The sequence below is a fragment of the Notolepis coatsorum genome (genome assembly GCF_963971535.1).
Source record: "Notolepis coatsorum genome assembly, chromosome: 4".
NCBI classification, from domain to species: Eukaryota; Metazoa; Chordata; class Actinopteri; order Aulopiformes; family Paralepididae; genus Notolepis; species Notolepis coatsorum.
The window spans coordinates 84,203,364-84,275,452 of record NC_140168.1 but is presented as its reverse complement, the minus strand read 5'-3'; the positions used below and the strand labels follow the sequence as shown (position 1 = coordinate 84,275,452).

Here is a 72,089-nt window from a genome sequence, read left to right as displayed (position 1 = left end):
GAGGAGAGGAGAGGAGAGGAGTAGAGAGGAGGAGAGGTGTAGAGAGGAGGAGAGGAGAGGTGTAGAGAGGAGGAGGAGAGGTGTAGAGAGGAGGAGAGGAGAGGTGTAGAGAGGAGGAGAGGAGAGGTGTAGAGAGGAGGAGAGGAGAGGTGTAGAGAGGAGGAGAGGAGAGGTGTAGAGAGGAGGAGAGGAGAGGTGTAGAGAGGAGGAGAGGAGAGGTGTAGAGAGGAGAGAGGAGAGGTGTAGAGAGGAGGAGAGGAGAGGTGTAGAGAGGAGGAGAGGAGAGGTGTAGAGAGAGGAGAGGAGAGGTGTAGAGAGGAGAAGAGGTGTAGAGAGGAGGAGAGGAGAGGTGTAGAGAGGAGGAGAGGAAAGGTGTAGAGCGGAGGAGAGGTGTAGAGAGGAGGAGAGGAGAGGTGTAGAGAGGAGGAGAGGAGAGGTGTAGAGAGGAGTAGAGGAGGTGTAGAGGAGGAGAGGAGAGGTGTAGATAGGAGGAGAAGAGAGGTGTAGAGCAGAGGGATAAGAGGGGAGGTGTAGAGAGGAGGGATGAGGGGTGGTAGGAGAGGTGTAGAGGAGGGACGAGAGGTGTAGAGAGGAGAGGTGTAGAGAGAAGGGAGGAGAGGTGTAGAGGAGAGGAGGTGTAGAGAGGAGGGAGGAGAGGTGTAGAGGAGAGTTGTAGAGAGGAGGGAGGATAAGAGAGGTGTAGAGGGGAGGAGAGGAGGTGTAGAGAGGATGGAGGAAAGTTGTAAAGAAGAGGAGAGGTGTAGAGAGAGAGGAGGAGAAGAAATGAGAGGTGTAGAGAGGAGGGAGGTGTAGAGAGGAGGGGAGGAGAGGTGTAGAGAAAGTGTAACTTTTTTAAGGAGGGACCATTTAGACAATTCAAACACAGACAAGGGTTCGAGGAAAGCTTTTTTGATACCCATCCTGTGTATCTTCAGCCTGGTGTGCAGCACGGCCAATCCCAGAGGTCCTTTTAGGCGCCTCCTTTTTTAATTGGTCCCTTGGAACCGGCTTCCTGTTGAACATCACAGCAGGCAGCCAATCAGCTCCATTGTCACCCATCTGCTGGGTCACCTGGGGCTCTTGTTTACAGGTGTGTCAGGGCATCACCAGGGACAACCGATTGCAGTGGGTTAAGTCGGGCTATAGATGCTGATCCGAGGCCTGTGTTGTAATATACACATTAGCGGTTACGGTTAAGAAAGAGGAGCGAGGAAGCTGATCCAGGATCAGCCCTCAAGGGGCGACTTCTCCCCAGAGATGTGGGGCAAAAGGATGGGGCTATAGGGGAACTATAGTTTGAAATAGTCAGGCTGCTAAAACGACAAGTCATTTGGAAGGACAACCAGGCACACCGAATCCAACAGAAGAAAGCAGACGGGAAGAGCTCTGTTCCGACCTCCCGAAGGTTTTGTGGAGGAGAAAAGCCAGGCGTTATTCATGAAGAGCTAAGAAAGGTTTTTTGAGATGCTTGTTTGATTGTGATGCTGAGGAGATCTTGGCTTCGGGGATCGTGTTGTGTTTAGGACTTAGAAGGAGCACACCGGTCAAGTGAAGAAGACCAATAGCCTCTCAACAAGACTGGTAAGAACATTATCATGTCATTAGTTAACCCTTTCACTACCACACTACAGAATGTTAACCTTTCACTACCGTCTGTAGTGAAGGTTAACCGTCTGTAGTGTGGCAGTGAAAGGGTTAACCTTCTCTGTTGTGGTTGTGAAATGGTTAACCCTTTGTCATGTGGCAGTGAAAGGGCTAACCTTCTGTATTGTCACAGTGAAAGGGTTAACCCTTTGTTGTGTGGCAGTGAAAGGGCTAACCTTCTGTATTGTCACAGTGAAAGGGTTAACCCTTTGTTGTGTGGCAGTGAAAGGGCTAACCTTCTGTATTGCCGCAGTGAAAGGGTTAACCCTTTGGTAGTGTGGTAGTGAAAAGGTTAAGTCAGGTGCCTTTGTCTCTGTCTGGGATACACTGCAGGCCTAAAACTGGTTTTGTCTTTTTTTATTTTTATATTTTACCAATAATGTGAAACCTCTGGTTATTGTATTATCGACCTTCTTTCACGTGCATTACTTATCCTATTTGTGATTGTGGAATGCAGAAATGCTGACTCGTTCCATCGTTGCACTTCTTAACTCATTGAGCGCCACGCTCTTTTCCCATCTTTACTCAATGGCGCCAGCGTTATTGACCATTTTAGTGATGTTTTGCGGACCCATTGTGTGTTCTATATTATAGCTATGGAGACAATAGTATGGCTCATTTGACAGGCATTGTTCATAGTCCATCACTGACTAACCAGTTAATTTCTACATACTGTAGTTTGGCACTATTACACGCTAAACATCGCCCCTTTTCCAAAATAATCCAGTATTTTTTCTTTTTTTTTATCGACTTTTTCTCCTCTTTTTCTATTTTTCTCCCATCCCAATTTCGCTGTGCCAATTCTCCCCTCCCCTGTCTTGAACGTTGCTCGCATATGCCCCCCACTGGTCGGTTGTAGGGAGGATAGAAGCCTTGCATCACGTGTCCCCTCCGATACACGAGGAGGCAGCCTGTCACATCTTTTCACCTGCCAGCGCGGACTCTCATTGGCGAGGTGTAACGTGTGGGAGGCTCACATTACCCGCGCCATTTCCTGTCTCTGCTGTGCAGGCGTCCCCCAACCGACCTGTAGGCGTCGCTGTCCACAATGTCCAGATTACCACCCATCAACTTCCACCCGCTAACTCTGCCAATTGAGTTAGTATGACGACCGGCCCAAGCCGGAGGCAACGCCGACAGCCGGATTCGAACCCGGTGTCTCTTGCGTTGGTGATGAGTGCAATGTCCGCTGCGCCACCCAGCCGCCCCAATCCAGTCTTTTTTCATAGATCGCGAGATATGACGCGTTATATGCCCAAATCGTTCGGGTTGCTGGCCTGAAACCCCAAATACTTCCAAATCAAAGGTATATACCATATACATATGTGTCTTCACAAAATCATCAAGGGGGGGGGGGGGGGTAGTCTTACCCCGAAAATGCGATTGTTACCAAAAGCATGGTTTAGGTCCGGTAAAATATGACACTGTGATCGGTACAGAAACATGTTTCAGGTTCGGCAAAATAGACATAGAATATACCTTACCTTAGCCAGAATAATCCCATAATATACTGCCACCTGGCGAGATTCGATCGCCATTGCAATTCCAACGTAGGCAGATGTGCCAGGGAGACCTAGGGAGCTCCGGATGAGTGTTTAGAACAGGGATCAAAGGAAAAAGATCAAAGGATCAAAACCCGAGTATACTCGGGTTTGGTGCTCAACCACTGGCGGCGGAACCCGACTATACTCAAGTTTGGCGCAGAAAGTGTTAAGAAAGTCACTCCGGATACGAGTGTCGGCCTATACGTCTAAATAGATATGCTGTCATCTTCCGTCATCTGTATTTCATTTGAACCCTTTCACTACCACACTACAAAATGGTTAACCCTTTCACTGCTACAATACAGAATGTTAACCCTTTCACTGCCACACGACAAAGGGTTAACCCTTTCACTGCGACAATACAGAAGGTTAACCCTTTACTATCACACTACAGACGGTTAACCGGTTAACAAAAAAGACGGTTAAAATCTCTTTTTTTAGAGAGTTGCCTGACAAGAAGACCAGCATGCAAATAATAATAAAACAATTAAGCAAAACAATAAGAACAGAGAAACAATAAGCAAAACAAAGAACAGAGAAACATAGAACCACAGGGAAACAAGCAACAAACAGTACAATACAGTAGGGGTGGGGGAAGAAAACAATACAGTGATATGTCGCGATATCTTGCGTCCCGATATTATATAATAATATTATATAATATCGTATGACGACTGGCCCAAGCCGGAGGCAACGCCGACAGCCGGAGTCGAACCCGGTGTCTCTTGTGTTGGTGACGAGCGCAATGTCCGCTGCGCCACCCAGCCTCCATATTATAATATATATATAATCCAAAGTAAGATTTGGAAGTATTTGGGGTTTTGTCAGGATGGAGGTAGGTGAGTTCCAATTGTTGTAGGCAATCACAGAGACGGAGATGGTATACTTTTGAACAGGTTCGACTTTAATAGTAAAGAACACAAAGAGTAATATAGGATACTATGCCGAGGGGCAAAGGTAAGAGGGAATAAGATAATGGAGCTTAGTGGTGGTCCAGAGCTGGAACCGCCCGCGTTATCTCCGAACGCCTATAGTGAAGACCTGACGAATAACACACACGACTGTGTGGCTCAGCGGAGTAGCAATACAATCGTCAAATTTGCTGACGACACAGTGGTGGTGGGCCTGATCTCTGCCAACGACGAGAGGGCCTACCTGGAAGAGGTCAAGGTCCTGGCGGGATGGTGCCAGGAAAACAGCCTCTCCCTGAACGTCAGCAAAACAAAGGAGATGATTGTGGACTTCAGGAGGTCGGGGGTCAAGGACTACAGCCCCCTCAGCATCGACGGGGCACCGGTTGAGAGAGTCAACAGCTTCAAGTACCTCGGAGCCCACATATCCGAGGACTTGAAATGGACCATACACATTAACAGTGTGGTGAAGAAGGCACGACAACGCCTCTACTTCCTCAGGCGCCTAAGGAAGTTCCAAGTCAGCCAGAAGATCCTTAAGAACTTCTACTCATGTACAATAGAGAGCATCTTGACCGGCAACATCACCTCCTGGTTTGGGAATAGCACTGCAAAAGACCAAAGCAGACTACAAAGAGTGACACGTTCAGCCGAACGCACAATCGGAGGGGGGCTCCCCACCCTCCAGAACATTTACTACAAGCGTTGCAAGGGGAAGGCTAAGAGAATTATTAAGGACTCGAGCCACCCGAACAACTGCCTCTTTGAACTGCTGCCGTCAGGCAAGCGATACAGGAGTCTCAAGGCGAGCACAGAAAGACTCAGAAGTAGCTTCTATCCCCAGGCCATCAGGCTGCTAAACGAACAATGAATGAACACTACACAACAACAACCACCAAACACACATAGCACACACATCCACACGCACACACTCACTTTAAACAAACACACTGTAGCACCCACTACACACACTTTATAGCACACACCCACTTTAAACAAACACACTGTAGCACCCACTCCCCACACTTTATATTTATGGATGAAGGATTGCACTACAACTCGTACACCTTACTGTAAATTGTACCTAAAATTGTACCTCATCCCATTTCTGCTTTGCACTAGATAGTACTGTACATTAGTACACTGCATAGTTGTGTATTGTATATTATATGGTAACTCAGAACATTGTACATATGTCTATACCGAACAACTGTGACCTCATTTTCTTCTTCTAAATTCATGCTATATTATGTTATTATGTTATTTGATACTATCTTGTCTAGCACAGTCTCTGGAGCGTAACAGTAAGAAGCATTTTGTATGAAAGTATTCTGTACTTCTGTATGACAACTATTAAAGAACTTGAACTTGAACTTGAAGGAATGTTAAATAGACACCAAATACCAACATTCCACACACACCCCCGTGACAGCCAATCAGAAGCCAACCCCTAAGTGACAGCACTAAATGACAGGGAAAACAAGTGACAGTAGTCAGGTGACCGATGACAGAAATGGTGGGTGGTTCCCGACCGTAGTCAGTAACCAGAACGTAACAGGGTTTCAGGCGAGCAACCCGAACGATTTGGGCATATAACCAGTCCCGGCGCCATGGGCGGGCATTAGGGGGCCGGGCCAGCCCACTGAGTCAGCTGTACCCACCCTGGTAAAAAAAAAAAAAAAAAAAAAAAAAATTTCAATCAAAGTCAACTATCCAAATCCTTAGTCGGGGACAGCCCTAGTGGGCACTGATGTCAACAACAACACTACTGAAGCTAGCACGGCACTCTGTGAGAATTCGTTTTCTACCCTCAAGAACGTCTTTACAGAACATCGCCTTAGTATGCTTCATCGACGCAACTAAGGCCAATTTAATTTAGTTGGCATTTGAGAAGGACTTAAAGGTGACATGTACTATAAATGTCATTTTTCAGTCTCTAGCATTGTATTATAGTAATAGGAGTTTGTATCAATGTGTTTTAGTGTCTAAATACCATATTGGCGGATTGCTCTGATTCAGCTCAGCCCCTTTCCTCCTCCAGTAAATCAGGCCATTTTGATTTGAACGGCTGAGTCACGTCATTCGGACGCTGGGTAGCAGACAGTGATGTTATTGGCTCTGTGTTTGTAGCTAATGCCCGCCCACATTCTACCTAGACTGACTGTACACAGCGAGTGGAAACCACTTCCTCATACTCTGCATGGGGAGAGAGAGAGAGATAGAGAGCACTTGGGGGGGGGGGGGGGGGGGGACCTGCCGCGCACCACACACCCGCAAACGGGAGATTGAAAGAAAGAAAAAAAAAAACCACAAGCTGCCGCGCGGACTCTCATCACCGAGAGGGAGAGAAAGGAAGAGAGAGGGAGGGAGGGAGAGAGGGGGCCTTGTCAATAACGGCCTGTCTTTTTTTCTCTCTCTCTCTCTCTCTCTCTCTCTCTCTCTCTCTCTCTCTCTCTCTCTCTCTCTCTCCCACCCCCTCCCTCTCTCTCTCTCTCTCTCTCTCTCTCTCTCTCTCTATCTCTCTCTCTCTCTCTCTCTCTCTCTCTCCCACCCCCTCCCTCTCTCTTGTGTAAAGTTGCCCAAATAGTGCTAGGAATAGCAGTAAATAGCCCCAAAAAAGTTCAGGAATGAGTGGAGGGGCAGTGTTTTAAGAAGATTTCACTCTGTCCCCAAACGCCGCTTGCCTCTCTACTTATGATGGTGAGTATAGCCTGTGGAGGAATTTTGTTTGCTTTTTTATGCACCTTATTTTTGTCAGTTCAGTTCAGTTTGTCAGTGAATTCAGAAGTGTTGAATAAATGGAGACTTTTCAAAGATATAGAATAGAATAGAATAGAATATAAATGTATTATCCTGAGGGAAATTTGACACTGCAAATCACTCAACATTAAACATTTAGACAGAACAAGTCACAAATAAAAATAGCAAAACAAATGGCCTAAGAATAGAATAAAATGAAATAGATTAAAAATAGAATAAAAGATACAGTAAATAAATACAGTAAAAATATACTGAAGTCTACAGTAGGTGTAATAATGCACAGTGCTGTTTAAAAAGTAAGAGTCCAGGAAGATGGTAATTGTCACTCTGTGCTCAGTGATGCAGTGAGGCACAGTGATGGCATTGTATAGTCTGATGGCTGTCGGAATGAAGGACTTCCTGTGCCGTTCAGTGCTGCATTTAGGTAGTGTGAGCCTATAACATGCTCCTCCTGTCAGCCAAGTCTGTGTATAGTGGGTGGGAGGGGTTTTCCCTGATGGCCTGGAGCTTAGCAAGGTTCCTCCTCTCCGCCACCCTCGCTAGAGTCCATCCCAACCACACTACTGGCCTTCTTGACCATCTTATCCAGCCTGTTTGTGTCCCCTGCTCTCAGTCCGCTGCCCCAGCAGGTCTGTTATATATATCCGTTCAGTCTGTTTTTGTATAAGTGAAAGTTCTTAAGATAGAGAGAAATTAGATTTTTCAATTGCCTCTCTGCTGTTTAGTTCAGCACCGCGGGCAGCGCCAAGCAAGCCACAGCGCCGCTGTCCCAGCTGAAACGTATAAAAGGGAACCTGTGTTGAAAAACCATTGTGCCCCCCCGAGAACATTTTATGCCCCCCCACTAATTTGTTTCTGCAGCCTGGTCTGCATATAACGCGTCATATCTCGCGATCTATGAAAAAATACTGGATTGGGGCGGCTGGGTGGCGCAGCGGACATTGCGCTCGTCACCAACGCAAGAGACACCGGGTTCGACTCCGGCTGTCGGCGTTGCCTCCGGCTTGGGCCGGTCGTCATACTAACTCAATTGGCAGAGTTAGCGGGTGGAAGTCGATGGGTGGTAATCTGGACGTTGTGGACAGCGAATCCTACAGGTCGGTTGGGGGACACCTGCACAGCAGAGACAGGAAATGGCGGGGGTAGTGTGAGCCTCCCACACGTTACACCTCGCCAATGAGAGTCCGCGCTGGCAGGTGAAAAGATGTGACAGGCTGCCTCCTCGTGTATCGGAGGGGACATGTGATGCAAGGCTTCTATCCTCCCTACAACCGGCCAGTGGGGTGCATATGCGAGCAACGTTCAAGACAAGGGAGGGGAGAATTGGCACAGCGGGTAATTGGAATGGGAGAAAAATTGAAAAAGAGGAGAAAAAGTGGATACAAAAATAATATATATATTAGGGCTGTCCCCGAATAAGGATTTGGATAGTCGACTTTGATTGACCGAAATTTGCTCATAGTCGACTGGTAGATATGCAACTACCCTCAGCCAGCTAATCAACCAACCTGTCTAACAGTACTGTATATTTGCATATCTTGTATGTCACAAATGTAACAGTACTGTGTATCTGTATGTCATGTATGTCTTAAATGTCATGATTAGATTAGTTTAGATCATTAGATTAGATTCTTATATCTGTATATCTGTATGTTGTGTATGTCATAAATGTCATTATGAATTGAAAATGGGGGACCCTGATGTAAACAAGACGAAAGTCTTTCTCTGGTCTGCATCCCCTTAACTCATTCAGCGCCAGAGGTCGCTGTTTACCTTACAGTTGAAATGCCAACGCCTTTTAACATGGGGATACGTGGCTGTGTTTGCAGGCCTAAAGCTATATTATATATTATGGCTATGGATCTAATAATATAGTCGATTGTCATTGAGTTTCTTCCGGTCAAGATGCAAAAACAGATACATTTTCCATCCATACATTCCCGTTTTATACCGTCGTGAATATGAGTGTAGTTTCAGGGCGGTCTGGTGTAATTTCCAAAAGGCTGCGCAATGGCCGGCAACGTGTATTCTAGTAAAAACGTTATCGTTTCTTCCCTTGACTAGCTACTGTTCTCAAATCAAATTTATATTATCGGTATTATTTTTCCTCATGAATGCGTGATAGGGTGGGGGGGGGTCGTTTTTTGATGCTCTGATCGCCACCAACGGCATACATTGTGGAGTAACATTACAGTAACACTTTCGGATCACAATGAAAGCATGCTCGGATCAACGCAAGATTGATACCATATAGCCCTTACCTTGACTAGGATGTACTGCAAAAAGATTATTCCAATTATCTGATCGCCATTCCAAGTATTGATGTCGATCGTGTTGTCAATGTAATCCAGCAATGAACATGAACCGTGACTGCTTGATTCTCGTCGATGCATGTGTTATAAGCGCATGGCCTGCCCGACTATTTAGACTCCGCCCGCAGGCCGCAGATCGACTGACACACCAAACCACACCGTTTCAAATGGAGTGCAATAGCGGCTGCAAGGCGGCAGATGGCGGTATTGGACTTTTGCGATCTCAGACCCATCCCCAGTGATAATACATGCTCCCGGGATGTTTTATTAATGGAAATATCGAATAAAAGAAATAATGATGAAATATACTCTGGTTTTCGGGGGTCCTGGCGCTCAATGTTCGGCGAGTTAACCCGACTAATAGTTTTTTTTTAAAGGAGAAGAAGGAGTCGACTGAAGGCTTCTTGTCCTCTGCGAAAACATGCAATTGGTCCACTGATGGATACATCTTCATATTTGTCTAGTGTAGTGTCTTCATTAGACAGGTGAAATCCTCTTTCAGTGCCTCTGTGCCTGTTTTTTTAGGCAGTTAGCCTTGCTGGTATGTGCGCCATTAGCGTTATCCATGCTTCTAGACCTCTTTGCTTTTGGAAAGAATAAAAATAACATTAAAATTATAATTATAAATTTTTTTTGCATTCAACTAAGAGGTTGGCAGTCGACTACGGCTCCTTTCGATCGAGTCGACTATTCAACTAATTGGGGTCAGTCCTGATATATATATTATATATTTCTGCAATGCACTGCTGGATGGTTTGCCGACCACTGCCACCAAGCCTCTTCAACTCATTCAGAATGCAGCCGCCCACCTGATCTCTAACCTACCAAAGTCAGCCCTTGTTACCTCACATCTTAGGGACCTGCACTGGCTCCCCATCGCCGCACGAATCTGCTTCAAGGCCCTCGACCTGGCATATCACACAGCGAAGGGAACGGCTCCTGCCGGTCAATGGTCTCTAACTACACACCCTCAAGACCCCTACACTCTGCATCTTCTGGCCGCCTCAGACCCGATTCTATCCGAGCTCCGGGAGGGTCATCAAAGAGAAGCCACCTATTCTTGGTCCTCGCTCCACAATGGTGGAATGAACTTCCCACCATAGTTAGGACAGCCGAAACCCGACAAATTATTTGCCATCGTCTAAAGACACACTTCTTCCATCAATATAAGTATAAGTCTTTGTTTGTCATCAGATTAACACACACACATGCGAATGGCGACCCACAGGAACTTCTCTTATCTACTGGCAGCACTCTCTCCTCCTGTGTCAGCTCTCCACTCCCTCCCATCTCGTCCGCTGTCACCGTCTGCTCCTCGTCCCCCTCCTCGTCCTCCTCGCCGTCGTCCATCTCCTCCTCCTCTCCTTTTCCCTCCTCCGCTGTCTCGCTGCTCTCACCAGCCTCAGCTCTCTCTCCACGCTGGTCTCTTCCCGAAGTGCATCTGCAGAGTATCTGGCTAAAAACACACTTGAGTAAAAGTCAAAAAGTTTCTACATTTAAAAATGTACTTAAGTACTAAAAAGTAAAAGTAAAACCTTTTTTTTATTCCGGGGCAATGAAATGTTCCGTTTCGTCCTCTTCATCACTCGTACTATCGTTTGTGGCCATCTTCTATAGCTTGTCACTCTGACTGTCTATTCTTCTGATAGCAGGTGTTTAATCAAAGATCCCCGCTTTCTAATCTTGCACAAGGACCAATCAGCATGGGTATGGGCGAGTACATTTTCCATTGATGGGGATTTGATTGGCTGTTTAAAAACGTACTTTTTCTTTTTAACATGCTGCTATCCTTGCACTTTATTGATTTTTTATATGTGAAGCACTTTGTGACCCTGGTCTGTGAAAGGTGCTATATAAATAAACCTTACTTACTTACTTACTTACTTACACAACCTTTTCAGTGGAATTCTGGGAAACAACTTGGGGTGGTATTTCGCTGTAGGGGAACTGTACTGTAGGTTATTAACACTATGGGAAATAAACGTGGCCCCATTTAGAACGTTTGTTGTCAAGTTTGAAAAGGTTGATACAGTTCTGTCTGGGTTTTACGTTTTGGATGACCTTTGGAATGTGAGTGGACTCTTCTTTATTCCCTTTTATGTGGGCTTCTGTTTATAGCTCTTGTAATGGGAAATATTAAAGGACAAAACGATGAGCCGTTTACATTAATCATTCTGAGTCATTATTAATAATAGAAAAGTTTATTAACAATAAGAAGAAAGGTTATTTCACCGTGGCCACGTCTGAAAGTTCAGTTTACAGTCAAAGACACATGTTCACACAGTAGCCTCTGGCCATAAAGTGACCCAGAACGCTGTTCACACGTATGTCAAATACACAGTTGTCAGACATAACATAATATATCAGATATGATGATGAAGGTAAACAAAATGGTTCTCAGTAACTGGGAGCAACAACAACTTTGTTATGACTGGTAGGATGTCAGCGTGTTCTTAAAGAGACATACACACATTAACCAGTCAATCTGGTCATATTGAAACTCAAGCTGTATAACATGATATCTCCACACAGATATATAAGAACATGATAATATATTTCCACGACACTCTGTATAATGATTGCTATGAAGTGGCCAATAATCACTCCTCCACTCCTTCCCTCTCAGCTGTGAGAGCTGAGGGCAATCATGATGTCCTCGGAGGACACAGCCCTCGAGGCCTTACTGTATGGCGGTCTCCGCGGTGACGAGGTGGACGGGGCGGAGCCGGGCAGGAGCCAGGGAGGAGAGGAGGAGGAGGAGCAGGAGGAGCAGGAGGAGGAGGAGGATCAGGAGGAGCAGGAGGAGCAGGAGGAGCAGAAGGAGGAGAGCGCCGTAGCAGCCACTGTAAGCCACCGGTTGACGTAAAGGTCAATAAATTAATCTCAAACAGGTTTAATTATAACTTTTCCCCCATGGAATCCCAGTGGTACATTAAAGGGGACCTCTTGTGAAAATGGCCTTTTCCTGTGTGTTGCATCGTTGAATGGAATGGAATGGAAGCGGACATGACCGGTTAGCCTAGGCATTGTCCAACTAACACCTCTCCCGAAGGCTAACCGGTCATGTCCGCTTCCATTCATTGTGCTAAACTAGGCTAACATGCAGACTAGCTTAGCTTTCTACTGAACGCACAGAGAGGAAACTGGTATCTATCTTCTTGTCTCTCTCTGGAGAGAGTGTTGGCGTGTTCCTTTAAGTTCTTCTTTGTTCTCTCTCCAGAGTCTGCCAGCCCCGCCCGGCGAGGAGCCAATGGTGTGCGGCGGCTGTGACAAACAGGTGTGTGACCGCTTCTTCCTATTGGCTGCAGGCCGTGTGTGGCACGGGGCGTGCCTCCGCTGCAACCAATGCCATCGCGAGCTGCAGACACACCCCTCCCTCTACTGGCGCGAGGGGAGCATCTACTGTCAGCAAGACTACTGTCGGTTAGTGAGTGCTTTTGATTGGTGGTTGATTGTCGATTCATTTGTTGGTTGGTTGGTTTGTTGGTTGATTGATTGATTTTAGTTGATCATTAATAAAAAAATTATCGGGATTAATTCATTCATTAATACATTTTTGATTAAAAAAATCATTAAAAATGGGATAATGGGGGCAGCAGGACGGCCAAGAGGTACCATAGACCATCAGGTGGTTGGTTTAATCATATATATATAACTAAATGGTGCAAGGCGGAGTCTCCAGCGTAGTTCACCAGCGGTCATCTTGTCAAAGTCAACTGTCAGTGACAGTCAGTGATCTGCACAAACCAAAATACTCTTAACTCGATGAAATCTTGACGGATTTACAAATGGTTTGGTTTATTACAAACATTATGCTTGGACATGTTGAAATTATTTTCATATGAAAGTCCATTATAAGTATGCAGTATGATAACTACATCTCTGATGTTTATAACAAACCAAACCGTTTGAAAATTGGTTGAAAATTTTGCAAGCTATGGTTATTTCAATAGTACATTCATGTTATGAGTGGGCGTGCTGCCTGTGGCAAGATGGCAACGTCGGCCTCCATTGGCCAGCAGTGCGGGTGAGTCACCCATATGTCTATGGGTTTAATCCCCATCGCAAGACAGGAGGGTATATTCCATCTGTGAGCTGGCCCACAGAAGCTGCTTGAGAGGGGCGCTGCACTGCTAGGCAACCCTTTGCCTTCTCACCTCTCTGAAGAAACGCACAAGTTTGGGGAGGCTACTGTATGTTTACATAAATAAATAAATCTGGAAATACACATTTCAACTAGGGGTGGGAATCACCAGAGGCCCCACAACATGATATAGGAAGACTAGCTGGTTGCTATTGCACCAGCTAATGGGGATCCCTAATAAAATCAAATCAAATCAAATATACAATACTGTAATATCGTAAGATATTGCAATATATCGCGATTTATTACCCTTTTTCAACTGCAAATTATGTCTCCAACGGTCAACATCTGCAATAAAGGTATATACTGTACATCATCTGTTTTATCTAATAAGATAAAATGTTCACCTTACTCCAATAATTTTTATTGCAGCATAGTGGGATTGACAAGCAAAAGAAAAAACATATGTGGTATATTCTGATAGTCGATGATGGTCGATGAATACCGTTGTAGGAACATGAGAGTTCTGTACTACTTCTTAATATCAGAAGTTTCATTATTTCAAAATAAGGTTCAGTTCACAAAAGTGAACTCACTTTGACTTCAGACGTCCTTCTAAGTTAAAGCTCACACTAACATGTCAGGTATTTTTCACAGCAGGGCATCAGCAGGAAGCAGAGAGCATGAGTTCTCTCTCCATCAAAGGTCGCTTTCACATATAGTTTTGGTGGACTCGGTGCGGTTCTGGGGGTGAAGTTGCAACATTGTTGCATTCTTCATTTGGTTCGCCTGCTTTCACATAGAAATCTGTCAGGCGGACCGAGACCTTCTGAACAATGTCACGCGGTCGAAAAGGGCGCTTGTCTATTGGACAGTGGAAATGTGTGTGTGGCTGCGATCCCGTGTGTGCGCGCACGCGCATGTGTGTGTGTGTGTCTGTGTGGACTGCGGAGCCCTCCAGATCAGCGGAGCCGAGTTTTGACATGGCATTGATCCATTGTTCTATTGAAGCACATTACCACCATCCTCTCGCTAAACAACTTGTAGACCACGGTGTTTTTATGAGTGCCCACAAGTAGCTGTTTTATTAATAATATAATAAGCCGCGCGCCTCGGTAATAATAATAAGCCGCGTTTTTTCTTCCTTCTTCCCAAGATGCACAGATATATAGATAGATAGATAGATAGATAGATAGATAGATAGATAGATAGATAGATAGATAGATAGATTAGATGCAGTGTGCTTGTTTTGCAGTGAGTGCTGCGAGCAGTGGTAATAATAATCACTTCCTATATTTGGTTCGCGTTTGGTTCGATGAAGCCGAACCGAGACCGACGTTTTCAGGCGGACCAGAGTTCGACTGTTTGGTCCGCGAACCGAGTTCGACGCGCATTCACACAGACCCGAAAAATCGAATTCTGGTCCGAAAGTCCGGACCAAACAGCCCCTGTGTGAAAGCGACCTTATACTAAAATATAACCACTCCCTTTCCCTAATATTCTCAAATGATTGGCCTAATCAATGATACTTCCTTATTCTACTGTCCATTCACAGCTCTGTATAGCTTGTTCTAATTTACATATCATTACATTTTCTAGCCAATTAACTAACAGACTACCTCTATCCTAAACATAGCGATTTACGACACTATGGTTATCTTATTAATAGGAATTGGCTGAATGCCATGAGGCCTCTGTGATAACATAGAATGGCTCCTTGCAGCTGTTCCTTTGTTCTCAAACATGTACTTTTCTCACAGGCTCCTGTCACACACAGTAGTAGTATCTACCAAAATCTGACATAACATACTATCAATGTATTAACTGTTAACTGACATTCTATCAATGTATTAACCTGTAATTCTTTATGAACAGATTAAATTATACACCACATATTAGCACATATTACTCAGTAGCTTGTTATACATTGTCAGTATACATTGTATATTGTTAATGCACTTTACTGTTACATTTGCTCTCTTGTTAGATGACAACTTATTTACATTGTACTGTACTTGTGCTGTATGATGACAATACTTATATAATATAATATAATTATTATTAATTAGTTAACTTATTTTTATTATGAATTAGCTGTGGCTTTCTGGGAAACTCCTTGTGGTCTTAGGAGATAGTGTCAAGATCTCATACCCTGGAAGGATGTTTCCATGAGAAATCAAACTTTTTACCATAGCTTCAGAGCCATAACTCATCATAATTTTCACCTAAAAAGTTGTTTATAAACCTATCCCTGACCTTAACCCTAACCCTAAACTAACCCTTACCCTAACCCTTTAAAAATACATGTACACACATCCTTACTGGCTATGGGGTCTAGAGTCTAGACACTACCGTCCTAAAAAGGGGAAACTAGGATATTTTTCTCTCCCTCATCAGGTTGTTCGGAATTGGTCGATGCACTCGCTGCTCTGAGCCAATCCCATCCTCTGCTATGGTCATGAGGTCTGGGGAGCTGACCTTTCACCCCCAATGCTTTTCGTGCCAGGTCAGCCCAGTATATAAATCTTTTTTTCTTTTTTTGTATGTCTTTATTTAATAAACAACAGCACAATTAGAACAGTATGTAATCTGACTGGTAGTTATATTTCCATGTAAGAAATAACACATAATAGTACTGTATTTATTATGGTAATGGCTATGTGCTTTGGTGTAGCTGATGTGTGCTTTTATGTGGCTGATGTGTGCTTTGATGTGGCTGATGTGTGCTTTGATGTGGCTGATGTGTGCTTTGATGTGGCTGATGTGTGCTTTGATGTGGCTGATGTGTGCTTTGATGTGGCTGATGTGTGCTTTGTGAGGCTCAGTATGCTAAGCGTGTTAGCTACCCGCATTTCATTGTATACTTGTATGCCGTGACAAATAAAACTCTTGACTTGACTTGTGTTGCTTTGCGTTGTACAGTCCACAGTGTGACTACCAAGCTGACTTCTCTCTGTAACTCCCTGTAGGAGTGTGATGTCTTGTTGACACCTGGGAACCTGTACTGCATGCAAGGACAGAACCTCTACTGTCAATCACATTACCATGACCATACCAATGTCCCGCTACCCCTTAATCCCCACCTCAAACCAAATCTGGCAGAAGGTGAGGTTTCTGTGTGTGTGTATGTGTGTGTGTGTGTGTGTGTGTGTGTGTGTGTGTGTGTGTGTGTGTGTGTGTGTGTGTGTGTGTGTGTGTGTGTGTGTGTGTGTGTGTGTGTGTGTGTGTGTGTGTACTGTAAGGGGCAGGTGTAGTGGTGGTTGAGGAGATGGGTAATATGATATCCTGCTGAGGGGAGTTGGGTGTATAATATATATATACCAGTGTTGTAGTGTGTGTATGGGGGTATTTGTCAGGGGAAAAATTGTAAGAAGTTGAGAAAAGTTATTGCGCAATAGAAACACATCTTTGTTAAAACATTATTTTCATTTCATTTCAAAACTTTATTTAAACTTGAAAGGCAACTGAGGTTTCCCTCATTTACAGTCATGTTGAGTGTACATACAGAAATAAGCTAAAGAAAGGCATATAAAATCACACAGCATATAAAAGGCGAGACAAAAGTAAGGATAACAATCAATTAAAACGTACGGTTATGGTTATATGAGTATAGTGACGCTCTGCGTCATACTGTAATACTCTTCCATGTCAGTATTAGCACTGAATACATTTTCACATGCACCTTTACACACCTCATCTGTCTGGCCACACCCCCATCCGCTCCTCTACATAAGCAGGGGTGTGGCCATACTAACAGCTCCTTCCCAAGTCTTTCACCACAAAGGCAAGACCACGGGGTCCTCAGTGAGTCCGACGCAGAGCGTCACTATACTCATATAACTATGGTTATATACATAACCGTACGTTATATATCGTATAGCTCCGCTCTGCGTCATACTGTAATACAGGAGCTAAGCAGAGCGAGAGCTTGACAAATGTACCCGCTGAGGTCCCCCACAACCATCAGACCCGGGGAGGACCCGAGCCCCCGGACCCCCCTAATGGAGGACGGGAGGGTATCGGATCCGACTGTGCGAAGAGGAGATTAGCAACTCAATGCACAGGGTGAGCAGACCGTGGGACTTACCCACGACTACACAAACACGCAACCCACATGCCACTAGGGAACGAACGGAAGGAACAAACCCCCGTTACAACCCCAACATCACAGGGTCAAGAGCAAAAGCCCAACCCCGTGGCAAGGCCGTAGCAGCGAAGCGCGAAGGAGGACCCAGACCCAGGAAGGGACTGGACCCCCCCGGAAAAGGGGGCCTGGAGAGGCCAACGACGCCGCAGCATCGAGACCCCACCAGACGGTCACTAGTGACACCACCCCCCACATCGCCAGCGTATTCGGACAGGGCCCATCCAAGAGCAGGCCCTTCCCCCCTACAGCACGCCACCCCGAAGCACTCAAGAGGCTACACCCACAGCGGGACCAGGCAGCGTGCCGGGGAGACGACCCCCAAAAGAGGTCGATCCCTCAATCCAGGCAACAGGCCACTCGACCTGAGCCTGGAGCACTGTGGACTAGACAGGTGCCAAAGGGGTCTGCTGAAACACCCCCCCGGCGGAAGGGGCGTATGCTGGCATGCTGTGCACCATGTCGCAGCCTCCACAAAAAAAACCTCGACTCTCTAGAGGGGCCGAGGCAGAGAAGGCTGACATGATTGGCAGACGTCATGAAAGGTACGGGGGCACACTCACAGGTAGACAGGGCCAAACCCGGCCTACCCCGAGAGTTGACTCCGCTACCAACACACCAGGGAACCAACCACCCCCTTGGTTCTAACATGAGGCGGTTGTTCCTATAACCCCCCAAGAAAAAACTCCAAAACACAACTGCGGGTATACACTGGCTATACCGCAGTACAAGTGTTTCAGTTTTCAAGAAGGGGTTAACCCAGGCCAACAGGTTGACGAAAACAATTTCGAACCCGGGCCCGGCGGACCGGGATGTACCAGAGGAGTTCTACAAGAACCACCTCAACAGCCCCCTCCCAGCCCTGCCTAAGCAGGAGAAGAGAGGGGCGAAAAAGAATGGAGAAGGACCAGGCTCCTTCAGCACAGCGCAAGGTACAACACAACATGGACCAAGCAACACTGAGGGGTAACACGTAGTAACATAACCACGAACATCTCCATAACGTCAAACCCTGCAACGCCCGGGCCGACCCGGCATTTTCCCCCCCGAAAAAAGCACAAGTCCCTCAGGGTACCAGAACAGCAGATCTGCGCCCCGGCGGACAACGGGTTAACTGACCTGGTCCGGCGCGACCAGAATCAGTCCCGTGCCCTAATCACGCCGCCATCCCCAGTCCCAGGAGGGGGGTAGGTAGGTACGCGTGTCGATCAAAAACATTATAGAGGGCGCCACCCAGACGGTCCCCTTCGTACCGCGCCCGGTGGCCCACCCCAAAGGCGTGAGACCCCTCTACCAATGCTTTGATCTATTCTGTTAACATCCCCCAGATATGAACGAGAATTCGTCGAGACAAGCCTAGTACACTGGCGCTCGGAAGAGACAAACTCCATCCCAGTTGCCCCATAAAAACGCTGTTTCAATGATGAGCAACCAAGGCGCGCAAGCCCATGCGTGGTTCCTATCAGAAGCACCCATGGCCAGCACTATGTACACGTTGAGACTCAAAACATATCAATGGACATTCTAACAAGAACCCAGATACCGTTCCTCCAAGCCGCCTGGGAGAACGACAAGAAGCCGTTTTTTTCACAGAAAAAAATACGGACATGGGTCCCATACGACGCGGCTGAGGGAAAACAACACCCCGTCAACCATGCTCCATAAAAGAGGGGACGGGGAGCGACGTACCCTATGACGGGGGGAATCCCATGACTCAACCGACCATTACAGGCGAGGAGTCAGGGAATTCCCTAAACAATACCCCGTCAACCTGCTCCATAAAGGAGGGGACGGGGAACCCCCAGAGAGACTTCCCACGTGAGCAATCAATTGAAAAGCTTATGTAACATTGAGCAACGTGACCAAAGGCTCAAGATACATATATACCGAGCGTAGCAGAACTCTTGAGTTCCTATGCACCGCAACACCAACTTGACAATAACAGAGAACCACACTTGGGGACTGTAAACAACTCACGGAAGTCGGCAACCAATAGAAACGCGCCCAGTGACGTATTCTATGGCGGGGGGAATCCCATGACTCAACCGACCATTACAGGCGAGGAGTCAGGGAATTCCCTACCCCCCCCCCCCCCTCACTACCCCGTGCCGCGCCGACCAATCAGCGCGGTAGGGCTGAATGATAGAGGGCCCAACCCCCCGACCAATCAGAAAAGAGGGAAGGAGGGTGTTGAATTCAGAGGTTCTGTGTAGGATTCTTAGTAACTGTCTAACTGCATATATAACTGTTTCCACTAGTAACTGTCTAACTGCATATATAACTGTTTCCACTAGAGGGCGCTCTAGGCGGAGGCACTCAGGAACACCACCAGGTGGCGAGTATAAATAGAGATGTCTCCTCCCATTCTTTCTCTTTCCCCCCAGCCTCTCAGTGAGAGGAGAACTATAGAACTGCTGCTCTGCCATGTGAATAAATAAACCACACCAAAGATAGAAACCATGGCTCTTGACCACATTATTGTCGCCCTATAGCCGGATTCTGTCAACAGGTTATGGGCCCAGATAACGCCGGGGCGAAATAATAAGGGTAGCAAGCTTAGTTAAAGTATAGGCTAGGTTAGCGCCGGGAGCACCGCGTGGCTAGACGCTAGGCCAACAAGAGCTAAAGCTACGCCTACCACCAACGAAGAGGATGGAAAACAAGGGAAGGGGCAAATGGCCCTCATTCAATGGAAAAGCAGAGGACTACGAGCTCTGGGAAGAGTGCATGCTATGCTGCATGCACGGTGCAGGACTGAAGGAGACAATCCTGGCAGCCCCCACGGGAGACCTGACGGCGGAAGAGCAAGCCCTGGACGACCAGCGTAGCGCAGACGCGTACTGTGAGTTAGCGCCGCTGCTCGACGACACCAGCTTGGGGCTGATATTCCACGACACTAAAGACAAAGGCCGAGAAAGCCTGGAGGTGTTGAGAGAGCATTTCATCGGGCGAGGAAGACCCAGAGTCGTGGCGCTCTACATAGCACTAACGGCCCTGAGGAAGGGGCACACCGAGACTGTGACCGAATACGTCAACAGAGCGGAGCAGATCACGACGCCATTGAGGAGTGCCGGAGAAGCACCAAGCGATGGGCTAATGATGGCGATGATGATGAGAGGACTACCAGAGCTGTACAAACCGTTCACACTCCTGGTGACACACGGTTCAATGGACATGACACTGGGACAGTTCAAGGCCAAGCCAAGAAACTTCGAGGCCTCAGAAGATACCCACCCAGCCGCCACGGAGGCGGGAGAGAGGGTGCTAAAGGCGCCAAGGGAGAGGACCAGGACCACGGCGAAACTGGCGTGTTGGCGATGCGGAGAGAAAGGCCATCGGAGAAGCGACTGCACAAAGACCGTCTGGTGTAGCTTCTGCAAATCCACGGGGCACACAGACAGAGCGTGCATGAAGAAACACGACGAAGAAACACGTGCGATACGCGCATGGACAACATGACGGCCATGGACGAGACGGCGGCCATGGACGAGACGGCGGCCACGGACAAAATGGCGGCTACGGACAAAATGGCGGCTACGGACAAGATGGCGGCTACGGACAAGATGACGGCTGTGGACAGGATGACGACAGCGGACACGATGGCGGCGACGGTCGACGTGAGACGGATCGAGACGACGCCCGGAGAATAACGGGACAAGAAGACTGTGCCTTCGGGGCGCGGACGGCGTGCACCGCCGGACCGGCCCAGCTGCAGCGGGCCCAGAGGAGGGGACTGATCGTGGACACGGGCGCGTCGTCCCATGTCATCAAGGACAGGAGTCGGTTCAAGAACTTTGACGACACTTTCCACCCGGAGAGGCACAGCATGGAGCTGGCAGATGGGAGACGCACCTACGGATTGGCGCATGAGAGAGGAGACGCACAGGTATGCCTCACGGACAGTAGGGGGCGCCAGCGTACAGTGACATTAAAGAACGCTCTCTATGTACCATCGTTCCCACAAGGACTATTCTCTGTAATAGCTGCTACTGCAAGCGGTGCCAAGGTATTCTTCGATAAAGGTAAAAATGTTCTTGTAGAACCTGACGGTACACGGTTTGACATAAAGATGTACCAGATAATATATTATCTGCAAACGGAGTGTAATGACAACGACAAGTGTAATGATAATAATGATATGTGTAGCGTGACGGCCAGGCACGAGATTATGGGTCATTGTAATTACGAGGATTTACTGAAACTGCAAGCAGTGACAGAAGGCATGCATATTGAAGGTGAAAAGCGTAGACCTGACAAAAATTGTGCAGTGTGCAGAACGGGGAAGTTTACTCAACCAAGATACAGAAATCCCACAGAAAAAGTAAGAGTACCACTTGCATTAGTTGACACGGACCTAGCCGGCCCAGTAAGCAACGAGTCCATAGGAGGCTTTAGATATGTACAGTCTTTTAGAGATGTGTGCACAGGGGCAGTATTTGTTTACTTTCTCAAAGCAAAGAGTGACACACTCCAGGCCACGGAGAAATTCCTGGCAGGTATGTTATTTCATCTTTACTTGTGACAATATTGTCACCCACTGTAACAGAGAAGCCGTTGGTCTTGCTGAGTTTGTTATTTGATCCGAAGAGAATGGACTCTGTTTTACCCAGGTATAATGAAAGTTTGTTATCAGCGAGCCAGGTGCAGATTCTGCCGAGTTCTGAGCTGAGGGTTTTTTCAACCTGCAACTTGTTCTTGTCAGAGACCAGCAGGGCTGTAGTACATAGCTGTAGTACATCTGTTTCTGAGCTGTTTAAAGCCAAGCCAGTGTTATGAATCACCTGAGCGTCTAGCACGTGACCGGCCCTGTTCCTCGTACCTGGCTAACTGAGTTAGCCTATAATTTTCATGATAACTTGACATAAGCCAGATCTTTTGGTTCCCCGACGTGCGATTGTCTAAATCACTATGGCAACCGATCAGAAAGTTTGAACCTGCTCCAGCGCAGGGTTAAGTTCAGTTAGCTGGATAAACTGGCCACGCCCTCGCAAAGAAATGCCAGCTCTCCTCACAGATCCCATTATACCAGTGGTTCTCAAACTTTTTACACCAAGTACCACCTGAGAGCGTAGCTGGCTCTCCAAGTACCACCATATGACCGGCGTTAAAATACAGTCTATTCAGCTATGCACAGTTCACGCAGGAGGCAAATGTATTCCTAATACCATTATTTATTGTTAACTTTTGTCAGACACAGCCACAATGTACAAAGGGATAGCACTAGAACTAGCAAACGCTTCCACACAACTCATACAATGCAAGGGGCATTGAGAACATAATAACTAACATTCTCACATAGCAAGTGAGAAAATTAAGAACAACTGTATTTCAGCAAATGTACTTAATTCTCTCTCTCTCTATCTCTCTCTCTCTATCTCTCTCTCTCTCCCTCTCCCTCACTCTCTCTCTCCCTCTCTCACACAGCAAGCAATTGTCCGTCATTCTCTCTCTCTCACACACACACACACACACACACACACACACACACACACACACACACACACACACACACACACACACACACACACACACACACACACACACACACACACACACACACACACACACACACACACAATTATTTTGTTACAAAAACTTAATTTCCTGCATTCTGGTGCAGGAATTTTTAAATTTTACCCTTTAAATGCCAGTTTGTGTGATGGCATCACAAATTATTGTTAAAAAAAACACACAAAAAGTTAAATATTTACAATATATCAAATGCAAAGTAAATTTTTCTGGGGGGGATTATTACAGGCTAGGCATGTGTCAATGATTAGCAGCAACACATATTTTGATGGATTTTTTGTAATGTCAGATTTAACACCAACTCTTTTCAGAAAAGTGGGAGTATTTCATTTTTTATCTGACATTACAAGAAATCTAAAAATAAATGGTTATGATCAGGGCTGAAGTTGAATTAAAGATTTATGACTGTTTAGACTGCATTACTCTCTGTCACAGTGATCTCCTGGTTGTTCCCCACTTAGATTATCTAACTATCGCGCTGCCGCAACCAGAAACACTGGCCTGGCCTGCTTCTAAGTTCAGTGGCCTGACTGTAAAAAAAAAGATTTTTTTATTTTTTTATTTTTTTAGCTTTTTTGGAAATGTTTTCAAGTACCACCAGCAGTACCACCAAGTACCACTAGTGGTACGCGTACCGCAGTTTGAGAACCACTGCATTATACCATTCTGAAATTTTATTTTTTTTGTGCTTAGTTTTTCTAGAGGGGGCTTTTGAAATGTAAAATAATAGACCTAAAATTATATAACGGAGCATTGCAAATGTGAATCCCGCAGCGATATTTTTCATGAATGAAACCTATCGGGCGTTTGGCTCTGATTCGTTTCATATTCTTCACTGTGGATGTATTTGCTTAACGGAGCGCCCGAATTGTGTTTCATTCAAGCATAAATTGAAGCGTCTTCAATTCATGCAGATTGTGGATATGAATTACGAGGAATCTGAATCTGTGGATTGTTGAATTGTATCACTGTCACTCACACGTTGTTGTGATATTGTAACTGGGATTAAAATGTCTGAGGAGATACGCTGTCACGTGGACGTGACTTGGGAAATGTAATGAGCCTTTGGCGTTTTGATAAATGAATTTGAGAAAATGCATTTATCTGTTCAAGCACTGTTATCTGATGATGAACATGAGGTGTCACTGGTATAAACCAAAGGTTAATCAATACAATGCATGTATGGATGATGTCCGAAACAGATTAAAACCTGATTAATAGTGAAACTGTATAGCCTCCCTCCAAGCCTCTCTGACACGTTATTTCGGGGGTCGCGCCTTGAAAACTTTGGGAACCATGTATTTATAGATAAAGTACATGATACCTAAGCCGAGCGCATACAGTACAGATATCCTCATAAGTATCTATTAATTCGTATCAATTAGATACTATTTGGGCTTGTTTTTATATACTTATTCTGAAAGAGTTGTACTAATTATTTTCGCTAGCAAGATCTCATTCGATTATTCATTCCATTAAGCCTACTGCCAGCAGGCACATTTAAAGAAATATAATATGATTGATTGGGGTAATGAGGGACTTAAAATTTGCCTATAGATATGCATTTAACTTGTCGCGAGGCTATTGAGCCGTACTGTATTGTACCCATTCTGCAATCTGTTATAAAGTTTTCAATCAATCAATCAATCAATGCCGTTAGAAAATCAGGATTTCTGCGATCGACACCTGCTGTCTTTTCAGGTGAGGCGGCCGCGCGCAATTACATTTACATTTACATTTAGTCATTTAGCTGACGCTTTTATCCAAAGCGACTTACAAGTTCTGTACGACAAGCCATCAGGAAGGGCACAACTCTATCAGCTGAGCAACAATGTTCATCAAAGTGTTGAGTGCTACAGTGTAGGTTAGTTTATTAGGACAAGTGCATGACAGTACGGTTAGTTAGGGTTAGATTTTTTTATTTTTATTTTTTTTTTTTTAATTCAGATAATGGTTGAAGAAGTGCGTCTTTAGTCGACGGCGAAAGATTGGACGTGATTCGGCTGTCCTAACTGGGGTGGGTAGTTCATTCCACCATTGTGGGGCAAGGACTGAGAATAGGCGACTTCTCTTTGATGACCCTCCCGGAGCTTGGATAGGAGTAGGTCTGAGGCGGCCAGAAGATGCAGAGCGTAGGGGTCTTGAGGGTGTGTAGTTAGAGACCATTGACCGGAGGTAGGCGGGAGCGGTTCCCTTTGCCGCACGGTATGCTAGGTCGAGGGCCTTGAAGCGGATTCGTGCAGCAATGGGGAGCCAGTGCAGGTCCCTAAGAAGTGGGGTGACATGGGCCGACTTCGGTAGGTTTGAGATCAGGCGGGCCGCTGCGTTCTGAATGAGTTGAAGAGGCTTAGTGGCAGTGGCCGGGAGGCCAGCGAGCAGTGCATTGCAGTAGTCGAGGCGGGAGATGACTGTTGATTGGACGAGGAGTTGGGTGGCTTCTTTTGTCAGGAAGGGGCGTATCCTTCTGACGTTGCTCAGGAGGAATCGGCAGGTTCTGGTCGTCGCTGCGATGTGAGCAGAGAAGTTCAACTGGTCGTCGAGGACAACACCAAGGTTCTTGGCGGTCGGGGACGCAGTCACAGCTGCATTCTCGACTGTGATTGAAAGGTCGGTTAGGGGGGAGGATTTGGCCGGCAGGTGGAGCAATTCTGTTTTGCTTAGGTTCAGTTTGAGGTGGTTGGACGTCATCCAGGCTGAGATGTCGGACAGACAGGCCGAGATCCGCACAGAGACGTGGATATCTGAGGGAGGGAAGGAGAGGAAGAGTTGAGTATCGTCGGCATAACAATGGTAGGAGAAGCCATGAGACGTGATAATGTTACCCAGTGATTTAGTGTAGAGGGAGAAGAGAAGGGGTCCTAAAACCGAGCCCTGGGGGACACCCGTCCGCAGGGGGCGGGTGGCCGACAGGGTCCCTCTCCATGACACTTGGTAGGAGCGGTCATTGAGGTATGATGACAGCCATGTCAGCGCAGAGCCAGCCACTCCCATTCCTGCGAGGGCCGCAAGGAGGATCTGGTGGTTGACTGTGTCGAAGGCTGCAGATAGATCTAGGAGAATCAGGACAGAGGAGAGGCCTTTCGCTTTTGCTAAGTGAAGTGCCTCTGTGACCGCAATGAGGGCTGTCTCTGTGGAGTGACCAGTCCTGAAGCCTGACTGATTAGGGTCTAGGAGGTCATTCTGTAAGAGATAAGTAGTAAGTTGGTTGGATACAGCACGTTCAAGTGTTTTAGAAAGGAAGGAGAGAAGAGAGACAGGACGGTAGTTGCCTATGACAGTAGGGTTCAGGGTTGGTTTTTTTATGAGCGGCGTGACTCTGGCTTGTTTTAGGGAGGTGGGGACCACCCCCGAGTTGAGTGAGGAGTTGATGGTTGCAGTTAGGAATGGGAGGATGTCTGGTGCTATGGTCTGGAGGAGTGGGGAGGGTAGCTGGTCCAGCTGGCAAGTAGTCGGACGGTTTGACGTTACCAGTGTCAGGGTCTCTGCTTCTGTAATGGGAGAGAAAGATGACAGAGTGAAGGATGAGGTTCTCGATTCAGCATTTGGAATGGGTGGGGGTTGGGAGAAGGAGCTGCGGATGTTCTCCACTTTTTCCTCAAAGAAGATCGCAAAGTCTTCGGCAGAGAAAGATGAGGGAGGGGGGGGTGGGGGGGGAGTGAGGAGGGAGGACATGGTAGCATGCAGTTTGCGAAGATTCTTGGCAGAGGCCTCGATCCTATGGTGGAAGAAAGAAGCTTTGGCATTAGTGATGGTTTTGGAGAATGTTAACAAGAGGTTGTGATATGTGTCGATGTCAGCAGTGAGGCGTGACTTTCTATACTTCCTTTCAGCTGCTCTCAGGACCTGTCTTTGTTCTCTCACTGGATCTGTCAGCCATGGACTGGGTGGGGAACGGCGGGCAGGTTTCTCAACGAGGGGACAGAGCTTGTCGAAGGAGGTTGCCAGGGCTGAAAGGAGGGTGGAGGTTGCCATATCTGTGGAGAGAGCAGAGAAGGTGTCACTCAAAGGTAGAGCGGATAGTATGTCAGAGGAGAGGGTGGAGGGGGATAGGGAGGGCAGGTTGCGTCTGAGTGAGACTGTTTGAGTTGGGGTGAAGACCTTTCGGTTAAGCATGAGAGTTAGTGAGAAGGATATGAAGGAATGGTCAGATACATGTAGGGGAGTTACCGTGGTGTTAATGATGCTGGAGTTACGGGAAAATATGAGATCCAAGGAGTTGCCTGCTTTGTGGGTGGGAGGCATGGCAGTGGGAGTCAGGTCAAACGATTGTAGGAGGGAGACTACTATGACTGACTGAGATGAGTCAGGCAGGTTGAAGTCGCCCAGTAGAAGGAGAGGGGTACCATCTTCCGGTAAGGAGCTAAGAAGCATGTCCAGCTCATCTGTGAAGTGATCGAGCGGACCTGGAGGGCGGTAGAGTGTAACAATGGTGAGATTGAAAGGATTAGAGACAGATACTGCATGATATTCGAGAGAGGAGAGTGACAGTTCTGGGAGTGGTGTTACGTTTGTAGCCCATGAAGGAGATGTCATGAGGGCAGTGCCTCCACCCCGTCTGGATTTATTATCCTGAGTATCAAGTCTGGTTCGAATTAACGAGAGTGAAACTGCCTTCGAGGAACAGGGAAAGCCTGGATTTATTCATCGGGTTAATTGAATCTGGCTAATGGGACTTTTGATCGACTTAGTTGAACCAGGTACGGGGAATAGGGCCCAGGCCTTATTCATGTCATTAAGCAGAGTTGACAGCTGTTAGGATCTCTGTTAAACAGTACTGTATATTTGTATATCTTGTATGTCATAAATATCATGATATATATCTGTATATCTGTATGTTGTGTATGTCATAAATGTCATTATGAATTGAAAGTGGGGGACCCTGATGTAAACAAGATGAAAGTATTTCTCTGGTCTGCATCCCCTTAACAATTAGGTGTATTGAGCCGTACTGTATTGTACCCATTCTGCAATCTGTTAATACAATTTTCAATCAATGACAATTCTAACTATTCTATCTTTAAGCATGTTTATTGATCAGAGAAATTAGAGTATTTGTGAAGAGGATGTTGCTATGCATAATATCATTCATGAAAGCTTGTTCATTTAAACATTTTAAATTCCTTTTCATGACTGTATGTGACCTAGTTTTTTCCATTTTCGTACTCCTCACACATGCAGTAGGACAGTGATCACTATTACCTAGATCAGAAACACCTGTGGCCACAATTTTGTCAATTATATTGGAAAATACAAGATCAATTAGTGTGTATTTTGAGAAGTCTTTCAAGTTGGTCTAGTTGGTTCTGTTATCATCTGGGTTAGGTTTAGGTTACCACTGACTTCCTTTAGGTGATCCGAGTTACTATTTAGCCAGTTCAAGTTAAAATCTCCCACTACCAATAGTTCATAATCAGAAAAAGAAGAAAATAGGGTTTGCTAGAATGTCTACGGTTTCTGTGCCAGCAGCTGGGGGTCTATACACACATTACAACCATTGAGAGGGCCCATAACTGGACATTTAAAGCAATACATTCACATGTCTTTGGCATGGAGACTGAATCTAAAATGGATACTGATATACTTACTTACTTACTTACTTACTTACTTACTTACTTACTTACTTACTTACTTACTTACTTACTTACTTACTTACTTACTTACTTACTTACTTACTTACTTACTTACTTACGCCCAAAAGTACAGGTGGTGGTGCTCACTCTAAGCTTGTGACTCTAACATCAGGTCACCTACGTGCAAAATGTAGACCCCAGGGTATCTTCCTGTCCTCAATTGTCCCTGTGTGCGAAAACAAAATGTTATTATACAAGAAAGACTAAATCACCATAGGCTGGGTGAACAGGGAAACAAATATACAAAGGGTTAGGGTTAATTTTTACAGATGTTTTATGAGATTTACCGAAAATAAGAATTTATCGAAAAAAATGCTAATTATATCTCTATTATCGTAAAACCGCAAGGAAATGACTACATCCAGATTTAACTGCGCCATTGGAAAGAGGAGAATTTTCCCTATCCATAGATGTATGATTTGGCCATAATAAGGTCAAGGTCAAGTTCAAGGTCAAATATGAATGAATAATTCAAATGGATTATAATTTATTACTGTATCTACAAATCCTTCTGTTTAATCATCTTCCCTTTATTCATTTGCTTAGATTTTCTGTACACTTGATCTCAAGAAGGTGGTGAATGAGCTTAGTGAGCGACATCAAAAGAACCTCAATGTTTTCATGGTGTTATTCACCGGCACAGATGCAAAAATAAATCATAATTTATATTCTCCTTTTTTTCATTACAATTTACTCAAGCCTAGTAACAGACACAATATTTCTGACACTGGAAATACATACCCCCAGATCCCTAGATGTTCCTAGATACCAAGAACATGCTAATTGACCTTGTAGAAGTGGAGCAATCTTCCATTTACTTAGGCATGTACCTTTAGGCGAAATTTCTGAAAATAGGGCTACAGCTTAACGTTAGGTTATGACTATAACCAAGTTCTGTTAACACTAGTGGACGCTCAGCGTCTCATTGCATATATCTCGCTTCAGCATATATACACTGAATAAATTTCAAAATGTACCTTTAAATGCCAGCATTCATCTGGCCACACCCCCATCCGCTTACCTATATAAGCAGGGGTGGTGCCACACACTCATCTCCTTCCCAACAAATTTCACCACAATTAAAAATCAAGGGCCGCAGCGGCGTCTAGACGCTGAGCGTCCACTAGTGTTAACAGAACTTGGTTATAGTCATAACCTAACGTTCTGTATCACACTAGCTCCAGCTCAGCGTCTCATTGCATAATAGGAGCTGAGCGGGAGCTAGAAGCTCAACAAATACACCCCGCTGAAGGCCCCCCACAACCATCAGAACAGGGAGGGCCGAGCCCCCCCGACCCCCCCTAATGGAGGGCACCCCCCCTATTAGAGGTTTCCCGGGAGGGCGACGGACCCGACCGTGCGAAGAGGCACTCAAGCAACTCAACGCACAGGGTGAGCAGACCGTGGCCTGACCCCACGACTACACACACGCACAACCCGCATGCCACCCGGGAACGAACGGAGGGAACAACCTCGTTACTGCCCCCTAGACTCACGGGGTCAAGGGTAAACCCAACCCCGTGGCAAGGCCGTAGCAGCGGAGCGCGAAGGAAGACCCAGACCCACCAAAGGGACTGGACCCCCTGGAACGGGGGCCCGGAGAAGTCCATGATGCCAGCATCAAGACCCCACCAGGTGGGCACTTGGTGACCCCGCCCCCCACATCGCCAGCGTATTCGGACAAAGGCCCCTCAGCCGAGCGGGCCCTGTCCCCCCAATAGTACACCGCCTGGCACACTGACCCTGCAGAACAGGCAGTCAGCATGGCCGTAAGCACACAAAAAAGGTTAACCAACGGAAGCAGGCAGCGCACCGGGGAAAAACCAGGCAACAGGCTGTTAACCCTAGCCTGGAGACTGCGGACGAGACAGGCGCCAGAGGGGACAGCTGAACACAGCCGCCCCGACGGAAGGGGCGTAAGCTGGCATTGTTGCATGACCAAGCCTCCATTTAAAAAAAACCCACCCAGAGGGGTTGAGGCAGAGAAGGCTGACACGATTGGCAGACGTCATGAACGTGCAGGGGCACCCTCAACCGGTGAACCCAGGAGTTGACACTGCTCCAACACACCAGGGAATCAACCACCTTGGTGTTACTCAATGCGGTGGTTGTTCCTATAACCCCTCAAGAAAAAACTCCAAAACACACCTGCAGGTATACACCGGCTATACCGCAGTACAAGTGTTTCAGTTTTTCAAAAAAGGGTTAACCCAGGCCTACGGGTCGACGAAACATTACTTCGGACCGGGCCCGGCGATACGGGAAGCACAGGGTCACCAGAGGAGGTCAAAGACCACCCCAACAGGCCCCTCTTCGCCATGCGTGAGAGAGGAGCGAAAAAGAATGGAGAACCAGCCCCAAGCACACCGTACTTGGTATTCCCAGGCGGTCTCCCAACCAAGTACTAACCAGGACCAACCTGCGTAGCGGCCGAGATCTGACGAGATCGAGTGTGTACAGGTTGGCATGGCCGTAAGCCATTACGACAGTGCTGAGTAAAAAACGTACCCAACCAGGGTCTCCATAGTGCTTAACCCTGTGACACCCGGACCGACCTGGCATTTTTCCCCCTGAAAAAAGCCCAAGTCCCTCAGGGTACCAGAACAGCAGATCTGCATCCCCGGTGGACAACGGGTTCAACTGATCCGGACCAGCGTGACCAGAACCAGTCCCGTGCCCTAACCACGCCGACATGCCTACTCCAGGAGAAGGGGCAGATATGCGTGTTGATCTTAAACATGAAAAGAAGGCGCCACCCAGACGTTCGGGCGAACCGCGCCCGGTGGCCCACCCCCAGGGCGTGAGACCCCTCTACATATGTTCAGATCCATTCCGTCATCATCCCCCAGATATGAACGAGAATCCGTCGATAACCAAACCAGGTCGTCGGATTTGGTCGTCGGAAGAGGAAAAACCTCCATCCCAGTTGCTTTATAAAAACGCCGTTTTAACCTCAAGCAACCAAGGCGTGCCAGTCAGTCGCCTGTTTACAGAACACCCCGAGCTAGCACTATACGTGCGTCGGGACACACCCACATCAATGAACAGGCTATTTAGACCTGTCATTGAATCCCCAAGGCGCCCAGGGGAACGACAAGAGGGGTGTGATACTTCCTAACTCCAACTCTTTTTAGTAGAAAAGAAGGAAGCACCAACAGTATGTATCCCAGTCTACACAGCCGGGGGTAAAAATTGTTCACATTTTTACATCCCACCACCCTCCCATAGGAAGGAGACAGGAATCCCCAGAGAGACTTCCCACGCGAGCTGTACAGATTGAAAAGAATATATTGCACCTTGAGCCATGTAAAAAATTGGTTTTAGGGCTCTCCGGGGAGGAGGCACTGAACCCATACACACTCAATAATCGAATTGAATCGAATACATACACAATAGAGTAGGACTCCTTCTTGAGGGTCCACTCACCTTGACAATCTGAGGAGGAGGCTCTGTACTCTGAAGGAGGCTCCCTCACATGGAAGGAGGAGTCCCAACTCACAGAAGGCCCAAATAGGAGCTTGGTGAGGAGGAGCCCTGACCACCCCCCCAAAACAGATCCATCACATGGACCTGAACAGCACACGGAAGTCCTACCAACAGAGACACGCACAGTGACGTACTCTATGGCGGGGGAATTTCTGCGGTGCACACGCCCAATATTCCAGGCCGTGGGACCAGGAAACTCCCCCCCCCCCCCCCCCTCACCCTGTAACGTGCCGAACCGCAACGTGACAGGAACCTTGAAGGACAGGGGGTTTACCCCTGACCAACAGAAAAAAGGAGGGAGGAAAGGTTACCAGTTCACCCCTTTACGACCCCACACCCATGATACGATGTAATGACAAAAAGAGAGTATGACACAGTCATAGTCAGCTCCATGAAGCGTCTGACAGCTTCACACAGCGCATGAGCTAAATAATAATAATAATAATAACTTACACATGTGCTTCTGTGGCCAGTCCAACCCAGTTGTAGGTCACATGACACACACAACCCATCATCACCTACAAAAAATGGCAAAAACACTCTACAGAGGAACGCCGTTTTTCATAATGAGAGAATACATAATTCTCGATTAGTATCGGCCACAGGCCTTGCTAAGCACACACGAAAGCGACCAAACAATCTTTTCTTTTAGGAAAATAAAGTTTCTCCAGCAGTTGTAGCACAACCTCAGCAATCAAGCTAAGGGTTACATCGCATCCCTACCACACAGTGACACAATGTAGTGCAACAACATGTCTGATAGGAGGATGAAGAAGTCCCCAGGGAACCGGGGGGAAACACAATCCTCCTACTTTACCCTTAATACGGCCAGTTAAAACAGGAAAACCTGGTAATATGTGAACACACTGTTCATTGTCATTACAGGCTGAGAAAAGAATCATTCTTTACTCATTTGTCACTAAGCATAGCTTTATAGGTTAGTTAACCCCCTTAGTTGTGAGTACACGGTACATATAAACACACATGATGTTTCTCAACACAACAAACCAGATCATTTTCACATCTGTAACAACAACCCGTTTTGCATGGAGAAGCTAAATACCAGTGACAAGACAATTCACACATAACTCGTGTCGTATCCTAAATGTAGTGCAGCAACACTCGTTTTGGAAAACATCGTTATTTACAAAACATTTAGAAGGGAAAGCCAGAAGAAGTGTATAAGGTCTGGCCAAACCTTGCCTACCCGGAGCGTAGATCAACGAAGTGCAGTCTCAAGGCACCGTAGTAAACACAGCCATTCTGTGTTGCCGACCCGGCCAGCGTCGCCGCTCCAACCCGTCGCTACGGTCCCCTTTGTTGACGCAATCCTTGCCGTCCTGGCTCAGGGCAGGGTCGACGAACATCCTCTGTCAAAGATGACGTCGTAGTCAAGAGTGTTAAAACATGTTATAATCAAAGCACGTTCAACAGAGTAGCATTAAGCTAACGGCCGCTCCAACCGTCGGTCGCTACGCTACGGCGCACGCGACCAGAGGGGAGCTTCGAATGCCCCCCGCCTCTCCCCGTGAGGGAGAGGGGAGTTGGGAACCGCGGCGGCGCGCGAGGGGCCGGAGCCACCCCGCGCTGGGCCTCGGCCGATAGCAGCAAGCTAACGTTTCCTAGCCTAGCCAGGTAGGCCACCTACTCACCTAGTGATCACAGCAGGCTAGCGCCGCAGCTAACAGCTGACTGGCTAACAGTAGGCCACCACTAGCACGTAAGCTAAGCAGCGATAGCAGCAAGCTAACGTTTTCTAGCCTAACCTAGATAGGCCACCTAGTGATCACAGCAGGCTAGCGCCGCAGCTGACAGCTGACTGGCTAACAGTAGGCCACCACTAGCACGTAAGCTAAGCAGCTATCACCTGAACTTGTACACAATGATATAACACTCACCCAGACAGGCCGCCGTTCTGAAACCCTCCTCACTTTTTAAGAGAAAAGAGAAACAAGATGTTAACACAGTTTTACAACGGTGATTTTACCAACACCCGACGGAGCCAGCACAATACCCAACTGGCCTGTGTAGCTGACTTTGAACACAGATCTTCCGCTAATGAACATCTATGCCCATATCTCCTCGTGAGGGAATACTCTCATTTGGATATGAAAGATGGGGCCTAACACGGTGACAGAGAGACATCCACTCGTCCAGAAAACACAGGGATCACCAGTGTTAATGGTCGTGGCCCACTAGTTAAACTATAATGGGCTTCAGATCAAGGTCTTCCGCTGCTGCCTAAGAGGCTGAACAAAAGACCTTAATCTGGGGCCGGTGTTCGTAAACATTGTCAGTTAGCCCCCATAGCACTAACAGACAAGTGGAGCCGCAAGCAAACAGTACTCACCCAACCTGAAACCCACCGCTTCTCACAACAGCGGCGCGTCCTACAGTTCAGCTGTGTCTTGAAAGGTTTCACCCCAACCAACACAGCAAGGAACTGCAGTTGAGAGGCATGCAGCGGCGTGCTCCCAATACAAAAACCGGTGGAGGATTTTAGAATGATCACCATCTTCCAAACACTCCAGTGACGAAGACAATATCGCCGTATTTTCTCGAAAATAGTGAGAGAGAAAATAAAGATATGATGTCAACGTATCTCCTTGTTCTTCCTTTCCTCGTAAACATTGCTCTTCCAGCCAATATTTTTCTCCACGTCAAGTGGGCATATGAGCAACACGTTGCTTGTGATGAAATTTGAGAAGGAGATGAGTGTGTGGCACCACCCCTGCTTATATAGGTAAGCGGATGGGGGTGTGGCCAGATGAATGCTGGCATTTAAAGGTACATTTTGAAATTTATTCAGTGTATATATGCTGAAGCGAGATATATGCAATGAGACGCTGAGCGGGAGCTAGTGTGATACAGAACAGGCTAAACAATTTAAAACTAAACTGAAACATGCAAACCCACTCCAGAAACTAACTGCAATTAAACTGAATTGAAAAAAAATTGTGGATGTACTCACTTAAGCAAGGTCCTCTCTGTTAACTCAGATGGGGAGGAGTCCGTCAGCAGCCCTGAACTGCCATTGGACGACAGCATACCAATCAGACGCACCAAGAGAATCAGGACGTGTTTCCGCAGCGAACAGCTCAGGGCACTCGAGTCGTATTTTGTCCAGAAGCACAACCCTGATGGGAAGGATTGGACCTGCCTCGCCCACAAGACCGGCCTGCCCAAGAGGGTCCTGCAGGTAGGCTGAAAAGCAGGGGTGTAAAAAGTACCCAGAAATTATTCTTAAAGGGGAACTATCTTATAAATGGCCTTTTTCAGTGTTTAGCATTGTTTCCTAGCTATGTGAACTTATATTAATATGATCTATGTCTCTAATTCTCATATTGGCGCATTCTTCCAATTCTCCTCTCACAATATTCACCCTCACTGAACTGAGTCATCTGAAAATGTGCTGATTTGTGATGTCAGATAGACACTGCTGCATGTTAATGTCCCAGATGCTTCGAAGGCCACATAGTGGTTTAGGAGCCCAGCCTCAAAACAGCTTAAGATCTTCAGGTAGAAAAATGCTGTTTTTGAGGACTTGATTAGAAATACAAAACAATGAATTAAAAAAAAGAAAAAAATTACAGAGGTGTTCCATAAACTCACAGGAATTGTGTAAAAGTGCCCAAATAGTGAAAGAAATAGTAAAATAGTTCCCCTTTAAGTGAAAGTATGGGTACCGTCTCAAAATCGTACTCAAGTAAAAGTCAGAGTATCTGACTAAAAACACACTTGAGTAAAAGTCAAAAAGTTTCTACTTTTAAATGTACATAAGTACTAAAAAGTAAAAGTAAAACCCTTTTTTCTGACTGTCTATTCTTCTGATAGCAGGTGTTTAATCAAAGATCCCCGCTTTCTAGTCTTGCACAAGGACCAATCAGTGTGGGTATGGGCATGTACATTTTCCATTGATGGGGATTTGATTGGCTGTTTTTAAATAGAGTGCGGCCGCATGATTAATAACGTTAACTCATTCAGTGCCAGGGATTAGACGGGTCCCGTTGTAGCTATGCCACGCTTTAAAGATAGGAGTACGTCACCTTGTTTGTAGAGCTATATCTATATTCTATATTATAGCTATGGATACAATACTATGGCCCATTTGACATCAACTCCATCGTAAAAATATCCTACTTTCACCTCCGCAACATTGCAAAAATCCGTCACTGCCTCTCCCCCCCTGCTGCTGAATCCCTCATTCACGCCTTCATCTCCTCCCGCCTGGACTATTGCAACTCCCTCCTCACTGGTATCACCTCCCTCCATAAACTGCAAATGGTCCAAAATTCAGCCGCCCGCCTCCTCACTAACACCCGGTCCCGCGAACACATCACTCCTGTCCTCCACTCTCTCCACTGGCTCCCGATCAAACACTGCATAAACTTTAAAACACTACTCCTCACCTTCAAAGCCCTCCACAGCCTGGCCCCCCCCTACCTGACTCATCTCCTTCTTCCCTACCGCCCCACCCGTTCCCTCCGGTCCTCCTCCACTGCCTCCCTCACTGTCCCGACATCCAAACTTAAAAACTTTGGTGATCGGGCCTTCTCTCGTACTGCACCCCGACTCTGGAACTCCCTCCCCCAGTCCATCAGAGACTCCCCCACACTCTCCACCTTCAAAGCTCGCCTCAAAACCCACCTGTTCTCCCTTGCCTTCAACCCCTCCCACCCATAAACCCCCCCCCCCTCCAACCTGATTGATGTCTGTCTCCAGTCTTTTTGTGCTATCATGCTGTCTTCCCTGTTCCCCCCATGGTCTCATGTTCCTTTTGTTTTTGTTTCTTTGTTGTTTCTTTGTTTTGTTTCTTTGCTTTTGTTTCTTTGTTTTTACTTTTGCTCCCGACTATTGTCAGCGACTTCGGGTTATTGAGAAGCGCTATATAAATTAAATTAATTATTATTATTATTATTAACTATCTATCGTTCAATATGTAAAAAAAAAATATATAGAAATCCATACGTTCCCATGTTATACCGTGGTGAATATAAGTATAGTTTTAGAGTGGTCTGGGGTAATTCCCGAAAGGCTGAGTTATAGCCTTATATGTGAATTCTACTATAAGCGTTGCCGTTTCTTGCCTGGACATGCTACTATTCCCAAATCAAATGTATATAATAGGTATTATGTTTCATCATGAATGCATGAAATGGGGGGGGGGGTCGTTTCTGATTATTTGATTTCCAGTAAAGGCATTCGTATTGAACACTAAAAACGCTGATCAGCTGGGTAGGTATAAAAACATTGCACGATCAAGCTAGAATTGACGTCAGATAGTCCTTACTTGTGATCGGGAGTATTCCAAAAATAATATTCAATTTTTGTATCGCCATCTGGTCCATCTGATGTCCATCTGGTCCACGACATAACCCACCACAACATATGGATCGGGGGCATTTGACGCGCTTCAATGGAATCGGGAGAACCGCTCGACTCGCCCGACCCAGAAAACTGCGCCCGGAGACATTTGAGTGTAACACAGGGTCAGGAACAGGGTTTACTGCACTCTCGATACTGCCACCTGGGAGAATCTGGCCGGTACTGCACCCTCAGGGTCACAGTTTGCCTTCTAACGGCAACATACGGGTCCCTGACATTGAATAGAATATTAAAATCGATACTTGTTGTTGGCGTTCAAAGGATGGCGCCCAATAACGAGTATACTCGTTGTTGGCAGGGAATGAGTTAACGTTAGTTCGGCCAGAGAAACAAATGGTTGGACCTGCAAGATTTGTACTTTGTAGGTCTGCATTTTAAATGTAAGGAGTAAAAAGTACGTACAAGTATACAAACCTAATAATACTTGAGTAAAGTACAAATCCCCCAAAACAGTACTAAAGACAAAAACACCTCACTATAATCCGACTTATGAGATGTTGAGTATTGATTGATTGATTGAATTTATTGGACAATCTAAAATTACATACAATACTGGTACACAAAATGTACAGCCATCACATATAATTTAGAACCGTCGAGGATTGAAACACAATAAAACCTTACCGTTTATTTCCATTGTGGTCCTCAAAGGGGGGGGGGGAGACAAGATGACGAGTATACACAAATAAGACATGCACAAATTCAATGTTCGTTATGTCCCCCCAGTGAAACTCCTCGCTATCAGGTGAAAAGAAGCGGCTGGCGACTTCACATGTATCGGAGGAGGCATGTGGTAGTTCTACACTTTCCCCAGGCCGACAGTGGGGCAATGCGCGCAATGACCAGGAAGGGAATTGGCATGGCGACTAAATTGGGTTTGGGTGAAAAATACAGAAAGCCCAAAAAATATATAGAATACTTTTTTTTAAAGAGCTATATAATCAATCAATCAATCAAACTATATTTGTATAGCACATTGCATACCTTGTGCAACACAACGTGCTTCACAGACATTTTTATAATTAAGATTATTAAAAAGGCAAGAAACAAACGCATAATAATAATAATGTAAATAATCAAATAATAAAATGTATGAAAGCAATGCAAAACACCTAGGTAAAAGCAAAGCTAAAAAGGTGTGTCTCAGGATTTTCTTCTGAAAAATTATGATTCAGAAACCTGTAGATCGGTAGGCTGTTCCAAAGGCTATAGGACCATAATAGCTAAAAGCTGCTTCTCCAATGCCTTTTTGTTCTAAATCATAAATCAAATCAAATTGATTTGTAAAGCAATCACACGTTAATTATGAAATCCAAAACAACACTCCCAGACACACCCCAGCGAAGGTAAGGACAAAAAACCTAGCAATAGGAAAAAAGCACCACATGCAGTGTGGAGGAGAGAAACCTTGTGTAAAGGACCAAGGAGGACACAGTGGTTTTGGCAAAAAATAAGGGGTTTATTTTACCCATTTCAAAAACAGCCAAAGAATAAGGGTTTTATTTACCCATGCAAATACATAATTTAAATACAACATAAATGGTCCAAATAATATAGCAGGACAAAAACAGACCTGAACAGAACGGAAGACAATGACAAATGAGAACTCAAACTATATATACCGGTAGGCCCTGGCCAGATACATTAATCTAAGTGGGCTAATTGATCATTAATATTTTACTAAATAATATCTTACAATTCTGATTAATCTAATAAACAATAAACACACAACACACAACACAACTACCAAACTGAACAACTAATAATCTTAATTAATTAATAAGGAAATACATATAAGGAAACTAAATTACAATACAACAAATCCCCCCGACATCTCCCGCGACATGGTTCGGTCCACCACCCCCATCCGGCTATTTAGAGTGGACCAGTCGCAGCTGCTCTGTTTGCTCAGCGCGAGGACGGCTGGCTGCAGAGTTGGAGAAACAAACAATGAACGACATGCATTCTCGAAGTCAACTTCCTGTCTGTTGTTGCTAGGCAACCGCGGCGTGGGGGAAACATGCAACCTGGGTACATTGTGTACGGTTCATTTAGTGCAGAAACGGATAGGAAAAGCGACAAATTAAACACAATCAAGGGTAATTTTCTTCAGTGCATCACAATGCCAAAGAGCTGCTGTGTTACGCTTTGTACTAGTAATAACATAATCAAAAATCCAAATCGAAAGTTTTATATAATACCAGTTGAGGCATCACGGATAGCTGGCGGCTATCAAGAGGGCACATGTAGACTCAGATGGGAGAGTCGATCAAAGCAGACCCTGGCCCCCAAGTCAAATCATACGTATGTCTGGTCCAGGTCTACCCATTTCATAACAGGTGAGAATAAGGAACAAATATGTATATCGTAAGTTTTATTGGCTGTGAGGCTGTAAACAGCAGATAAATGTTAGCGGCTAGCTACTTCACCATATAACGTTAGTCCATTCTCTTTGTAGCAGGGTGGATTATCCCTGCTTCGTGGGAACTGTGGTGCACGGTCACTAGGTAGCGAGACACAGTAGCACTCTGGCCAGCTGCACCTCCGTCTTTGGGGTCCGGAGCGTCAACTGGAGGCTGGCAGTGGGAGTGTATGAGGCCCAGGATTTACAAACCTGGTCCGGTACTCTGGTCTTCCTCCCTCTCTCTTGGGCAGTCAGCAGTACTCCCCAACACACCCTCACCCTCCACAATTGTCTCCTTAGCCCCCCCACACCTAATGACTGGATGGTAAAGAAATAACTTGGTTCCCCCCACAGGCAGTACCCCCCCTCAGTAACACCAGAAACCTTACAGTGGGAAAAGGAAGGTTGAATAGGAAGGGGTTAATAATGGATATATTACCCGCATCAAAGGGTTAGGGTTAGGCTCAATAAAAGACACACACACAGTGCTCCCGTTCTGGATGAGTGTTATTGTAACGTGGCCTAGTTACAACAATGCTACGTCTGGTGATTATTGCACCATGGGTATCAACACACAATAATTACACTGGCATAAATCAATTATATAATTACACCCAGGCACCAAGTGCTCTCACGGTACCCAGACTAAGTGCTGCTCACGTCTGGGCTGAACACAGTATCTACCTTCTCTAAGGGATTACATATATTGCTCCAGGTCGGTAATATGGGGAAGGAAGGGGGAACATAGGGGAGGAAAATAGAAGGATTCACTGAACGGGAAATATTATGAAACACACACCTTATCACGCTCAAAGAAAAGGAATGAAACAAAAGAGTGAGCCCACAAAATACCAGTAAAGTCCTATCTTAATGCCGGCATATATTGTTCGGGGTACCCCTATGGAATGGTAGTAGCAACGTTACTTTCGCCCGCAGGCTGCACCACACTGTGTATTGTATAAGGAATCTGGAGCATTAATGCTCATTTGTACTCATCCGAAATGGCCGCCTCGCCACTCCACTGTTGTCCGGGAGGCAAGATGGCGTCGAACGCTCTCGGCGAGGATGTTAGCAGGTGGAGCTGGGCAGAGAGGCAGCGCCGGCTGAGAGCGTGTGCTGAGCGATGGCGACCCCTGCTGGATGGGAGGAACTCCCGTAAGCCGCAGGCAGCCTGGTGCAGGTCTGAGTGAAGTCCGCCGGAGCAGGCTGAATGCAGGCAGCCGGGTGCAGGTCTAGTCGAAGTCAGCCGGAGCAGAATGGTTGTTGGCCCACGCTCGTCCTGGTGCGCGCACTCTATACCGCACACTGTAACTACTATAACTCGGTGGTTAAAGACTTGGATACTTGGTTAACCGCACGTTACTTATACCGCACACAGTAACTATCATAACCCGATTGCTAGTGCCTGGCTCTGCACTAATTATTCATATACTATCGCTGGTACTGCTAGGATATCGTGTCCACTAGCCAGTACTTGTTATCACCCGTTGCTATCTCACGGGGCCCTCTGGCATAACGTCAGCAACAGGGCTCTCCAGAGCCCCCGTTAGCTGCGACTACTCGTTGTCCAAGTTCACTGCCGAAGAGGACGGCTTCCGCTTGCCTCCTCCATATATCACCTCCCAAATCTCTCCGCCACTCTCTGCCTGCTACCGCCCCCTGCTGGTCCCGCCTGCCAGTCACAAGGGGAGACGCATTGTAGAATATGATCCAGTACTGTCATTTATAATCCATATTCCAGTGCTCTTATGAAGGGGACGCTTGTGTCATTGTTCGTGTGAGTATCAATGAAACTAGTTAGAATGTGTACAAAAGGGATATAAAACACCAGTCAGCAGTCCTGAATAATATACAATATTTTTCAGACTGCTACATTTCCCCCCACTTTGAACTTGCTAAGTCCTCTGCAAGTTAACAACAACAACAACAACCGGCGCATGCATGAAAACGGTCCTGAGACCAACAGTTTCACACATCGATCGACACTCGTACTTTATGCTAACAGTTTCACACACTCCTTCATGAGCTGGACACACTGTTCAACAAACACACTCTTGAGCACGTAGTCCTGGCGGTACCGAACGGGTAGCCAACCTCTGGTGCTCCTGTGGGGCCGGGCTGGTTCCACTCTGGGGGGTTCTACTTCCCCCACCTCCGACTCCGCGTCGGATTCTTCTGTGTCTGTAGGTGGGTCATGGACCACGGCCTCGCCCTCCGGGGCCATCGGTGGACCGCCCGCGGCCTCCTCTTCGACTCCGTCTCCACCTTCCTCCCCCTCTTCTCCCGATGGGGTCGACTCCGCGTCTGACCCAGTGTTCGCTGCCTCTTCCGGGACGTCCCGCACGGGCCTGGGGTGGTTACACGCCTTAGGATGCGGTTCTCGGCGGCACCCGAAAGCATCTCCACTGTCTGATTCGGACGAGCTCCGCAGCGCCACAGGGGTCTGTCGAGGGGCCCTCACCCTTGCTTCTGGGTCGGAGGCTGGGAATGGACAGGTCTTGAGCTGGTCTCGATGCACGGTCCTCTCGGGGCCCCCTGCTTCGGGCCTGACTGTGAACACGGGTGTCCCTTCGTGGCTCTGCTTCACTACCACGTACGACGTAGGCTCCCACTTGTCTTGTATCTTGTTACGGCCCCGGGTCCGGTGGTCGCGTATCAGGACTCGGTCCCCTGCCCGCAGGAGTGCACCTCTGCTCTTCCTGTCGTAAATCCTCTTGCGTCAATAAGACGCCTGCTTCGCCGTGGCCTCGGCGGCCTCTGCAGCGGCCTTTAATCGCTCGTGATGACCCTGTACCCACTTGTCTAGGTCCCCCGCTCCCTCCTGGATGACGTCTCGTCCCCCCAGGACATCTCGGGGCATTCGGGCGTCTCTCACGAAGAGCAGGTAGAAGGGGGAGTACCCTGTGGAGGAGTGCACATGGCAGTTGTACGTGAGTACCAACTCGGGTAGGTGCTCTTTCCAGTCTCGCTTCTTCTCTGCGGGCAGACTCCGCAGCATGTCGTGCATTGTCCGGTTGAACCTCTCACATTGTCCATTCCCCTGAGGATGGTAAGGCGTGGTGCGGCTCTTGGAGATTCCGTACAGTCGGCAGAGTTCCTTGATGACGCTCGACTCGAAATTACGCCCTTGGTCGGCATGGAGTCGGGCAGGGCAACCGTAATACACGAACCAATGCTTGATGATGGCGGTGGTCTTCGCCGTCTGATCTTTGGTCGGTATGGCAATAGTGAATCTGGTGAACATGTCGGTCAGTACCAGAACGTTCTCATAGCCACCCACTGACCTTTCCAACACGGTAAAGTCCATAGCAAGGACCTCCATGGGGGCTGTCACGTTGGTGCAGGTCATCAGGGCCTGGGCTTTAGGAAACACGTCCCGGGCTAATGCGCATCGCTTGCATTGCTGCACCCATTTCTTCACCTCTTCTGCCATCCCGGTCCAGTAATAACTTCGCCTCATCAGGTCCACTGTCCCTTGCCCTCCGTAGTGTCCTCCATCTTCGTGTTGGGTCTCGTAGATCCTCCGTCGCAGGGCCGTGGGCACCACCAGCTGCAGAACCTCCTCCCCGTCCCGGGGGTCACTGACTCGTCGAAACAGTACTTGTTGGTGCAGACGGAACCGATCCCACTGCCCATATAACTTGCGGAGTCTCGGGTCTCCCTCTTTTAACTGTACGTTGGTGGGGGGGACTCCCCGGGTCACTGCCCGCCACACCGGACCCAACTCGGGATCGTCCGCCTGTAGCTGCCGCATTTCCGCCCAGTCATACCCGCTGTTCCCTTTCTGTGTCGCTATCCGACAAGCACTGGCGCTCGGGACCTCCCATGTCTCGGTCGGTCTCTCGGGGCCTAGCAGGGCCCGTACCTCTTCCGCTGGGACCAGGACGTAGCCATCGTGGGCGACTGAGGCGGGGGCGCACAAGGAGGCGGTCTGTTCCGGTAGACCCTGACGGGTGTGAGTGCCGGTCGCGGGTATTGTTAGGAAGTCTTTTTCGGTGTCTTCTACCTCAGGTTCGGTCCGCATCGGCATGCGAGACAAGGCGTCGGCGTTCTGGTTGAGTCGACCAGGCTTGTACTGGACCACGAAGTCATACTCTGCGACCTGAGCGTTCCAGCGCTGCTCCACTGCTCCCAGGTTGGCCGTACCTAGGTGTTTCAGTGGGTTATGGTCGGTGATCACGGTGAACTGGGCGTACATCAAGAGGTCTCGGAACTTCTCAGTGACTGCCCACTTCAGGGCGAGGAGTTCCAGCTTGAACGCGCTATAATGTTACCGGTGGGGACGTAGTGAGTGACCGTGGTCGTGTAACCGTAGTCTCCGTCGTCCACGGAGAACACCGCCTTGTGTTTCTCCAGCACTTGATTTAGTCGGCTCACTTGGGCCGGCGTGAGATCTTGCAGATTCGCCTGCACAGGCACGGCCAGTCCTCGGACTCTTCCGTACAGCTCTACCTCCGGCGGGCTGTCTCGAGCCTCAATCACCGTCACTCGGACGCCTCCGTCTACTTCCTCCACGGTCACCCTCTCCTTAGGCCGCACTTGACGGGGGCAGTGGAGCTCCGCCAGCCTGGACCTGGGTCTGAGCACCATCTCAACGTCAGTCGGGTTCAACACCCGCACCGGCACTCTTCCCTGTCGGGCGTAGGTCACCACGTTCGCCACCAGCATTCCGGGGGGCAGGTTAGCACTTGGCGTGTTCTCTAGCATCACGGGGCGTCGCATCCCCACCGTCGTCTCGCAGCGGCCTGAGACGATCACTTCGCTGTGTGGGGGAATAACCACCGGCTCTCGGCCGGCCACTTTGACGTATCCCATTCTTCCCGGGGCGGTACACTCTCGGGCTTCTTGGGCCATGGCGGTGACTATACGGTGGATGGCGATGCTCTTAGCGTCGACCCGTCTTCGGCTCGCCAGGCGCATCCCCTTGATTCCTCTGAACAGGCCGTCTACCCCGCCGAGCACGTTCATGCCCAGAAGTCCCTGGACGGCATCTCCTGGTGCCACTCGGGCGGGGTCGTCCTTTAGGATGAATATGCATTTCCCCACAAACGTCATCTCTAGGCACTTCACTTCGGCGTATAGACACCCCACCACTGGGATCTCCAACCCGTTGGCGGCGATGAGGGTGATCCAGTTGGAGGGGGTCAACCTCGACCGCGGGAAGTGTCTTCTGAAGTGATTCATGGTTGTGACTTCGGCGCCTGTATCGAAGAGGCAGCGGGTCTCAACCCCGTCGATCTGAACGTCTAGGGTGAGGCACTCCCCGTGCACGTCCTGCATCCCAATGCCCTCTGTAGCCGAGTCGGTGACTCCGGCTGCGACGGCGTCCACTGCTCTTCGTGCCCCCGGCCGGTATCCTGTCGGGCCCGGAGCTTCGGGGGCGGGGTTAGTGGCTAGGCATGGCCCGCGGGCTGAGCGGGGACAATCCCTGCTGATGTGGCCCGGTTGATTGCAGGCGTAACAGATCAGCCTGCCCTCTTCATCTCGGCGGGGTGGTTCCCGTGTGGCGGCGGTCGCGTCGTCTCGGCATCGCTGCCCAGTGGCACCTCTCCGGGGCGCGTCACGTTCCTGTTGGAAGGCCAGGAATAGTTGCTCTTGGCGCGCACCTAGCTGTTCCTGTCCTGCCTTGAGCTGCTGAATAGCTTCCTGCAGCGCGTCGACGTTCGGTGGGGCCTCTCGTCTCTCCGCGGCCGCGGCGTGTACTAAACCCCGGGAGGAGCTCTTGTCGGACCAGCTCGTCCTCCGACCAATCGATCGCCGCCTTCAGGACTTGAGGAAACGGCCGCGTCCCGTCCTCTCTCATGTACTTCCGCATTTCTCTCCTCAGGGCCTCGTCTCTGAGGCCTAACACACAAACCGCTCTTGTAGCAGGGCAGCGGCATCGGCAACCTGCGTAGGCGCCCGACGTCGTAGGCGACGGATCCTCTCCTGCAGGTCATAGGCGAATTGGCGTACGGTCTCGCCGGCGGCCTGTCTTCGGTCGAAGAACTCCCCCAGTCGAACGCTGACCGGGACCTTGTCCCCATAGGTTTCCTCGAGGAGCGCGAACAAGCCTTCCGTGTCTGGGATAGTTCCCTCCGTCCGGAAGCGTACCATCTGCTTCGCTTCGCCTTTGAGGTGAAGCTGTACGACCTCCGCTTGGTCCTCCGCGGGCACTCGACTGGCACAGAGATGGGTCCTCATGGCCTGGATCCAGTCTTCCACAGGCAGTTCCCCTCTCTCCTTTTCACCCCCGAATTCGCTGCACTTCCGCTCTCGTTGGACGTACACCACCGGGAGGGGCGCTGGAGGGAGCTGTAGGATCATGGCCTGCGCCGCTGCAAGCGACTCCTGGCGCCTGGCCCTTTCCAGTTGTTCGGCCTGGTGGTCCAGGACGCCCGCCTGGTCTTGGAGTTGACCCTTTAGGAACTCCACCTCTGCGGCCAAAGTCTGCACCGTCTCGGCTTTCTCTCCTTCCTCTTTGAGAGGGGCCGGCGGGTCATCTCGTCGCTCCGCCCGGGACGGCCCGGCTTTGACCTCCGGCTTCGGGGTGTCGCTGTCCGACATCTTAGGTCTCTTGGTCGTCACTTACGAGGGAGTGGAGTAGGATGTTGATCCTGTTCGTGACGCCAAATGTAGCAGGGTGGATTATCCCTGCTTCGTGGGAACTGTGGTGCACGGTCACTAGGTAGCGAGACACAGTAGCACTCTGGCCAGCTGCACCTCCGTCTTTGGGGTCCGGAGCGTCAACTGGAGGCTGGCAGTGGGAGTGTATGAGGCCCAGGATTTACAAACCTGGTCCGGTACTCTGGTCTTCCTCCCTCTCTCTTGGGCAGTCAACAGTACTCCCCAACACACCCTCACCCTCCACAATTGTCTCCTTAGCCCCCCCACACCTAATGACTGGATGGTAAAGAAATAACTTGGTTCCCCCCGCAAGCAGTACCCTCCCTCAGTAACACCAGAAACCTTACAGTGGGAAAAGGAAGGTTGAATTGGAAGGGGTTAATAATGGATATATTACCCGCATCAAAGGGTTAGGGTTAGGCTCAATAAAAGACACACACACAGTGCTCCCGTTCTGGATGAGTGTTATTGTAACGTGGCCTAGTTACAACAATGCTACGTCTGGTGATTATTGCACCATGGGTATCAACACACAATAATTACACTGGCATAAATCAATTATATAATTACACCCAGGCACCAAGTGCTCTCACGGTACCCACACTAAGTGCTGCCCACGTCTGGGCTGAACACAGTATCTACCTTTTCTAAGGGATTACATATACTGCTCCAGGTCGGTAATATGGGGAAGGAAGGGGGAACATAGGGGAGGAAAATAGAAGGATTCACTGAACGGGAAATATTATGAAACACACACCTTATCACGCTCAAAGAAAAGGAATGAAACAAAAGAGTGAGCCCACAAAATACCAGTAAAGTCCTATCTTAATGCCGGCATATATTGTTCGGGGTACCCCTATGGAATGGTAGTAGCAACGTTACTTTCGCCCGCAGGCTGCACCACACTGTGTATTGTATAAGGAATCGGGAGCATCAATGCTCATTTGTACTCATCCGAAATGGCCGCCTCACCACTCCACTGTTGTCCGGGAGGCAAGATGGCGTCGAACGCTCTCGGCGAGGATGTTAGCAGGCGGAGCTGGGCAGAGAGGCAGCGCCGGCTGAGAGCGTGTGCTGAGCGATGACGACCCCTGCTGGATGGGAGGAACTCCCGTAAGCCGCAGGCAGCCTGATGCAGGTCTGAGTGAAGTCCGCCGGAGCAGGCTGAATGCAGGCAGCCGGGTGCAGGTCTGGTCGAAGTCAGCCGGAGCAGAATGGTTGTTGGCCCACGCTCGTCCTGGTGCGCGCACTCTATACCGCACACTGTAACTACTATAACTCGGTGGTTAAAGACTTGGATACTTGGTTAACCGCACGTTACTTATACCGCACACAGTAACTATCATAACCCGATTGCTAGTGCCTGGCTCTGCACTAATTATTCATATACTATCGCTGGTACTGCTAGGATATCGTGTCCACTAGCCAGTACTTGTTATCACCCGTTGCTATCTCACGGGGCCCTCTGGCATAACGTCAGCAACTCTCCAGAGCCCCCGTTAGCTGCGACTACTCGTTGTCCAAGTTCACTGCCGAAGAGGACGGCTTCCGCTTGCCTCCTCCATATATCACCTCCCAACTCTCTCCGCCACTCTCTGCCTGCTACCGCCCCCTGCTGGTCCCGCCTGCCAGTCACAAGGGGAGACGCATTGTAGAATATGATCCAGTACTGTCATTTATAATCCATATTCCAGTGCTCTTATGAAGGGGACGCTTGTGTCATTGTTCGTGTGAGTATCAATGAAACTAGTTAGAATGTCTTTGTGTACAAAAGGGATATAAAACACCAGTCAGCAGTCCTGAATAATATACAATATTTTTCACACTGCTACATCTTCAAGTAGCCTACATGCCTTTTTTTTCGCCTTAGAATCACCAGAAAGGCTTTCGAAATAGTGAAATGCCATGTTGGCCTCAATATTTTCAAAACAAATTATATGAAAAGGTTATGAAATGAACAAGAATGTCATAAAATATGTAATAAAAACGGAGCTCAACGCATACATTTGATCGTAGAAATCCGTTTGTTTTCCACCATACCAAGATGGCGGCGGTCTCGTGACATCAGAGTGTCTTCGAGAATGCACTTAAACCATCTAAGTCAAATAATAAAGAATGGATATGATATCAGTACGCAAGTCTATGTGTTGTGTGTCATTATGTGAAATAGAAATTGTGTATGTGCATCATGAATGTAAACGTGTACAAACATTAACGATAGGTTATGTATATAACCTAGTTATATGAGTACTGGCTGAGCGTCTTGCTCTTCGCCATCGAGATGTACCTCATCTCCAGTACCTACTGTACTTCATTAACGAAAACAAATGCACCCAGCATCTGACCAGGCCCCGCCCCAGTGCCTTACTATAAGGCACCAGGCGTGGTCACCACTCGCCCTTCCTCGGAAAAAGTTTCCATCAGAAACCCCCCCCCAAGGGACCTCAGGGCGCGCTAAGAGCAAGACGCTCAGCCAGTACTCATATAACTAGGTTATATACATAACCTATCGTTATATAGTCGTACTGGCGAATCGCGTCTTGCTCTTCGCCATCGAGATATGGGGACAGAGCAGACGCGAGGACCGACAAATTCACCCCCTGAGGACCCATAAGCCCACATCAGGGGGGAGGGGAGTCCCGTCACCCCTCCTTCCTAGTGAAGAGGGGGCGGCAGTCAACTCCACCCAAATGCGAAAAAGAGGGAACTAGAAACCTCTAAATGCACAGCACAGGCGGGACCACGTGTGACACAACATCTTGTGGTCCACAACACCTTGTGGTCCACACCCACACATCCCTGCTAACCCACCAAAAGGTGGGAAGCAGGGGAGGTTCCAGACCTCAGAACCGCCTGGGAGACAGAACCCCCGTCATGTCCATGAGGTAAAACCTTACGAAGGGACCCGGGGAGGACCATGAGGCCGCAGCACAGATGTCCTCCACTGAGGCACCTCCTAACAGGGCGGCAGAGGCCGCCACCCCACACCCCCAGGGGGGCCAGCCCAGCCAACGTGTAGCAAAGGGCAATGCCCTTGCACAACCAATGGGACAGGCGCTGTTTCGACAGTGCCTTACCAGCGCGAGAGCCACCGCAACAGACAAAAAGTTGATCGGTAGCCCTGAGGCCCTGAGTACGGCTGAGGTAAATCCCCAAGCCCGGACCGGACATGACAGGTGAAGGCTTGCCTCTAACTCACTAGCGTGAGGAGGCGGATGAAAACGCCTGAACCACAATATCCCCGGAGCAAAAGAGCTTCGGATATTTTTTGGCACGAAGACTGGGTTAGGCCTCAGAGTGGCACCGCTATCAAAACGAATAGACAGACACTCAGGCCGCACCGAGAGAGCACAGAGCTCACCCACGCGCTTAGCGGAGGTGATGGCCAGCAGAAAAGCAGTCTTGAACGACAGCCGTTCCAAAGGCGCTTGCTCAAGAGGCTCAAACGGGGCCTCGGACAACCGACCGAGGACCAATTGAAGATCCCAACTCGGAGCCAGAGAGCGTTTCACCGGCTTAAGGCGCAGAGCGCCAAGCAGGAAACGCTTCACAAGAGGGTGGCCTTACACCACTCTTGGAAAATACGCCACCTACCCGCGTAACCCGCGATAGTGGAGGGAGCATGCGCGTTCCGGATGGTACCAACCACAGAAGGATCCATCCTCTCCAGACTCACCCTCACACCAGTCAAACCATCAGCGGCTGGCCCAGCACAGGGAACTAACACAGAGACCCGTGCACTTGAGAGAGGGCCCGCGATGACCAAGGAACAGGCCACGACGGGGCTACCAAGAGCTGGATCAGGACCGGGAACCACACAGCTGCGCCCCGGTCCGGCGCAATCAGGATCAAGGACCTGCGCTCCCCAACGTACCCGCCCCAACAACTGACCTAACAGATGTATGGGGGGAAAGAATCCCAGGCGGCACGGCATCGGTCCCAGACCTGTCTGACTATGTCCGGACGTAATCCCCACGTGAGGTGGGTGAGGACCGCCCCGCGACATCACACCTGTACCCACATTCACCCTGCCGGGGATGTGGAGAGCCCTCAGGCTGCGCAGACGGAGAACGCCCATAGCCAGCCGCACGCCGCCCGGTGCAGACGGGGGGAGCGTACTCCTCCCTGTCTGTCGATATACGACGCTGACGTCGTATTGTCCGTCCTGATCAAACACCGTTTGAGGACCAGAAGGACCGCCTTCAATACCAACACATTGAACGTAGCGCTACTAGCGCAGACCGGGCAGCATGGCTTGCCAGCTGCCCCCTACTGCGTTGGCCCGACGTGTCTCCAGCGAGGGAGGTGTCGGTGAAAAACACGACGTGTGACAGCCTACTGCCCATGGGGACCACCCTGGTGAGGACCCCAGGCCCTCCCCAGGGGGTGAGGTCCCCCAGTACTGACACGGGATCCTTAGCCGCTTCCACTTGCCTCTCACCGGGTCTATTTCCATACTGGAAAAAAACCACCTCCGTAACCTCCTCCTGGGGTGAAGAGGAGGCCAAGAGGGACCACGGAATGAGCAGATGCCATCATACCGAGCAGGCGTATCACGGACAGCGCCATAACCATCCTAGGACGGAACCTCCCGAGCGTGTCGATAACACGCTCTGAGAGGGATGCCCATAGCACTCCACCCGTTGACTGGGAAGAGGAGTACTCTACTTCCAGTCTACAGCAAACCCCAGGCTGGTAGGAATTCCACCACCTGCCTGGTATGAGACCTGACGATCCACCTTGACCGCCAAGGACCAGAACGTCGTCAGGGCAGAATACACTTCGTAACCCCTGATGACGCAGAGGCCCCAGTGCGGCCTCCACGCACTTGGTGAAGATGCGGGGAGCCAGAGAAAAGCCGAACGGCAGCCTCTGGTACTCATACGCTAAACCCTGCAAAGGAAGCATAGGTAAGCCCTAGGATGGAAGATCGGGGATGCGAATACGCATCCTACAGGTCTATGGAGGAGAACCAGGCCCCCACCTGACAGTGTTCAACAGGTAGGAGATGATCCAAAAAATGCTGAACCTTCCCATGGGACAGGTCCAGCATGGGTCTGACACCCCCCCCTCCCAATTTCTCGGGGCACCAGAGAATACCGGGAGGAAAACGCCACGACGATGGCTTGCTTCGTCAACAGAGATTGGATCTCGTTGACCAGAGCTGTCACTGCTGGTGACCCTGAGAATAGGGTCTGTACCAAACCCGAAAACGGGTGGGGTTGTGTAAATACAAGTCCCCGCCACAGCGTTCTCTCCATCCACCTCGACATATGGTACTGCTGTAGCCATATGTGATGATACTCCCAACACACCCGCCGCCATTTGGCGAAGGTCCGCTAGGAACTGTAGATAGGCGGCCCGGTCCCACCCGCTGTGCGTAGCCAACCCTGGACCCGTGCGAGCAGAGTGTTCCGTGGAGTCGGGTCGGACCCTGACACTACCCACGAGGCAATCGCACCCAAGGGGGGACCCTGACAGAAAGGGCCGGTTTGATACGGGGGAAGCTGACATCAGTCCAGGTGACAAAAGCTCCCCCACTGAACACCCCTCCAGAACATGCTGAGGAGTTGTTCTGCAGCTGGACATGCAAGGTGTCATGCCCCCATGGGTTCCTACACACCGTAGCCCTGCAGTGATATTACTACCACCCAAATCACGCGCGCCTGCGAGACCACTGCCAATCTTTCAGGAGTGGGAGGCACCAACATGATACCCGGCCTGGCGAAGGCGAGGTCGGGGAAGCCTGCACTGTGTGCCTCAAAAAGGTCTCGAGCCCCCCTGCTGACAACACTTGTAGTTGACAGACGTAACACCAGGCTCAACCAAACACAGCTTATGGTGTGGGAGCCGCTTGACAGCACAACATTCTCACGGACAGACCCAGGCTCAGCCATCAACTGGGTGTCAGCCCCTGTCCCCATGAGAAGCGAAACGTGGGGCCGCATGCGCTTCAACGAAGGCTTGCGGCCCGCAGCCAAAGGAAACAAATCAGAGCCCCTTTTCCGCTGGTGTTGGGGGAGGGAGTGATTGGAGAGCGCGCTGCTCGCGGCAGGACGGCGACGGTTTTTCAGGCCGTGCTCATCCAACATTGCCGATCCCTCGGCCGCCAAGGGTGTCGGCCTTGTGGACACCTGTTGACTCAACGCCCAGGATACCTCTGGCGGGGGAAACATGGCCACCTGTCGAGGGCCCCGCCATAGTCGCTGACGAGGCCGTGCTCTCACCTCTGGCTGCGCGGTGTGAGGCGGTGTGGGGCCTAGGACAAATACCGCCCCCGCTCCAGCGGAAGACCAATATCCTCTGCGGAGAGGGGAGCCCTGACGAGGGAACCTCCCTGCGGTTATAGCTTGCGGCTAGGTCAAAGCTAATAACGTCAACAACCTCGCGCGATGTTCCGACGTCGGCTGGCCCTCATGGCCCCGCCACCAGACACCATTTTCGACAGAAAAAACAGCAATTCGAACAAAGTTACTAATCGCTGCCAATTCCATACCGTGGCGGTACAGGCTTTAACAGCCCACCAGCCACTCGCCGGGCCGACCCACCTCATGGCATCGGCCGGGTGGGGCACTGTTTCAACATGTCAAAGGCAAAGGACTGATGCTAAACACGGAGCACCAGTGGTGGTTGCAACCAGCAACCTCCACTGTGGTGTGCACCATGAAGGGGTTAATGAATAAATGAACTAAAAACACCATCAATATACTGTAGAATGGGCTAGCCCATACACACAACGTTAAGGGGATGCGGACCAGAGAAAACCAGTCCCGCATATCATTCATAATATTCACAAACAGTACACCAGCCCTAGACCTCAGCCCATTCACCCATGAAAAGGTAAACAAAGCCCCCCGCAATACTCCCACAGTAGACACCGATTGACCGTCAGCATGAATGGTTAATAGGAGGGAAGACTGTAGACAGACATCCCTCAACGGGGAGACAAACAGAAACAGTAGCCCAGCATAGCATAGCGTTAGCCGCGCGATCCAGGGTAACGGGGAAAACAACAGCGTTTACCCAGACATCTTGCCCCTGGCGCCGATACACAACTCGGTTGTCTCCCGGGACAACTCGAGCAACATCACCAACGCCAGCATTGTTATGCCTAGTGACATCCCACAGCGGGGAACATTAGAACAGTGACCCAGCATTATAGCATTAGCATTAGCAGCGCGCTCCAGGGCAGCCTGGAAAACGTCCAACTCAGAGGGACGTTCACCCAGACATCCTGCCCCTTGCGCCGATACACAACTCGGTTGTCCAACAGAACAACAAGCAGCATTACTAACACCAGCGTTAATGCCTGATGGCACAGAGCCTACCTGTGTACGAGTTAACTCTATAGCTAAACATCGTACGCTGTCCCTCGATCTGCTGCCAAGAGACGAGGAAACACCAGGACAGACCCGACGTGCCGTTGGAACATGCCGAGAAGATTCCAGGGGTTGGCAAATCTCCAGCGAATACTCAACATTGCGCAATTTCTTTATACTTTTCATAACGCTAGTTACATAGGGTGCAAGCATCCGCCATGATGGAAACGAAATAGAGGAAGGGCGAGTGGTGACCACGCCTGGTGCCTTATAGTAAGGCACTGGGGCGGGGACTGGTCAGATGCTGGGTGCATTTGTTTTCGTTAATGAAGTACAGTACGTACTGGAGATGAGGTACATCTCGATTGCGAAGAGCAAGACGCGATTCGCCAGTACGACTATATAACTAACTAAACAATACGGTGAGGGAACAAGTTAACATGCGCGGGTGCGGTGCACAGACGTATCCGTCACACCTTGGAAGGGCCGTTCAAGGGGGGATCCCCCTTCTTGGATGTTGGTGATAGTAGTGTTGCTATAAATAATCGATGGGTGGAGGATAAAATAGGCAAAATTGTTGGTATGCATGAACATATACGTGTAATAAAACACAAATATGTACATGCAGTAGCAACTGGGGTACATAAGAACATTTTTGAAATATTCTAGCCTGTGGAACAGTTAGGATACCAGTAAAGGTTCTACTGGGCACATACCTAAAAAGGCAGGTGCATTGCCATTTAGTGATTTAAAAACGAACAGGCAACCAATGCCTGAATTACAAAGAAATGTGTAAGTGGCTTTGGACAAAATGTGTCTAATTTACCCTTTTGTTTCTTGAGTCCCTGGGCCTACAAAATACATTTACACCGTCCTTCTGCCCACCATCCCTCCTCATTAAAGAGGAATCTCCTCCACAAAGCAACATTCAATTAATTTACCAGATTGAGGCATCGGCCACAGAATATGGTCGTTTGATAGATACCGTTTTGTAAGTGTTTGTCAATCAAGGAAAATAATATAATATAATTGGAAATAATATGCAAAGAGAAAGATTTGGGATTCGAAAGAAATTTGGAATCAGTAGGAATCAATTGCTTTTCGCTCTCTATCTCAATTCTCATTTGGTGAGTCATAAAAACTTTTATTTGCTGTATGATGTAACAGATGACCATGAAAAGAGAATATTGTATTGTACCTTTGCTGACCTCTATGACCTCCTCTGTGCTGCTTGGCTGATAGCAAACTGTCTTTCTCTCTTTCCCTTTCACATTTGATCATACACACACACACACACACACACACACACACACACACACACACACACACACACACACACACACACACACACACACACACACACACACACACACACACACACACACACACACACACACACACACACACACACACACACAGGTGTGGTTCCAGAATGCGCGGGCAAAGCTGAGACGCTCCCTCTCAGCCGACGACTCCCAGAGCAACTCTCCCGCCGCGCCCTCGAGATCTGAAGCCACAGTGGCCACCTCCCCGCCCCAGACCTGCTCCGCCGGCCTATCCCGCACCTTCCACGCCAGCACCATTGACCAATTGGAGCTCTCACTGCTCACCGCTCCACTCGGCAACCTGCCCCAAAGCCCAGCCGTTGACCGATCGCAGGGCCTAAAAGACTCCTTCTTCCTGGACTACGATTCCCAGGCTGCACCGGGGTACGCCTCCCCTCTGGTGGGCTACGGTGACTTTGGAGAGTCGGGAGATGGAGTGGAAAGTGATGGCAATTCTGATGTTAGTCTTAGAACATATTACTGTTAGAGTTCACTTTGTTAACTTGACGTTGTGTTTGACGTGCATGCAGGGCTAGACTGGGGAAATCATTCAGGCTGGGAAATATAGCGCGGAATATAGCCCCAGTCAGGCCACTTTTTAACCCTTTCACTACCGCACTACCAAATGGTTAACCCTTTCACTGCGACAATACAGACGGTTAACCCTTTCACTACCACACTACAGAAGGTTAACCCTTTACTATCACACTACAGACGGTTAACCCTTTCACTGCGACAATACATAAGGTTAACCCTTTACTATCACACTACAGCCGGTTAACCCTTTCACTACCACACTACAAAAGGTTAACCCTTTACTATCACACTACAGACGGTTAACCCTTTCACTACCACACTACATAAGGTTAACCCTTTACTATCACACTACAGACGGTTAACCCTTTCACTACCACACTACAGAAGGTTAACCCTTTACTGTCATTTAAATTTACATTTAGTCATTTAGCTGCCGCTTTTATCCAAAGCGACTTACATGTTCTGTACGACAAGTCATCAGGAAGGGCACAACTCTATCAGCTGAGTAACAATGTGCATCAAAGTGTTGAGTGCTACAGTGTAGGTTAGTTTATTAGGACAAGTGCATGATAGTAAGGTTAGTTAGGGTTAGATTTTTTTATTTTATTTGTTTTTTTTTCAGATAGAAGTGCGTCTTTAGTCGACGGCGAAAGATTGGACAGGTTTCGGCTGTCCTAACTGGGGTGGGTAGTTCATTCCACCATTGTGGGGCAAGGACTGAGAAAAGGCGGCTTCTCCTTGATGACCCTCCCGGAGCTCGGATAGGAGTGGGTCTGAGACGGCCAGAAGATGCAGAGCATAGGGGTCTTGAGGGTGTGTAGTTAGAGACCATTGACCGGAGGTAGGCAGGAGCCGTTCCCTTTGCCACACGGTATGCCAGGTCGAGGGCCTTGAAGCGGATTCGTGCAGCGATGGGGAGCCAGTGCATGTCCCTAAGAAGTGGGGTGACATGGGCTGACTTCAGTAGGTTTGAGATCAGGCGGGCCGCTGCGTTCTGAATGAGTTGAAGAGGCTTGGTGGCAGTGGCCGGGAGGCCAGCAAGCAGTGCGTTGCAGTAGTCGAGGCGGGAGATGACTGTTGATTGGACGAGAAGTTGGGTGGCTTCTTTTGTCAGGAAGGGGCGGATCCTTCTGACGTTGCTCAGGAGGAATCTGCAGGTTCTTGTTGTCGCTGCGATGTGAGCAGAGAAGTTCAACTGGTCGTTGAGGTTCTTGGCAGTCGGGGACGCGGTCACGGCTGAATTCTGTTTTGCTTAGGTTTAGTTTGAGGTGGTTGGTCGTCATCCAGGCGGAGATGTCGGACAGACAGGCAGAGATCCGCTCAGAGACGTGGATATCTGAGGGAGGGAAGGAGAGGAAGAGTTGAGTATCATCGGCATAACAATGATACGAGAAGGCATGAGACGTGATAATGTTACCCAGTGATTTAGTGTAGAGGGATAAGAGAAGGGGTCCTAGGACCGAGCCCTGGGGGACACCCGTCCGCCCGTCTATCACACTACAGACAGTCTGTAGTGTGATAGTAAAGGGTTAACCTTCTGTAGTGTGGTAGTGAAAGGGTTAAGCTTGGGCCTGCGCGTCACCCCACTAGGAGAATGTTAGTTACAAAGACTTCATTTCCTGCATTTTGGTGAATTCTAGTGCATGGGAATCACAAACGAATGAGCCAACTGCTTAGTACAATCTACTGTTATAAAGCTCAAATAAAACCAAAGGTATATCATTAAGGAGGGAGGCAACAAAATAACTAACGTTTAACCAATATTTATTAAATAATAAATAACTAAATAAATAACTATAAAACATAAAACAAATTTAAATGAGGTGTGGACTTCAGTTCATCAGTGGTGGGGCAGGGTGCTGAATGAGGTGTGGACTTCAGTTCATCAGTGACTTAAATTCATCAGTGACTTCAGTTCATCAGTGACTTCAGTTCACCAGTGACTTCAGTTCACCAGTGACTGTGTCAAAGTACAGTAAGTGTGTGAGATGCAAATGAAAACAAATGAACACCGTAACTGTGCGGTGTTGCGTTCAAGTGTCACTTTAGCACCACTGGTCCAATGGCCAGTCCAGGCCTGCCGAGAGGTCTGCCAACTCATCTTCGCTAATCACACCGTCGCAACTAGAAACACTGGCCTGACTGAAGAAAATAAAACTGGGGGGCAGCCAGGCCACCAGGAAAACTCCCAGTGCTCCCGATGGCCAGTCTGGGCCTGCGTATAGGGAGATGTAGTCGTCTGACGTCACTTTCGTTTCCCGCGCGGTCCACCCGTATAGGGATTTTGTTATGGTTTGTAACCGACCCCAATTGCACAACACAAGACAGGTATGAGCGTAAGCCAAGAACTGGGCATTTATTGCATACAACAGAAAACGGCACTGTCCCTTTAAGGGAGAAACACAAAATACTGGAAAACAAGAAATGGGAAAATAGGCACAGTGCCTTTAAGAGGCGAGCTGGCTAAGGGGAAGGCCAAGGGAACAGGGCCAGGGCAAGGGACAAGGGCAGGAACAGGGAGGACTAGGAGGACTGGACAGGGATGACTAGGAGGACTAGGAGGACTGGACAGGGAGGACTAGGAGGACTGGACAGGGAGGACTAGGATGACTAGGAGGACTGGAAGGACTGGACAGGGAGGACTAGGAGGACTAGAAGGACTGGACAGGGAGGACTAGGAGGACTAGAGAGGGGAAACAGGGACAGAGGCCCGCGGAGGCGGGCTGGGGACAGGGAGGACTAGGAGGACTAGAAGGACAGGACAGGGAGGACTAGGAGGAAACAGGGTTCTGGCCTTGGAACAGGGCGAGGGTCAGAGCTGCTTACAGGGATGGAGTAGGCGCGTGCAGGCTAGACATCTGGAGGAGAGCGCGCCGCCTCGGAGAGCGCATCTGGCGCGGAGGTCTGAGTGGTGCGCGTCTGCTTGGAGTACGCGCCGGTACGGAGAGCGCATCTGGCGCGGAGGTCTGAGTGGTGCGCGTCTGCTTGGAGTAGGTCTGGATGCGCGTCTGGGGTGAAGAGCGCGTCTGGCTCGGAGGTCTGGATGCGCGTCTGGAGTGCGTCTGGATGCGCGTCTGGATGCGCGTCTGGAGTGAAGAGCGCGTCTGGCTCGGAGGTCTGGATGCGCGTCTGGAGTGCGTCTGGATGCGCGTCTGGATGCGCGTCTGGAGTGAAGAGCGCGTCTGGCTCGGAGGTCTGGATGCGCGTCTGGAGTGCGTCTGGATGCGCGTCTGGCTCGGAGGTCTGGATGCGCGTCTGGAGTGCGTCTGGAGTGAAGAGCGCGTCTGGCTCGGAGGTCTGGATGCGCGTCTGGAGTGCGTCTGGATGCGCGTCTGGCTCGGAGGTCTGGAGTGGAACACTGGAATACCTCCCGTAGAGGTTTAGAGAGCGCAGTACAGTGTCTCCCTCCAGGCAAACGGCGACAGGAGGCGAAGGCTTGAGCGCATCTCACGCCGGAGATGAAAACAGCATAAAGACAGAAACAGAAACTCCCGTAGGAGCCTACAGACAGAGAACCTCCCGTAGGGGTCTTGGTGATAGAGATATGATACGGAACGACCCGACCCGGACTGAGGGGAAGAGCGAGGTACTTAAAGCCCACAGGGGCACTAATTAGAATACACATCAGGTGCGTGATGGTAATTGATACTCGAACTAGAAGTGTGTGTTCGGCACCAGACCAATCAAACACATAATGACAGGTAGTCCAAGGGTGTGGCTGCTGAAGAGCAAACGAGAGTAAACGAACGTGAGGGTGGGGGCTAGTGAGGTGAGGAGACAGGGAATTAAAGGTCAAGGGAAAGGCGAACCTCACAGTACTCCCCCCTCCACGGGAGCCACCGGGCGACCCAAAAATACAGACAGAGTGGCAGGGGACAAAACAAGGCAACAAACAAAAAGTACTGGGCCATGCTAGCAGGGGAAGCTACAACAAAAGTGGGGCTAGCAAAGGAACAGGGTAGCTGAGGGGTAACCAGGGTAGCAGAGGGGTAACTAGGGTAGCCGAAGGGGTAACTAGAGGAGCTGAGGGGTAACTAGAGGAGCTGAGGGGTAACTAGAGGAGCTGAGGGGTAACTATGAGGAGCACCGGGAAGGGGCTAGCAGAGGGAAAGGGTAGCTGCCAGGGCACAGACAGCTACAGGGCCTATGCTAGCTGTACTGCTACATTAACATAGAGGCTGCGCTAGCTGCCGGAGCTAGGCTGGCAGACAGGGCTGGACCAGCATGAGAGAACAAGCTAGCTGGAAGGACAGTCCTAGCTGTGGGGAACTGACCTTGCTAGCTGAAGGGGCAGTCCTAGCAGTGGGGAAAACTGACCTTGCTAGCTGAAGGGGCAGTCCTAGCAGTGAGAGAAAACTGACCTTGCTAGCTGAAGGGGCAGTCCTAGCAGTGGGAGCAAACTGACCTTGCTAGCTGAAGGGGCAGTCCTAGCAGTGGGAGAAAAACTGACCTTGCTAGCTGAAGGGGCAGTCCTAGCAGTGGGAGAAAACTGACCTTGCTAGCTGAAGGGGCAGTCCTAGCAGTGGGAGAAAACTGACCTTGCTAGCTGAAGGGGCAGTCCTAGCAGTGGGGCAAACTGACCTTGCTAGCTGAAGGGGCAGTCCTAGCAGTGGGAGAAAACTGACCTTGCTAGCTGAAAGGGCAGTCCTAGCAGTGGGAAAACTGACCTTGCTAGCTGAAAGGGCAGTCCTAGCAGTGGGAAAACTGACCTTGCTAGCTGAAAGGGCAGTCCTAGCAGTGGGAGAAAACTGACCTTGCTAGCTGAAAGGGCAGTCCTAGCAGTGGGAAAACTGACCTTGCTAGCTGAAGGGGCAGTCCTAGCAGTGGGAGAAAACTGACCTTGCTAGCTGAAGGGGCAGTCCTAGCAGTGGGGGAAAACTGACCTTGCTAGCTGAAAGGGCAGTCCTAGCAGTGGGAAAACTGACCTTGCTAGCTGAAAGGGCAGTCCTAGCAGTGGGAAAACTGACCTTGCTAGCTGAAAGGGCAGTCCTAGCAGTGGGAGAAAACTGACCTTGCTAGCTGAAAGGGCAGTCCTAGCAGTGGGAAAAAACTGACCTTGCTAGCTGAAAGGGCAGTCCTAGCAGTGGGAAAACTGACCTTGCTAGCTGAAAGGGCAGTCCTAGCAGTGGGAAAACTACACAAAAAGTGGAGGCCATGCAGAGGGACCGGGTTAGCTGCCTGGGCATGGCTAGCTACAGGGCCTATGCTAGCTGCAAGGCTGCATTAACATAGAGGCTGTGCTAACAGCCGGGGCTAAGCTAGCAGACTGGGGCCATGCAGAGGGACTGGGTTAGCTGCCTGGGCATGGCTAGCTACAGGGCCTATGCCAGCAGCAAGGCTGCATTAACATAGAGGCTGTGCTAGCAGCCGGGGCTAAGCTAGCAGACTGGGGCCATGCTGGTAGTAGAGGCCTAACAAGCTGCAGGGGAGCTAACGAGGCTAACAGGGAAGCAAACAGGGGAGCTAACAGGGGAGACTAACAAGCTAAACAGGGGAGCTGACAGGGAAGCTAACAGGGGAGTCAACAGGGGAACTAACAGGGGAACTAGAGGGAACAAAAAAAAAAGGCAAACTCAACATACACCGTCTGTGCTGGCTGGGGTCGTCGACTGGTCGGGTCGTACTGTTATGGTTTGTAACCGACCCCAATTGCACAACACAAGACAGGTATGAGCGTAAGCCAAGAACTGGGCATTTATTGCATACAACAGAAAACGGCACTGTCCCTTTAAGGGAGAAACACAAAATACTGGAAAACAAGAAATGGGAAAATAGGCACAGTGCCTTTAAGAGGCGAGCTGGCTAAGGGGAAGGCCAAGGGAACAGGGCCAGGGCAAGGGACAAGGGCAGGAACAGGGAGGACTAGGAGGACTGGACAGGGATGCCTAGGAGGACTAGGAGGACTGGACAGGGAGGACTAGGAGGACTGGACAGGGAGGACTAGGATGACTAGGAGGACTGGAAGGACTGGACAGGGAGGACTAGGAGGACTAGAAGGACTGGACAGGGAGGACTAGGAGGACTAGAGAGGGGAAACAGGGACAGAGGCCCGCGGAGGCGGGCTGGGGACAGGGAGGACTAGGAGGACTAGAAGGACAGGACAGGGAGGACTAGGAGGAAACAGGGTTCTGGCCTTAGAACAGGGCGAGGGTCAGAGCTGCTTACAGGGATGGAGTAGGCGCGTGCAGGCTAGACATCTGGAGGAGAGCGCGCCGCCTCGGAGAGCGCATCTGGCGCGGAGGTCTGAGTGGTGCGCGTCTGCTTGGAGTACGCGCCGGTACGGAGAGCGCATCTGGCGCGGAGGTCTGAGTGGTGCGCGTCTGCTTGGAGTACGTCTGGATGCGCGTCTGGGGTGAAGAGCGCGTCTGGCTCGGAGGTCTGGATGCGCGTCTGGAGTGCGTCTGGATGCGCGTCTGGATGCGCGTCTGGAGTGAAGAGCGCGTCTGGCTCGGAGGTCTGGATGCGCGTCTGGAGTGCGTCTGGATGCGCGTCTGGATGCGCGTCTGGAGTGAAGAGCGCGTCTGGCTCGGAGGTCTGGATGCGCGTCTGGAGTGCGTCTGGATGCGCGTCTGGCTCGGAGGTCTGGATGCGCGTCTGGAGTGCGTCTGGATGCGCGTCTGGATGCGCGTCTGGAGTGAAGAGCGCGTCTGGCTCGGAGGTCTGGATGCGCGTCTGGAGTGCGTCTGGATGCGCGTCTGGCTCGGAGGTCTGGAGTGGAACACTGGAATACCTCCCGTAGAGGTTTAGAGAGCGCAGTACAGTGTCTCCCTCCAGGCAAACGGCGACAGGAGGCGAAGGCTTGAGCGCATCTCACGCCGGAGATGAAAACAGCATAAAGACAGAAACAGAAACTCCCGTAGGAGCCTACAGACAGAGAACCTCCCGTAGGGGTCTTGGTGATAGAGATATGATACGGAACGACCCGACCCGGACTGAGGGGAAGAGCGAGGTACTTAAAGCCCACAGGGGCACTAATTAGAATACACATCAGGTGCGTGATGGTAATTGATACTCGAACTAGAAGTGTGTGTTCGGCACCAGACCAATCAAACACATAATGACAGGTAGTCCAAGGGTGTGGCTGCTGAAGAGCAAACGAGAGTAAACGAACGCGAGGGTGGGGGCTAGTGAGGTGAGGAGACAGGGAATTAAAGGTCAAGGGAAAGGCGAACCTCACAGATTTATCATTGGGAAAATGTATTATCAGCTATTCTGCTTCATGAACATTGGCAAGCTTTCCATTTTTGCACAAAATGAGTTCCCTTCTATCACTAACATTATTGTTTAAGTATTTCTGGTTGAAATAAAGTTAGTTATAAGGTTTTTAATTTGTTGTTAAAAAAGAACTACACTTACACTTACTACACCAGTAGAACGCTTGTCGTTCAGTGCTGTCACCTAATACAGCCAGGAGTCTCAGTCTACGCCAAAGTGAAGTGTAGTTCCTCAGTGAACGAAAACATAAACGTTATTATTTTGCTACTTTTATGATTTAATGGCGAATTTCTTCATGTTGAGCTATAGATTGTGGATGAATACACACAGAAAGGTACACCATGCTAATGTTCATGCTTTATTTGTTTTAAACGAGACAATTTAGAAATGGGTCCATTGGAAATACATGGCAATTTCAAGGAGGGTGGACCGCGCGGGAAACTCCAATGACGTCACCACTACACCTCCCTATGGGGCCAGGCGTGGGCCTCAAACACACCACGGGAACCAGCACCTTCCTTTGGCACCTCCTCTTCATATGGAATGGAAGTAAAAAATAACATTGTGATACGGCTGCTCGCTTATGGCAAAACTCACAATCACAATTATTTTGATTGATATTAAAATCATGATTATTAACCACGATTACTCATTGATTTGAGCACATCGTATGACGACGACTGAATTTGTTTCACCTTTCTTCTCGACCAAAGGTCATCTTCTATAAGTTACCAAAGACCCGAGCTGAAACTACTGTCTGGGCTTGGGGGGGGGGGGGGGGGGGGGGGGATCGTCGGAAGCCAAAATCATAATTGAAATTGAAACTTGATTAATTTGCAGAGCCCTAACTGACATTCACAAGATTTCACACCCAGATCCTTCCTGCCGGTACAGGGGTTCAAACCTGTGACCTTCTAGTCACAAGCCCCGCCTCTCTAAACTTTAGAGAATGATGTGGATGCGTGTGAGACTATAATTAGCTCATGACACTGTGCCTAAACTCTTCATTGTCTGTAGGCTGTAGTGTAGTGGTTTTACAAAGATTGGGTCCGAATTATCAATACATTACAATTCAAATTAAATACAAAAATAACAAAAAATATACTATCGGGATACTTCCTCCCATAATATAATATTGATTGGTGACAGCCAAGTATTGTGATGTCTTTCACGGTACTGCAGTTCAATACATCATGTGTCCTTTCAACAAGTTTATACAACTTCCTTGAATCTGTGGAACATGTTATGTTTAAATTTTTTATATACATTTTTTTTTATTTAAGAAACCAATCTAAATCTAACTTCAACTATTTTCCAGCACCTCTCTCTTCCCTTGTATTGAACCATTTTTGGTGGGCTTAGCAACACACCAAATTCTAAATTAAAGGTAGTTTAGAAGAAAAAAAAAATTCCGGGTAGAGAAGAAAGAATTACCTCTACAAAACCTAGTTACAAATGCTCTTATATTATTGTTTATAATCTCGACATAAATCCCCCAAAAAGATCATCCTTTAAAATTTTTTTTACCAACATTGCGCCTCTAAGGATGCTAATGAAAATTAAGAATCTCAATGTTATCATATTAAGTATCGTGATGATATCATACTGGGAGCTCAGTGATTCTCACCTCTTGTTAGGACCAGTGTTGTAGTACTCGAGTCCGAGTCTTGGACTGATTTTCAGGACTCGTGACTTGACTTGGACTTGAGCACAGATGACTCAGACTTGGACTTGAACTCGAGCATTGACTGCATTCGGACTCGGAAGGTGCAGACGAGGACTCTGACTTGTTAATTGATAAATACAGTTATTTCTTTTCATTTATTTTTGTAATGGGCCTTAATTATTTGGCATAATATATTGATGGATAGTGCATTTGTTTGGCTATTGTGTCACAAAGTAAATAAACTCCCTTTGAAACGGTGACTGCTGTGTCATTTATCTTTAATGTAGACCTTTTTTTATTTGTATGTCAGCTCTTTGACTGCCAGAGTGGAGTGGACTCAACCTCGATGACTTGGACTCGGACTGGGACTAGGGTAATAGGGACTCGAGATTTAGTGACTCGACTACAACACTGGTTAGGACTAGGTGGGGACATGAGTCCATTTGTACCTATGCCTCTAATTGGTTGATTTGTGTCTATGTACTATTGTGTGTATTGATGCCTGTATGTGAGCACTCTCTGTGTGTAGTCTTCTCCTGTGGTTTTACTATACCTGCCCTGGTCTGTACAACACTTTTATTTTAGTTTGTTTGTTTTTTACAAATAAATTTGACTTGACATAGGCAGGTAGAAATGGCTTTCCTAATTATTCAGGGGAAATAGGCCAAGCCTTCCCAAGCTCCTGTAATGTAAGGTACGGGTGAATAAAATACTGTATAGGATAAAAACACAGTGCGTTTGCTTAGATCAACCTCCAAGGAAGCTGCCTGTGAAAACATGGGTCTCTAGAGAAAGCTGCTAGTATAGAAAGTCTGTTTGCAACGACCAAGGCCAGATTAAGAATTCAGAGGCCCCTGGGCCAGATTCTTGTGGAGCCCCCCCCCTCTCCACATCCCAGCCCCGACGCCTGAATACTTTTACCAACGGATTTCCAGTTCCGCGTTCGCGTTCTGCGCTCTGATTGGCCACTGACCAGGGTTCGAAATTAACGGGGGCTTGGGGCATAATGCCCTTGAAAATGGACAAAATGCCCTCGAAAATCAGTTAAGGGGGGCACTTAATGCCCCCCCGATAGTTTACTAATTATATATATATATTTATCCGGTAATGGAGCGTCTGTGGGAGTACGGTTCAGATGACGCGCAAATAAAAAAAAATCATTTGGCGGAGCCGGTGTTCTGCACTGGCTGCAGGCAGCAGCAGCCAGCTGCCAGGTGCTAGTCAGTTTGTGTAAAAATGGCACGCACAATATAAATCAATCTTCATTACGACTTTAAAAACATAGCCATTAACATTACATAGGCCTACACACATCTTGCCATAGCGTTAGGAGTTTGTAAACACAACGCACGTTTTAACTATGGTAGCCCGACGCAGCCCGCAAGCTAATACTGTAGTCAATGAAATGTCACCGTAGCTACTAGCTACTGTAGCAGAGGAGGAAATGGGAGTCTGAGAGGCGGGGTGTTTAAAGACAATGATAGGCGTTTATTCAACATCCAAGAAGGCTAACATACAACTGTGTTTTACTAACTCCAACCGGGACTATTGCCGCTTTTCCACTGCATGTTGCTGTTATGAACGTCTCCTCCTAACGTTACCGGAGCTGATAACATTGTCTGAGCTGGTGGTCCGTGACGCTAAAATGTCCGTGGGGACCCGGCGCCAACCCATAGATAGTTCCAACTCACCGAATTACGTAATCCACCACAGTTGCACTCAATATTTAAATAATGTTAGTCTAAATAAATGTAGACAGAAACATAATAATTTCAAGCAGAAAACGAATCTTTCCATTAAGAACTGACAATCAGGGAATTTAAACATGGTTGACATTGTTTTTGTGTGTTTATATTAAAGAAAGGAAAGTCTAGTGCTGGCTGAGCATATTGTTTGTTTGCACTAAGTTAATACTTTGACAAATGTAGCCTATATTTTTCAGTCAGTTCGGTCTTTGTGTGCCAAACATTATTTAAGGCTGTAAACACTGTAAACCTTTTATTTTATTTTTAATAAATGAGAAGATTAGATTTGAGTGTTAAATTTTTTTTAATAAAAATTAACATATATCGAACTGAAAACCGTGACCCCAAAATCGTGATACGAACCAACCCGTCCCATTTTGTGAACCGTCCCACCCCTACCGTTTATCATAAAAATTCAGTGCCCCCGAAATACAAAAAAAGCCCCCGAAAATCAATTAAGGGGGGCAAAAAAAGCCCTTGATTTTTATTTTTTTTTTCTAACCCTGCCACTGACATTTCTTAGGCGACTCTTTCGAAATTGGTTAAGGTTAGAGTATGGAATCAGGGCTGGTGTTCTATCACCCTGCTCTAAGACAAACTCTAACCTTAACCAACTTCGAAAGAGTGCCTAAGCTTAACCGGTGAAAGAAAGAGGCGTCACACGATTGGCGCTACCAGAAACGTCAGAACGCGAACGCGGAACTGGAAATCCGTTGGTAAAAGTATTCAGGCATCGGGGCTGGGATGTGGAGATGCAAGTTTTGACTTTTTATTGCTGTTTTTACCTCAAACGGAAAACCGTTAAGTTAAGTAAAACAAATAATAACAAATAATTTGGGCCCTCTAGTGACGAGGGGCCTCCAAAAGGCCTCTAGTGACGAGGGGCCTCAAACATTTTTTAAATTTTTTTTAGGCTCCTCATCACTAGAGGCCCACGGGCCGCGGCCCAAACAGCCCGGTCGTTAATCCGGCCCTGGCAACGGCGTGTTTGTCAGTAGGGAGTGAATGTCTCTGGATGTCATAGATTTGATGTTAGTTTAAAGGAATACGCCAACATTTTGGGAAATTAGCTTACCGTCTTCTCCAGAGAGAGACAAGAAGATAGATACCTGTTTCCTCTCTGTGCGTTCTGTAGAAAGCTATCTGGCTGCACGTTAGCCTAACTTAGCACAATGAATGGAAGCGGACATGGCCGGTTAGCCTTCGGGAGAGGTGTTAGTTGGACAATGCCTAGGCTAACGGGCCATGTCCGCTTCCATTCATTGTGCTAAGCTAGGCTAACATGCAGCCAGATAGCTTTCTACTGAACGCACAGAGGAAACTGGTATTATCTCCTTGTCTCTCTTTGGAGAAGACGATACGCTAATTTGCCAAAATGTTGCCGTGTTCTTTTAAGTTCTTTCTTTAATTTGTTTTTAGGCCTGCAATATGTGTATTTGTGCTCTGACTGTGTGATAAATAAACAAACAGCTGTTATGCATATTTCTACTTTTCCTCTGTGTTCATACAGTGTGTTTGCATGCATGTGCAATGTGCATGAACCTTTACATGTGTATGATATTAGAGCCACACATGACCACAAGGTTGGTGGATAGATAGATTAGATTAACATGTATTTATTGTCATCATACAGCACAAGTAGGGGAGAACGGGGGACGTTGTCACACGGGTAGGTTGTCACATTCATTATATTTCACCACCAGAGGGTCCTGTCTCCCATATTTTGGTATTTAATTAAGCATTACATCACACGCAGGAGTGGTTTGTGACCAATAAACCATGCCTAGGGGTGGTTGTTAGGCCCGAGGCGCAGCCGAGGGTCGTTAGACCCCCCTAGGCATGGTTTATTGGTCACAAATCACGACTGCACGTGGTGTAAAGCTTTTATACAACTGCCAGATTCATCCAACCTTATTTCTATACAATAAACACACATTAATCGAAGATTTATTGAAAAAACCATCCGCCAGAAAAAGTAGTTCCCACAACTCCATGTGGAAGCAGCTTGAAGTGCATCCAACCAAACTAACACATCCAACTGTGTATTATTGGAATGATTGAGAGAAGTTGCCTCATGTGGAAGCAGCTTGAAGTGCATCCAACCAACTAACACATCCAACTGTGTATTATTGGAATGATTGATTGAAAATTTTATTACCAGATGCAGAATGGGTACAATACAATACGGCTCAATACACACAATTATAAAGTAGGTAAAACAAATTAAAACGTTTTCTTTGCCCTATAGGAAAAAAACGTTTTCTTCGCCCTATTTTTTTATTTATTTCTTTTAGCCTAAACTTAACCAGTTGGAAACCAGGGGTACAGTAATAAAATTAGCAATCAACCAATCAATCAATTCAATAGACCATGCTCACTTAAAACAGCGCTGCTTCTCTCTCAGTCTGACTCCCCCGCTGTTGCAGACAGGAGTGTGTGTGTGTGTGTGTGTGTGCGTGTGTGTGTGTGTGTGTGTGTGTGTCACAGTGTGTGTGTGCGTGTGTGTGTATGTGTGTGTGTGTGTGTGTGTGTGTGTGTGTGTGTGTGTGTGTGTATGTGTGTGTGTGTGTTTGTGGGTACGCCAGCGTCAAGTGAGAGAGAACGCTGCAGTCAGTAGAAAGTAGGAAGGAAGAAATTTAAATCAATCAATTAATCTATCAATCAATCCGCGATTTTTCTTTTGTTCTAGATTGAGTCAAGACCCATCAATTACATCATCCAACATTGTTTAAACGACTAAGACATTCGCTGTGACAGAATCGCTTGATATTTAGTCGTTTAGTCGCCATTAACATATCCATTTGTAAATATTATTGGCCACCTTCTTGTGATCCGGCGGAGTGATGTGATGTGGGTCGGTTGTGGGCGGGTCCTGGGCCAGCAGCGTGGATTGTTGCCAATAAAGACGTGTAAAATGACTGTTTCAGCCAATCAGAATCGAGAAATTTGCATGCCGTTGTATAAATGTCCAGAATTGGGGTCAGAGTTCAACTACATTGTCATCTTTGGAGTGAAACAGCTGAACTTGAGGTGAGAGGACTTTTTGTGTTTTTCATGTCCTTTTGTAAATATTCCACTCCTCAGTATTTTTCTGGCTTTTGCACAATTGGTTTATAATGAAACAATTATTACCCTTAAAAAGTGTGAAGGGATAGCTATAGTTTAGATTGTTGTTAGCTAGCTAACTAGTTGTTAGATGGCTGTTAGCCTTGATGCTAGACATTGGGAGCATGTCTATGTTCCCCGGGTCCTATGTTCCCCGCCCGCAATAAAAAGGGTCCTATGTTCCCCGGGTTCTATATTCCCCACTCCCGCTACCCACTCCCGAAAAAGCGACAGAGTTGTGTGAGGGCCGACCATGATGTCAGCTTGCTTAATTTCTCTGTCATTACGGTAGTGTTCTCAAACGAACACATCATGACTAAAAAAGGGTCCGATGTTCCCCGCTACTCCCGAAAAAGCGACAGAGTTGTGTGAGGGTGTAGATCAGGGGTGGCCAACCCGCGGCTAGCGAGCCGCATGCGGCTCTTTGCCCGTCAATGTGCGGCTCTTCCATCAAAAAAAAAAAAAAAAATTACACTTTTTTTTAAACTTTTTTTCTTTTTTTTTACTTTTTTTTTCTTTTTTTTTTCATGTCACTCATTCCATAAGGACGTAGAATAAACATTTACACGTTTTTTTTAAATGGTCCATTTGCATGTTCTTGGTATCTGAATCTAGGGACATATATTGATCAGTGTCAGAAATAGTGTGTCTGTTACTAGGCTTGAGTAAATTGTAATGAACCAAAGGCGAATATCAATTCTATTTAAAAATTTTTTTATCTTTGACTGTGAATAACACCATGCTAAAATTGACCAGACCTGAAAAATCTAAGCAAATGAATAAAGGAAAGATGATTAAACAGAAGGTTTTGTAGATACAGTACTGAATTCTGCCATCTTTTTTATAATGTAAATTTCTCCACCATTTTTCATCATATTGCAACACCGTTTTTTGCAAGACGTTCACAGAAAGGTAGAGAAACTAACTGCGTTCTGTTTTATGGCAATAACGTTCAGGTTTGTGGGAGATAATCCCAAAAAATAAGAGAAATAAAAAAGTAAATCCAGAAGTCAGATGATTGACAGGGGCTGGTGTGAGCTGGGTAGGGTAGTTTTTCGAAATTTGAAAGCCCTGAGTCTCTTCCTTCAAAAGACTACACTCACTTTTGGATGTGCCACTTCCTCCTGTCAATATGCGCCGGTTTCCGACTCAATGCCCTGAGATTTCTATAATCTTATATTTCACTAATAACAGTTAAAATAATTGGTAAACAAACGTAATGCTGAAAATATACACTTTTTCTGTATATCTCGGGCTTAAGAGGTTAACCTTGTGAGGCCCAAATTAAAAAGACATTAGCAACTTCAGAGGCCAGAGGGTGGGACATATTTACTATCAAATAGCATTGTGAGGCTGAACAACAGGACCAATTGACTATACATGTGCTTAAAGGGGAACTATCTTATAAATGGCCTTTTTCAGTGTTTACCATTGTTTCTTAGCTATGTGGACTTATATTAATAGGATATATGTCTCTAAGTCTCATATTGGCGCATTCTTCCAATTCTCCTCTCACAATATTCACCCTCACTGAACTGAGTCATCTGAAAATGTGCATATCTGTGATGTCAGAGATTTCTCAGCTGCATAATAATGTGGTAGTTGATGTGGCAGTTGGCACCAGGCCACACAGTGGTTGGAGCCCAGCCTCAAAACGGCCTAAGATCTTGAGGTAGAAAAATGCGGTTTTTGAGTACTTGATTAGAAATACAAAACAATGCATTTTTTTGGAAAAAAACCTAGGTGTTCCATAGACTCACAGGAATTGTGTAAAAGTGCCCAAATAGTGAAAGAAATAGTAAAATAGTTCCCCTTTGACATTTTTTAAATAAACATAAATTTTTTAAATGGCTAAAAGTGATTTTGTAATTTTGCAACCGTGGGTCTCACAGGGTACTTTTAACCCTGTGAGGCCCAAATACAAAAGACATTAGCAACTTCAGAGGCCAGAGGGTGAGACCTATAAACACATGAAGGGTGCCGTGACTGAAAAAAAAGGGTGAGAAACGCTGGGTATATGGTGTGGCTCTTTGTGGTACCACAGTAATTTTTGTGGCTCTTAGTCTCTGACTGGTTGGCCACCCCTGGTGTAGATAGATGGTGCAACATTTGTAATTGTGTAATTGTGTATGTGTGTGTGTATCTACTCCAGTGCCGTCTGACAAATTCGGCCACCAGACGCTAATTGCGTGTAACAGAGATGTATATCTGTTATTAGTAGTGCTGTCAAACGATTAAAATATTTAACTCGATTAATCGCATGATTGTCCATAGTTAACTCGCGATTAATCGCAAATTAATTGCATTTTTTTTTTTACCTTAAACAGATCTTTTTCAAGTTCCAAGTTTTAATACTCTTATCAACATGCGAATCAACAAATGCTTGCTTTATGCAGCCATTTAACACAAAAGGATGACCCTCATGCATTGCAAATTTGCATCAAATTCAAAACAGAGTGATGCACAAAATAACTTAAAAGAAAATAATAATTTAAAACAATGAATAAAGTGTGCATGAAATAATAGGGGAAAGAAAACGTTAGGAACTTGTTACATTCACACACACAAGGGCTGATTAATCACACCCCCCCCTCTCTCCCTCACACACACTCCCAACTCTCTTTCTCTTTTGCCCCTTCCTCATCTCTCTCACCCCCCTCTCTCTCTATATCTCACTCACACACACACACACACACACACACACACACACACACACACACACACACACACACACACAC

The 72,089-nt window shown here is 48.0% G+C and overlaps 1 protein-coding gene across 1 annotated transcript; it reads left to right on the top strand.

Annotated features, from left to right (window-relative positions):
* Window positions 1-11,818: 11,818 nt before the first annotated feature.
* LOC311226587 (LIM/homeobox protein Awh-like) lies at window positions 11,819-55,570 on the top strand (the record flags this gene model as incomplete). The annotated part of the gene is made up of 6 exons (XM_084312007.1): window positions 11,819-11,881; window positions 12,392-12,594; window positions 15,653-15,761; window positions 16,225-16,365; window positions 35,052-35,243; window positions 55,178-55,570. The coding sequence occupies 6 exons, from the start codon at window positions 11,819-11,821 to the stop codon at window positions 55,568-55,570; spliced, it is 1,101 nt and encodes a 366-aa protein (XP_084168133.1).
* Window positions 55,571-72,089: the final 16,519 nt, after the last annotated feature.